The sequence below is a fragment of the Geotrypetes seraphini genome, chromosome 4 (assembly GCF_902459505.1).
Source record: "Geotrypetes seraphini chromosome 4, aGeoSer1.1, whole genome shotgun sequence".
Classification (NCBI taxonomy): Eukaryota; Metazoa; Chordata; class Amphibia; order Gymnophiona; family Dermophiidae; genus Geotrypetes; species Geotrypetes seraphini.
The window spans coordinates 179,131,720-179,189,043 of record NC_047087.1 but is presented as its reverse complement, the minus strand read 5'-3'; the positions used below and the strand labels follow the sequence as shown (position 1 = coordinate 179,189,043).

The 57,324-nt window shown below is 42.0% G+C and overlaps 1 protein-coding gene across 1 annotated transcript; it reads left to right on the top strand.

Annotated features, from left to right (window-relative positions):
- Positions 1 to 1,216: 1,216 nt before the first annotated feature.
- Positions 1,217 to 56,712, top strand: CIAPIN1 (cytokine induced apoptosis inhibitor 1). Its single transcript, XM_033943739.1, has 9 exons — positions 1,217 to 1,456; positions 10,284 to 10,451; positions 17,947 to 18,108; positions 28,333 to 28,403; positions 38,271 to 38,439; positions 42,698 to 42,771; positions 42,856 to 42,977; positions 54,936 to 55,023; positions 55,956 to 56,712. Exons 2-9 carry the CDS (start codon positions 10,295 to 10,297, stop codon positions 56,064 to 56,066), a joined length of 954 nt encoding a protein of 317 aa, XP_033799630.1. The 5' UTR covers positions 1,217 to 1,456; positions 10,284 to 10,294; the 3' UTR covers positions 56,067 to 56,712.
- The last annotated feature ends 612 nt before the right edge of the window (positions 56,713 to 57,324 follow it).

Below are 57,324 nucleotides of genomic sequence, written 5' to 3'. Positions count from 1 at the left end.
TGTCACATAGTTATCACATAGTATCCTATAAAAAATATCATGCTGATGGTGCTTTGAGTTTGTATGGTTGTCAGGATCAATTGTTTTGTGTAGACTGCAGCTGCTCCTTGCCCCCTGCCCCCCCCCCCCCAAGCTGCTGTCTTAGGTGAATGCCCAGTCTTGGGCCAATCTTGCGTAACCCCTTTTTCCTACATATCTCTTCTCCAGATCTGCCTCTTTAGCTCCTCCCATGTTGTAAATATCTTATCTCTTCTGGTGCAGTCTTCTTAACTTGCACAACAGGATTCTGCTCTCTTAAAATCCTAAGCTGTTTTCAGTCTTGCAAGAACATTACAGGACTTGGTGATCACATGGGTCACGCTCTAAGACTAGTGCTATACAGGGAGAAGTCTCCACTGACTTTCTATTGTTGTATGAATAGGTTTTGCATGCAATTTGTATCTCACAAGCTGGTGTTCCAAATCTAATGCCAGTGCAAAACCCCACAAAACTACATGCAATGTGCAGAAGTCTCTAGCATAGGAAATAGTGTGCAGCCAAGATCTGCATAAATTGCACTAAAATGAAGTAAAAATAATGTAACATCTTTTGGTATTCCTTCAGAAAACAAGGCAGGAGTATGGCTTCTGTGCTGAAAAATTACTGCGTGATTGAGGGGGCAGCGTTCCAATGGAGAGTACTCTCAATTCATTCTAATATTGCTACTCCTTGGAGTTTGGCCAGGTATTAATGACCTGGATTGGCCACCGTGAGAACGAGCTACTGGGCTGGTCTGACCCAGTAAGGCTATTCTTATGTTCAGTTCGGACCTGTGATTTATCCCGTTTATGGCCAAAAAAAAGGTGTACAATTTTAAACTGTAGAAGCTCAAGTATGCGTTTGCTGTGAATCCACCAATTAAAGCACAAAAGTATACCTTTTTAAAATAATAGAAAAAGGATGTGGAATATTACAAATGTTCGCCTTTTATCGGCGTTGGTCTAGTTGTGTGCGCCTTTTCTTGGCGTTTTTTGTTTTTTTTTAATCTTTCATGGGCCAAATGTCTCTGGGTACTGGTTTCCCATTCACGCATCTTACAATCACCTCTACCGGGAAAACAATAATAAAAAAAGAAAAAAGAAAACCTGTAGCCAAAAGCCAATGAAAGACGCACAAATGAAAGCCAACACAGCACGCATTTACAGCACCACGGTATTTGCAGCACTTTTCAGCAATAGTTCCACTCTTTACGGCATGCATACGTATTGCGCACAGATGCTGCTGCGCATGTGCATCACATAGATGCGTTATACTTTTTTACCATCAGCGTGTGAAATTCATGTGCATACATTCTACCAACTTTATTTTGAGCATTGGGGTGCTATTTTTCGGTACTCTCAACCACATAGTTCTTGAATGCTGTTCACTGTAGTGCCGAAGTTTTGAACATTGGCCTGTCAGTTAGCCGGTGATCCTGGTAAGCATTTGACCTTCTTATCTTCTTTTAATAAGAGTTGTGAGTTGTGCAAAGGGACATTATCTGGTTCCCATTTCTACCTGTCCCCAGTCAATTCAACTACGTCCCATCACTATCTCCATCATCCCCATCATATTATTACTGTCCCCCACACCATCCCTGTACCCAACCCATATTAAAAATATCTTGTAAACTCGGATAATAATAACTAACTGGACAATCAGTGATAAGAAATGCATAAAATGCAGCCTGTAAGTTGTTACCTTTGCGTTTACAATAGAATGTTATGCTTTTTTTGAAATGTTTACTGTTTTAAAATAGTAGAAAGGAGATAGGCTCATGACTGGTTTGAGAGAAGCTTTTAGTATAATGTAAGCAAATGATGTCTGTTTATCAGTTCAGCTGTTTAGAGGGCACACAGCTATTGTATTGAATATTTTGAGCTGGGGTGGGGCTAGTCTTTGACTTCCTGCTTCAGCTGATACTGACATCATTTTTAGTCACCTTTGTGGTGCCTGGGGTTTTTGTTTTGACAGGTTATGTTAATCTTTTCAAGATGTATCTTAAATATTCTCTTACTTCTTGTTTATTTGTAGTTTGTTGATGGATATCTGTGGAAATAAAATATATATACATATATATAGCTACCATTTTTAACATGTTGGGTTATGATACATTTACTACTACTAGCAGAATTCTACTCAAATATTTGAAAATTCTGTGCACAATAGTTCAAAATTCTGCAGTTTATTTGTAGTGGTTTGCTTAGACTCCCCTTATTAAGAGGCCTGAAATTCTTTTAAGAACATAAGACTTGCCATTCTGGGACAGACCGAAGGTCCATCAAGCCCAGTATCCTCTTTCCATTAGAGACAAACCAGGTCCCAAGTACCTAGCTAGATTCCAAGTAGTAAAACACAGATTTTATGCTGCTTATTTTAGGAATAAGCAGTGGATTTCCCCAAGCCATCTCAATAATGACCTATGAACTTCTATTTTAGGAAATTATCCAAACCTCTTTTAAACCACACTAAGCTAACTGATTTCACCACATTCTCCAGTAATGAATTCCAGAGTTTAATTACATGTTGTGTGAAGAAATATTTTCTTTGGTTTGTTTTAAATCTACTACTTAGTAGCTTCATTGCACACCCCCTAGTCCTAGTATTTTTGGAAAGAGTGAACAAGCAATTCACATCTACCCTTTCCACTCAACTCAGTATTTTATAGACCTCTATCATATCACCCCTGAGCCATCTCTTCTCCAAGCTCAAGAGCCCTAGCTATTTTAGCATCTCCACATAGGGAAGTTGTCCCAAATCTTTTATTATTTTTGTCGTCCTCTGTACCTTTTCTAATTCCACTACATATCTTTTTTTGAGATACATCGACCAGAACTGCACACAATATTCAAGTTGTGGCCGTGCAATAGAGCAATACAAGGGCATTATAACATTTTCATCTTTGTTTTACTAATAATTCCTAACATTCTGTTTGCTTTCTTAGCCACCGCCGCACATTGAGCTGAGGGTTTCAATGTATCCTCAACAATGTCACCTAGATCCTTTCCCTGGGCAGTGACTCCAAACACAGAACCCAGCATCATGTAGCTGTAGTTTGGGCTACTCTTTCCCACATGCATCATTTTGCACTTGCTCACATTAAATGTCATCTGCCATTTTGATGCCCAGTCTTCTAGTCTCACAAGGTCCTCTTGCAATTTTTCACAATCCTCTTGTGATTTAACAACTTTAAACAACTTTGTGTCATGAGCAAATTTAAGTATCTCACTAATTATTCCTGTCTCTAGATCAGGGGTGTCAAACTTAATCACATAAAGGGCCGAAATCTAAAACAGGCAAAGTTGCGGGCCAAATTTATTATTAAGATTCTTAGTAGACGTATAGATCCTTCCTCAGCCTTAGACACTTGTGGCATGGTCAGGCACTTGTTTGGAGCGCCCTGCTCAAACCTAGGTTTTACACTGGGACTGGGTCCTTCTGCCTGCAAGTACTGAGGCAGCGTGGTGAGAAGCTTGGAGCGCTGCTGGGAGTGGGCTGCACAGTTAAGTACTTAGATGCGGCACAGTCACTGTGGGCCACATAAAACGGCCAGGCGGGCTGGATTTGACCCCCCCCCCCCAGGCCTTGTGTTTGAAATGTGTGCTCTAGATCATTAATAAATATGTTTAAAAAACAGTGGTCCCAGCATGGACCCCTGGGGAACTCCACTATTTACACTTCTCCATTGAGAATATTGACCATTTAAACCTACTCACTGTTTTCTGTCTTTCAACCAGTTTTTATGGGACATTACCTCTTATCCCATGACTTTCTAATTTCCTCAAAAGTCTTTCATGAGGTACTTTGTCAAATGCCTTTTGAAGAACCAAATACACAATATCAACCGGTTCACCTTTAGCCACATGTTTAAAGAAATGCAGTAAATTGGTGAGGCAAGATTTCCTTTGACTAAACCCATGTTGGCTTTCTCTCATTAATGTCTGTCATTTTGTTCTTTATAATAGTCTCTACCATTTTGCCCGGCACTGATGTCAGACTCGCCAGCCTATTCCTTTCTGCTTTTCCTTTCTCAAGTTCCAGCCTCCTCTGTTCCCTCTCTCACTCCAACTTCAGTTTTGCCTCCCTCTCAATCCCCACCTCTCTTTCACTTGCACCCTGAATCCCCTCCCTGGTCCCCATGGTGTGGCCTCTCACTCTCCTTCTCATCACTAGCTAAGAATCTCTTCCTCTCTTCCCACCCCCTTTTAAGTCTGGGTCACACTCTTTCTCTCTCTGCTTTATTATTTTTTTATTATTATTTATTCAGTTTTCTATACTGTTCTCCCAAGGGAGCTCAGAACACTTTACATGAATTTATTCAGGTACTCACAATCTATCTAATGTACCTGGGGCAATGGGGGGTTTAAGTGACTTGCCCAGGGTCACAAGAAGGAGCCTGGGTTTGAACCTAAAACCTCAGGGTGTTGAGGCTATAGCTTTAACTACTGTGCCACACTCTCCCATATTCCTCCCCTTGTGGGTCCAGCAAACATGTCCCCACAAGTTCTTTTCCTGTCCCTACCCCTTTCCTGCAAGCTCTGGCTTCATCTGCACAAGCCTCAAATACTAAAATCATAAGTGTTTGAGGCTTGTGCGGTTAAGGCAGAGCTTACAGGAATTGGGCAGGGACAGCAACAAAACTCACGGGGACGGGACAGGGAAATTGAGTTCCTACGGGGACAGGGAAAAATTTGTCCCCGTGTCATTCTCTACTTATGACTATTGTGTGTAGCTGTATTCCTGAGACTTCTAGCCCCTTAGCCTTAGATCCACAACAGTACTGAGAATGTGTCTCTGTAACTGTAAAATAAAGATACAGGTGATGTGCAAGATGATTCTTTAAGGATGCTCTCACATGGCTGTCTGAGCTTGCAATTGTCAAATGATGATTCAACTGATATTTTGTTGGAACCACAAGTTCTTGTACAATAACCTCTGGAAGCTTCACGATAGGGTTATGTATCTCTTTCAGCCTTGAACTGCAGGGACTCAAATCAAATTCTAGTCCCTCCCTCTGTGGTCATATCCCTGTACTCATCCCTGGAATTCCAGTCTAGTTCCTGCAGCCTTGCTGCAGGGTCTTGTCTCTTCTGCTCGTGATTATTTTTCAATTGCTAGTCACTTCAATTTATTTTGACGTGGGTCTTGCCCTAGTGCTGTGGATTCACTCTGCTGGGAATGTCCTTCGGCGGGAAATCGCAGACTCTTGCTTTAATATTGTCTGCTTCTGGGGGGGGGGGGGGGGGTTACCTGTTAGCAAAACTGCAGTAAGCCCCCTGGACAGCCTCCAGGTTAGATCGGGTCTCCAGGATCAGGAGCCATCTTACCCCAGGTTCATCTGCTAAGGATTAGAGGGCAGGCTGCTCGGTTCCGTGGAGGTGCACCGATATCGGAACCAGACCACGTCTTCCCTATATTTCCTGAGAGGCCCTGGTAGTCATTGTCTGGGGTGACAGGGAAGATGAAGTGGTCAAGAGCTGGAAAAACTGGATTTCAGGTCTTCTGAGTTACCAATCTCCTTGTATGCTCTGTGTTTAGCTGGCTTGCCTTTGATTTCTATTGCAGCACATGTCTCTGTGGTGTCTGTGTGCCCACGAGTTTGGCAATTTTGGAGGGCTCTGAAATCGGTTTTTTGAGTGGTTAACCTACATGCCCTGGTCCATCCTCCGTCCGTCTCCCCCCCCCCCCCCCCCCACCTGTAAAATCAAAAAATCACTGTTTTCTGGGTTCTCTGTGATTTTCCCGGGCCATTTTAGAGCAAAATTGGCACCCATGGTGGCCATCTTGGATTTTTATGAAAACTTTTAAAAGAGAGGGTCTTCGACTGCAATTTTTACAAATCCCTTTGTATTTCTTCCTGACTTCGCCCACGGGATATCTAGAAAGGGCCCAACGCGTGCGGGCCATGGTTCGCAAGTTGCTAGATCTGGCATCGATAGAACCTGTTCTCAAAGGCAACTTGGGCTCAGGGAGATACTTGATATACTTCATCGTGCCAAAGAAAGGCTCCGAAGATTGGAGGCCTATTCTAAACCTAAATGCAGTGAATGTCTTTCTGCGAGTTCCGCATTTCCGGATGGAAACGGTGCATTCAGTTGTAACAGCAGTGGCACTCAGGGAATTTTTGGCTTCCTTGGATCTCACAGAAGCATACCTCCACATCCAGATATTTCCAGTACACAGGAGGTTTCTGAGATTGCACGTGCTGGGGTTTTGTTTCCTTGGGTTTTTTGTTTGTTTGTTTGTTTGATAAGTTTTGGCATCAACTGTTGGGTTGGATCTCTCAGAGATGGCACTGTGTCATTTTGCTGCAACCTGAAACTTTGTACCTAGACCTGCAAGATTTCATGTGAAAAGCAGTGGTGCTGGCTGCAAAAACTATATTGTTTCATGGCTTTATTTGGATCCATCATCGCAGCAGGTGTGACGCTCCAATATGATGACCTTGATGAGAATGGAGCGCTTAGATGTACAAGACGTCTTCTGAGTCTGGTCACAGATTTGAAACTACATGCATTAACGATCCAAATGATCCTGTCTAACTGGAAGTCAGCTAACCTACTTTTACTCAGTGTTACATTTTAGTGTGCCAATGTTATGATGACCCATAAATATGAATACTTGGCGACAAAAAATTCCCTCGCCAGATATAAAATTGAGAGGATTTGGTCACCTCTTGCTGATGGTTTCTCTATTACTGCTATTTCCAACTCTAATTGATATTACTATTAGTTTTATTCCTTGTCATAGGGGTTTTTGTTCCTTATTAATTCATTGTTCAATTCCTCTCCAAATGCATATATCTGTTTTGCTGCAATGTATCACATCACAGTGTAAGATCTTACTTCAAGATTGATATATTTTTTGGGCATGGAAGTAGGCATGATTTTAATTATTGGCTCATGCCTCTACGTTCCTCTTTTTCTTTTGTTGAACTTATATGGATAACTGTTCTCAAAGCATTGTACATATGTATTTTCTTTTCCTGTTTGTATTGTTGTACTGAAAATCTAATAAAAAGATTTTAAAATGAATGAAATCTTGAAAAGAGGGGAGACTTTTAATACCATTCTCAAATGTCATTTCGATTTTCTTAGTCCAAGTTATCCAGAGATGTAAATCCTCTGCTCCTGAACTTAAATCCTTTTTGGTTACTATCAAAGGGGCTTTGCCTCAGACCCCCGTGTGTTGTATGTGTTTTACAATCACACTAGAAAGGGAATTAACCTCACTGGCTCATGCTCCCCTCCTGCCCTGTTGTTAATCAAAAATACTTCTAGTTCTTAAAACAGGGACTTAACTTTTAGATCCCGGTCAGTTTGTTGAAAATAGGCAGTGAAAGGAGGGGAGCATGAGCCAGTGAGGTTAATTCCCTTTCTAGTGTGATTGTAAAACACATACAACACACGGGGATCTGAGGCTCATCCCCTTTGATAGTAACTAAAAAGGATTTAAGTTCAGGAGCTATTCATAGTGGATTTACACCTCTGATAACATGGACTAAGAAAATTGAAATGACATTTGAGAAGGGTATTTTTTGAAATGAATATATGTTCTTTCTCATCCTGTATATAATTTTGGAGACTTTTAATACCCCCTTTTTTGCCTAATCAGTACAGATCTCCAATAATAGGGGGTAGGGGGAGAGGGGGTTTACTGGTATGGGAGAAGGTTATGTAGAAGTGATAAAATAATTGTAGATTCTTATTGTATTTTAGATACATATGTTGACACTGCCTTGACTGCTGTTTGTTTCATGACGGTTTTTGCTGTCCCCCACTCTCGGCAGTGTCCATTCATCCCCTGATGAAGACATCTACGGATTGTCCTAGTTGGAACAATGTAGGCCATCAATATGGACATTATACCATAGACTGTGTCTATTTTTACGACATTATTTTTACTAACTTAATAAAGTATTTTCCTGGTTGATATTTTGACATCTCTTTTGCCCCTTGTTTTTGATGTTTCTGTGATATTGTTGAGGCAAAATTCTTCTTTCCCCTTTTGTGTTTGAAGATAACTAATAAAGCCAGAAAAGTTACATCAAGTTCTTAATTCCAGAAGAGCTTCAGTTAAAAATGTTATAATACAATCTTCTGAGCTCCCTGCAATGACATAACAGATTTGTTTACCTTCTCAACATAGATCTAATCAAAGGCTAAACTAAAGAAACAAGCCTTAACCTGTTTGCTGAACCGTTAATTCATTAAACAAATATTTTAAGGATCAATTTCCAAAGCCTTGTATGCAATAAAAAGTTTTTGTGGTATTTGATATTCTAGCTCTGTTCCCCTCTGGAAAGAAAATAAAGCCATGACAGGTAGATAGGGAACAAAGAGTGGAACCTTGGTTTCCTCCTTGGATTTGGTTTGTTACCTTGGTTTACCAGCATAATTCGTTCCAGAAGCATGCTCGTAAACCAAATTACTCATATATCAAAGTGAGTTTCCCCATAGGAAGTAAGGGAAACTCGCTTGATACGTTCCCACCCCTCACCCCCTGAGGCCAGCAGCGCTGCTCCACCTCCCCCCCCTCCCGAGAATCTTGGAGAGTGTGAGAACCAGAAGGCCTTGAGCATACGCAGATGCTCAAGGCCTAGGCAAGAGGCAGGAACTTCTTTCACCGGCACGTCCTGTGGGCTGCTTGCGGTGCCAGATGGGGGGTAAGCGTTTGAGTGGGGGGGGGGGAGTGATGCTGGTTCTCTGGGGGGGAGGGTGCTCGCAAATCGAGTCAAAGCTTGGTTTGTGAGACAAGATTTGCGAGAATGTTTTGCTCGTCTTGCAAAACACTCACAATCCGCGTTACTCGCAAACCGAGGTTTGACTGCAATTTGATCAGGTAATGTGGACTAGCTTAAATTCTCAGTGAAAACTGTCTGAAATTGGTGAAGATTTCTAATGCAAAAGAGAGAGAATCTCTGGAACACAAACCTAAAACCACACAGGCTACTGGGTTTGGAATTAGCTGTAATCAATGTGGCTCTTTCTTTGGAAGCCCTACAAAGAACTGCAGGAATTTTTGTCCCTTGGAAATCAAGACATGTATTACTGTAATTAAATCACTTTTATTTTATAGATGTGGACAGATGGTAAGTATTTAATCAATGATGAGTGAATTACAGATGAAATATGAGGATACATGGAAAACCTAAGTTTAAACTTCTTTTCAAATCATGGTATCATAATCCACTTAATGAGAGGATTTTAATGAAGGCCTTTTTATAAAAAAAAAACAACAAACCAAAAACAACAACTCTGGATTTTTCCAGCATTCACTCTTAATTTATATCATCCAAAGGAGTGCAATGAATTTAATCTAAAGCTATGCAACAGTGTAACTTATTTTGACCCCAAGATTGACTCTACTATTGCATTTTAGACTTCCTTATTGCCCTTTATTTCTCCTGCCCTCCCCTTGTCCTTTGAGAATAATTTGGTACCAAAACGTAAGCTGTTATGTGAGAGATGTGTATGACTGTTATGGTAAGAAATTAATATCTATGCTGACCCATTTTAGTTCTCTTCTACTGTCCTTTATTTTAAAATAATTTATACCATTTAGAACTAAACGATTTACATAATTTACATACACAATATTAAAATAAAGACAGAATAAAAACAAATAAATAATGAAATGCACATGTAATAAAATGAATATATATCCAATCCTCAGGAAAATACCATGGTGAGGATAGTAGAGATCATAGATAATTCATCAATTTTAGTAGAAATACCTAATAAAAAAAGGCATCTACAAATAGCAAAGTGAATAATAATCTTCTCAGGGTACAGTTTTTATATGCTTTATGGATCAGTTAAAGGCTATGGGGTCATGAATTTGATATACCACCTTTTCTTGGTATAACCAAAGTAGCTTGCATATTATATACGGGTATTTTCTCTGTCTGTAGTAGGCTCATAGTCTGTATTAGTGGGTTTTTACCTGGTGACTTGCCCAGGTCCCAAGGAGCTGCAGTTCCCCAGATTTTCAATGTACTGCACTAACCATTTGGCTGCTAGGAAGGAAGGCAGGTTGTTACAGTGTATATTTCCTTGCAAGTTCAAACCAGTTCCATTTAGAAAATCCAGTTGGCGGTTAGACTGAGCATGTTATTTAAACCTAAATTGTAGAGATCAGATAAGCTACCCGATAGAAGAGCTGTATGTTATATTGGGCTTGAGATTTGTTGTTATGAGGCATTGATAGTCTGAGAATTAATGCAGCCTGTGATGTGTTCTGATAAACTTTTCTGTCATTTTCAGGTTCTGCAGTCATGGCAGAGTATGGGATCACAGCTGGGCAGAGAGTAGTGGTGACATGGGACCGTTCCTCAGTAGTGGAAAGATTGAAGGTGTTTGTGGAGAGGTTGCAGGTAGCAGTGGGTGCGGAGGGACATGTAGCTGTCGAAAACCTTGACCAGCTGCTAAAGTGTAAGAGCCTATCATATAATCTGCTTTTATATTCATGGAACAATTTTCTTGGGTGCATATTGCCACAAATAAGACACATGGTGAATAATTGGACTGTCAAAAGACAGAAAAAATAATCTCAAATTATAAAAAAATGGATTCAATCATAACTCCTTTTTTACATAATTTTGTTTACAGGAGTGTATGAAAAGCATGAAAATCTGTCAGACTTTTAAGTAGCTATTATAAGTAGCATGCCTTCTTTTGCTTACACTGGAAGAAGGCCAGTATTGACAAGAGTTTTCCGAGTACATAAATCCTGTTTATCCATAGAGAATTCATTTTGAAAACTGCCTCCAACATAAGAATTGCCGCTGCTGGTTCAGACCAATGGTCCATCATGCCCAGCAGTCCACTCATGTGGCAGCCCATAGGTCAAAGACCAGTGCCCTATTTGAGTCTAGCCTTACTTGCATATGTTCTGTTCCAGTAGGAACTTATCCAACCTTGTCTTGAATCCCTGGAGGATGCTTTCCTCTATAACAGCCTCCGGAAGAGCGTTCTAGATTTCTACCACTCTCTGGGTGAAGAAGAACTTCCTTACGTTTGTAAAGAATCTTTTCCCTTCTAACTTTAGCAAGTGCCCTCTCGTTCTCTTCACCTTGGAGAGGGTGAACAATCTCTCTTTCTCTACTAAGTCAATTCCCTTCAATATCTTGAATGTTTCGATCATGTCCCCTCTCAGTCTTCTCAAGGGAGAAGAGGCCCAGTTTCTGAAGCCTCTCGTAAGGCAACTCCCCCAGTCCCTTAACCATTTTTGTCGCTCTTCTCTGAACCCTTTCGAGTAGTACTATGTTCTTTTTCAATTACGGCGACCAGTGTTGGATGCAGTATTCCAGGTGGGGACGTACCATGGCCCGGTATAACGGCATGATAACCTTTTCGGATCTGTTTGTGATCCCCTTCTTAATCATTCCTGGCATTCTGTTTGCCCTTTTCGCTCTTGTCTTCGCTTATCAGACATATGCTTTCCTTTTCTTTTTTTTTCTGCCTATAGTGAGCTTGGCTAAACATAAACTTGAGTTTTGTACCCTACAGTGCACAGGAAATGTTGCACATACTGGGATTTCATTTAGATCCTCCAAAAACACCACTCTGGGCATCTTATAGTTATTTGACCCTTTCAGTTTGACTTGCTCTGCCATAGTCTTTTATTGAGAAAGACAGATATGAGAGAAGCCACTGCTTACCCTGGATCGGTAGCATGGAATATTGCTACTTCTTGGGTTTTGGCCAGGTACTAGTGACCTGGATTGGCCACCGTGAGAACGGGCTACTAGGCTTGATGGATCATTGGTCTGACCCAGTAAAGCTATTCTTATGTTCTAATGCAAAAGGTACATCAGTCTTGAGCAGTGGGTTATTTTCATCTTTAACTGTGAGTTGTATAGAACAGTGGTTCCCAACCCTGTCCTGGAGGACCACCAGGCCAGTCGGGTTTTCAAGCTAGCCCTAATGAATATGCATGAAAGAGATCTACATATAATGGAGGTGTCAGGCATGCAAATCTGTTCCATTCATATTCATTAGGGCTATCCTGAAAACCCGACTGGCCTGGGGCTCCTCCAGGACAGGGTTGGGAACCACTGGTATAGAAGACATCTACCCTTTTTTGGCTTCTCCTTTCTCACTGGGCTGTGCTATAGCTCCCCAGCCTTTTCTTCTGCATGCAAATTGGAAGATGTCTTTTAGATCTGAGTGAACTTTTATTATTTTGGGGTTTTTATCTGGATTTGGAGGCTTTCAATTCACCAGAGGTACCCGTCCTGGGTCAGCTGTACCTGGGAGAAGGCACTGACTCTCTGAGCAGAAGTCTGTAGCTAAAAGGGGAACCCTTTTACAGGGATCTTTTTAGCCAGCCTGCATTATCAAGTGTGGAGCTCGGGGACCGTTCCCCTAGTACAGTAGTATGGCTCACTCCTGGTTGTTCAGGTTGTTTGGCCCCATCGTGGTCCGGTGGGCTATATTGGGTGCTGATAGCATTTCCCTTCCCTACAATGCATGTGGAGCTGTGAGGGTTCTGAGGTCTCAGTCCAGCTTCGGTCCAACTGGAAGCCTGAAGATTGCGGCATTTGTATCCCTATACATACTTGTCTGAGGTAGGAGTCTTCTCAATAATCCATCGGCAGTGTGAGCTGAAGTAGGCACAGCACCAGCCAGAACAGTGAATACAGGTTGTTATAGTCTATGAGAGTATTGATAGGGGGAGGTGCTGAAAATGATTGTTTTGGGGGTTTCTAGGGCTTGGTTTTGGTCCCCCACCTCCAAAAATCCCTTTCCTGAATTCTTTGAGGGTTTATATTGCTCTCCTGGGCCATTTTTGGTACTTCCATGCTGCAATTATGGCCATCTTGCATTTCCCAGTTTTTCATTAAAAAGCCTCAATACTCCTTGATTTGGGTTAAAATCGATAGAGATGGAATCCTCAGGCTGTGTGACCCTTGATTCATGCCAGATTTGCGCTGGATGATTGGCTGAGGAGCGTCCATGTGCTGTGAGTCATGTGAGGGGGGCAGGAGCAATAGGGGCTTATCCCCCTCTGATCTTTCTAGGGCTGGGGAGTCACATATGTCTCGTGTTTCAGGGGAAAAAATCCCACCCAGAGCCCTCAGAAAGCGACTTGGTGAAGTGCAGATGCATGGACACCTCAGAGCCCACAAGGAAACAAGGTGAGTCCTTGCAGGGGTCCTCTGGGCATCCTGTTCAAGGCTTTACCCCTGATTTTGTGAGTTTGATATGGAAACCCTATTTGAATTGTCAGGATCCAACTACAACGTCTGGGCCATGCCGGTGGTTGCTCAGGGAGGTTTATCCTCGCAGAGCGCATGTTCCTTAAAGAAGGGCTGTGGACAAGACACAGAAGTCCAGTCAGAAGAGGACTGGGGTTGGAGTTGATGCCTTTATTACCCCAGAGTGAATCTTTAGTCTTAGAAGACACAGCCGGGTCTCAGGCAGAGGCCAGTAGTCAAGAGACGGTAGTAGCCCTTTTCCAGGGAAAAGACACCACAGTATACCAGCTTTTTAAGCTGGCGGGCTATACCAGATATTATCACAGATTCGTTGCGGGAATTAAAACTTGAACCCCTGCAGACCTTGGTTGCACAGTTATTGTGTTCTGTTATGAGTGGCTGTAAAGCTCAGACTGCTTTTTTCCCCTCACATTTAGACATTACAGTGCTGCTCATAGAGCATTGGGAGGCCCCTGAGGATGGCCAGGGCTATGGCAAAGTTGTACCTGGTGACTCTTGAGTTTCAACAGCTGTTTGTCACACCTAAGATGGATATGTTGGTACTTAGTTCAAGTTATGAAACGTACTTCTCTGCGTAGTGAGGGTGATGTGATTTTAAAGGATGCGCAGGATCGCAGGGTAGATGTAGTCCTCAAAAAGGCAATTTGAAACACCTGCCACACAATATTACATCAGATGACGATGCTTACTCCCAGTTGATAATTGTGGGGATGGATTATGTAGCCGATGCACTATATGAAGAAGTATACAAAATGGGCAGATCTATATGTTGAAAATAGATTTAAATCACATTTAAAGTGAGAAAAAGGACTTCAAACATCCAAACAATGGGTTTATACCCCGAGTCTTTCTGGGGTCATAAATATTATCACCGGTCCGAAAAAAACCTCACTCAAATTTATTTATTTCAAAATAATTTTTTATGTTCATAAAAACTTGGGTAATTTTTATAGTAACAAGTTGCCATAAAAGAACACTTTAAATTTGTCTCCCAATGGAGAATCTGCCATTTCATACAAGGCTTCTTAAAGGGTTAGTGTTTCCTTGGCATTCAGACTTATAGCAATATGTCCAATTTCAATATCCAAAGTTTTCAAAATCCTTAAAAACACAAAAGATGTTATTAAACATTAGTGCATGGAATTAGACAGAAAAGCCCCCCGATTCGTGGTCAATTACATTGAAAATGTTCTCTTACAATGTGCAGCGTCTTTTCCTGCTTATTCTAGTGAGGGTGGAGTGATTTTAAAGGATGCTCAAGATCGCAAGGTAGATGTAGTACTTAAAAAGGCAATTTGAGGCCTTGGCGTTGGGACTAAAGGCAGCAGCAGTGACTTCTTTCATGGCACACACCTGCCACGCAATATTACGTCAGATTCCCATGGTGGATGACGATGCTTACCCCCAGTTGATAATAGCGGGGGTGGATTATGTAGCTGATGCACTATATGACATATTCAGGGTTATGAGCAAAGTTTCTACTTATTCTGTTTCTGCCCGCAGAATGCTTTGGATCCAGCAATGGGCGAGAGATTTATCTTCCAAAGCCACCTTGAGCAGGCTTCCCTTCAAAGGCCAATTGCTCTTGTAAAAGATCAGGCAATTTTATGGCCATTGTGTCAGATCATCACCCTAAATCCTTGCCAGACTGCAGACCACATGCCCCTAAGGTGGCTCTTGGCACCTTTCGAGGCTCTTGGCAATTTGGTCAGTATTCCAGAGGGTCCACTTCCTCTGCCCAGAGGAAGTGGTCGCTAAACCGAATGGAGCTGCAAGGCATTCATCTAATGTTACAGACATTGGAGGACTCCCTGACAGGCATAGCAGTAAAGGTTTTCTGAGACAGTGCTACATCAGTGGCCTATGTCAACATGAAGGAAAGTACCAAGAGTATTCCATTGCGCCTCGAAGCCCAGTTGTTGTTCCATTTGGCAAAAGTCCACCTACAAGCTCTCTCAGCAGCTCATGTAGCAGTAGTGAACAATGTGCAGGTTGACTATCTCAGCTGGCAGACATTGGACCCAGGGGAGGGTTCATCCAGAAGGCTTTCAACATCATTATTGGTCAATGGGTTTGACAGACATTCGATCTGATGCGGTGATCTCAAACTCACGGCCTGCCAGGTACTATTTTGAGGCCCACAGTATTTTTATCATAATCACGAAAATAAAATAAAACAGTGTCTTGATCATATGTCTCTTTAGCTGTAAATTACAATATTATTATTAAGACTTAGCCAAAAGGAAAGATTTATTAACTATAAAGAGTTTTACCTCATTCAAAATTGTCATTTCTTTAATAAGACATTAACTATTTTTTTCTGAGACCCACCAAGTACCTACAAATCCAAAATGTGGCCCTGCAAAGGATTTGGGTTTGAGTTTGAGACCACTGATCTGATGGCATCAGCAGCCAGCAAGAAAGTAGATTGTTTCTTCAGCCAAAGATTTGAGCCTGAAGTGCGGGATTGGACACACTAGTCCAACTGTGGCCAGAAAGAGAGCTGTTGTACGGGTTTCCCCCGTGACCCATGATAGACGGGGTCATTCATAAAATAGCAAGCCACCCAGCAATGGTAATCCTAGTTGCCCCAGACTGGCCACACCTGCCATGATACGTGGATCTGGTGCATCTACACAGGGACAAAGGTCTCAGTTGCTGATTCATCCATCTCTTCTGTCACAGGGTATGTTCCCCATGAAGCAGCCGGAACTCTTGGGCTTACAGCATGGCTATTGAGCATGCCGCGCTAGCGCTGAAGGGGCTATTCTGAGGTGGACATAGCTACTTCTGAGATCTAAGAAACCAACTACTGTCACAGCATATGCTAAGGTTGGAAAATGTTTTAGCTCCATTGTGCTGATGAGAATGTGGAACCTTTAAGAGTTCTGATGTTGCTGGTCCTAGTATTTCTCCAAGCTGGACTCGAGAAGAGTCAGACGATTGACCCCTCAAATTGCAGGTGGCAGTTGTACTTCAGGGCTCCAGTAGAGAAACTTTCACTGACTTCTCATCCAGATGTAGCCAACATTTAGAAGGGTATGCTAAGGCTGCATCCTCCGGTACAGCAGCCTTTTCAATCGTAGACATTGTTAGTGATACCTCTGCAAAAGCTCTTATAGAGCCTTACTATCAAGACAGTTTTTCTGGTGGCTATCGCTTCTGCGAGAAGACTCTCAAACTTGCAGGTGCTCTCATGCAGAGAGACATTCCTCAAATTTACAGAGGCTGGGGTCTCTCTGCACATGGTACCATTTTTATTTTTGCCAAAAATGGTTTTGGTTTTTTCCATGACATACATACAGAACTACTCCACTAATCAGTTTTATTCTGATGGAAGAAAAAGCCTCGGGTCTATTCTGGTAGAGTATAAATATTCAAACCACTACTACCCACATCATTGGCTTTGAAAAAACTTCTGTCCTTTGGTTTTCTATGTACATCAGAAAGTCTGGCTATCTGCGTTCCATCTCACAGGTTTGAGAAAAAAAAGACAAAGTGTTGGTGTTGTTGGATGTTAGGAGAGTTCTTTTCCATTATCTTGAGGTGAAGAATGATATCTCTCAGGTCATCTTTTCATGCTATCCAGTCCTAGTTGACTGGGAAGGTCAGCTTCAATGACTTCTATTTCCAGATGGATTCACATAGTGATTTTGTCTGTGCACATTGGCTATGGTAAACGACCGCCAATCTCTTTGAAGATGCATTCCACTAGAAATGTGACTTCTTCACGGGCAAAGTCCTTGGTGGTGCTGCCCAAAAAGATTTTTAGGGCAGCTATATGATCCACCTTCCTTACTTTTACAAAGTTTTACAGAGTGGACGTGGCAGCACAAAGGAATGTCGCATTTGGGCCCTTTGTGCTCACATCAGGCTCATCTGCACCACCCTAGTTTCAGGGGACTGCTTTAGTACGTCCCACTGGTCAAGACTGATGTACCTTTTGCACTAGAAGGAAAGATTAGGTTCTTACTTCAATAATCTTTCTGGTAGAAAGGTACATCAGTCTTGATGGCCTTCTCTGTCAGATATCTATTTTGACTGCTTACTGTCTCAGACAGGTATGGATTTCTAAAGGTTGGTATCTTCGCCTGTTAAACATATGAAGAGAAAAGAAAAGTCCTCTCTACTGTTAGAGGCAAATGAGAGTATGACATCTCCACAGATAGGTGGCTTGATTGTTCTACCTTTTTTTCTGTACTGTTATTGACATTGTTTAATAATTACATATTGTTACAGAGCAGAACAGAAGTGATTTGTCGGGAAGGTGCTCTGTACCCCTCTTTCTTATTTTTCTTCTTATAGTGGTGTACAACTACTTTGAGACAGACTGAGGAGTTACAGCCCAGCCCAGTGAAGAAGGAGGCGGAGCCAAGAAAGGTAGATGATGTCTTCTACACAGTTTGCAGTTAGAGAGGAAAATAACCCATTGGTCAAGAGTGATGTATCTTTCTACTTGAAAGAAGATTATCAAGGTAAGAACCTAATCTTTCCTTGGTATCTCATAAGCTTGACTGTGTCCACTCACTGTTCAAGACAATAATTTGAATAGGCTATGGTTATGATCTCTTACATGCAACATCACAGGAAATGAAAAAACAGAAGTATCACCTTGCTGTGTGGACTATTTTTAAAGCTGGGGTTAAGAGAAAGGCTAAAGAATGCTAATAACTTTTATTTATTATACATAATCTCTTCTCTTTTAGCGGCACATGCAGAATCTAGTTTTGATGTAGCTCTGCTGGGCCTTGTGCCAGGCAGTGTAGCTGTACATAGTTCAGACCACCTGGCAGACATTGCACGAATTTTGAAGCCTGGTGGTAGCATTCTCTTGAAGGAGCCTGTGATTTCTGCTGCAGTAACAGGAGGTAAGAACCCATCCACCCAGGCAATGATGTAGTAAAGGGGGGGGCAAACTACCCCAGACGCCGTCTTTGTGGGGGCGCCAGCACCTCCACCCCCCAACGCAAAGCTTGCGCCCTCCCTTCCCCCCCCCCACACACACCCCAGTACCTATTTAAAATCTTCACCAGTGCAAGCAGCTACTCTAGCCTGTTGCTCACACAGGCCTGGCTCCCTTTGAAATCACTTCTGGGTCATGGGACCAGGAAGTGATGTCAGGGAAAGCCAGTATGAGCAGCAGGCAGAGAATCTGCTCAAACTGGAGAAGATTTAGAGGTAAGGGGGTGGGAAGGGATGGCGCAAATGTGGCGGAGAGTGTGGATAGGGCTCAGAGGCATCACCACCCTGGGCACCTCCCACCCTCGCTACTCCAATGCACCCAGGTGCTTACAAGGGGCAGGAAACATTCCTTCTCTGAAGGAAATGGGAGGCGCATGCTGTGTGGAAAGATGGTGGGTCCCTTTTTACTAAAATGGAGTGTTTGTACGTAGTGTGCGTTAACAGTTAAAATTTAATGCATGGTAAAGCAAAAGACTGTATGGTAACTGTTGGGGGTGTGACCACTATTCCTCCTACAGTTATCACACAGACTAGTTCCTGACTGCATTAGTATCAAATGCAGTTAGCACTGATTCACCAAGAGATGGCGTTAATACCAGTTTATATTTAATATATGTTTTATTGTGTTAGCTGCCTAGAGATAGGTGGGATATAACATAAATAAATAAATAAGTACGCCTGCACTAACTGCACATTTCACAGCATGCCCTAAGAATATGTACCTGTTACAGCATGCAGTGCAGTCCACACCTGGTCCCTTGCTCCATTTCATGCTAAGCAGCAGTTAGTGTGGGATTTCTTACAATACTGGCTAAAAACACATGCTTAGTACTTAGCACACTATAGAAAAAAGGCTTCGTTGTGGCTTGCTGCAATTCCAGATTCACAGATTCTGCTAAGATGTGTTTAAATTCCCATGCTTTAAACACGTCAATTTGCTTGAAAATTTGTGGTGGTATAATGCCAGCTCATGCAAGAATGAGCTTCGATTTCAGTTCCTGTAAAAGCTGGGATATGAAATGAACAAAATATGGCATTATACCTTATTGTGCAAAAGGAATAGATCCGAGTCAGAGCAAAAAGGAGGCTTCATGTTTATAAAAAAATATCCAGAAGATTTTTATTCATTCTTTGAACAGCGGTGTCATGTGCTCAGTTTAGGTTGCAGTTTTTGTTTAATCTATTTTAATTTGACAGGTAACACGCTTTATAATAAATTATTGTATAAAGAGTTGGAAGACACATCTCCATGTTTATCAAGCCGAGCTTTACATTTTTAGAGCATAGCTGGCCATTGAGCATGGTGCTACTTCAGCTTGTCTGCAGTGTTCTTTGCTCACATGTTTAAAGACAATAGACTGTTTTCAGTCCAATTCTTTATATGTGAGGTTGCAAACCATTGGACCCCTGAGGAAGGCGTGTTCGCCGAAACACGGACCGTGTAGGGTCCGGTTGGATTTTTATCACAATATTTTTTATCATTGTACTTTTTTAATTGAATTTTTATGGTTTTATATGTCAGTGTTTAATAAATTATCTCCAGAGCATCTGTATCCACAATTTTTGTTTTTGTTTTCACTGCCTGATTAGAGAATAACACAGAAAAAAATTTGTCCCAGTCCCTGTGAGCTTGGTTCCCATCCCAACCCCGTCCCCGTGAGCTCGGTCCCTGTCCCCTTCCCCACAAACTGTCTGATCCTATCCGTACAAGCTTCAAATAGTTAACATTTTATACTGAACTTATTTTATTAAAGTATAAAATGAAACAATATTCTGTACAATTGCCACTTTATAAACACAACTAATACAGAGCAAGGATCAACAAAACCCCTGTCTCCCCTCCCTTTCACAAATATCTCCTCCACTATCAAGAAAACTGAATAAGCCAAATTACTACAGAATGCTACACAGAAAAATCATGCTAACAGAATGCCATGGTCACACATGACAGGAATAGTGTTAGGGGAGTGCAACTAGGGCAACTGCCCCCTAGTCAGAGAGAGAGCCCTAACCAACTGGAAGCTAAAGAAGCAAAGCCTGGGCTTTGCGGTCCCCAGTTATGTCTAACACCAGCTCTAGCAAGATACATATTTCAAATCTGATATATTCTAATTACAAAATAGAAAATAAAATTATTTTTTTCTACCTTTTATTCTGCAAATCATATTGGTCTCAGGTGCTGGTCTCTGTTTTGTTTTGTCTTCTCTTAACTCACTTATCAGGGTCTCTTGATCATTTGACATTTCTTCTTTCTCCATGCTCACCATCCATCTTCTATCTCTGTGTATGTATTGTTCCCCATGTTCAGCATCTCCCTTCTCTATGTCTCATATATGTTCCTTTCTAGTATTTCCTCTATGCCCATCTCCCTGCCTTCATTATCTCACATTTTATGATCCCCTCCTCCTGTGTACAGAATTACTTATCTATATCCCTTGCCCCCCCCCATCCAGCATCTTCCTTCTACGTTCTTCTTCTCCCCTATGTCTAGCCATCTTCTCTCTGTGTCCATATACTCTCCCATGTCTAGCATTACTCCTCTGTGTCCATATACCACCCCCATGTAGCATTCCCCTTTGTGTCCCTGTTCCTATGCTCCCATCCAGGCCCACCATCTCTCCTATTTTGTATATCTTTGTCCAGCTTCTCCCCTCTCTTACTGCCTTACACCAGTGTGTCTCACACTATCCTCCCTCCCTCCGCTATGTTCAGTATTTCGCTCACTCTCCCTTCATCCCCTTGGTTCAGCTTCCCTTCTCTTTCTTCTTCCCTGCAGGTCCTGCACCTCTCTCCCTTCTCTCTAGCCCACTAGACCAGATCCAGCACCTGTCTCCCTTCCCTCCAGCTCCAGGTAGTGCACCAGTCCAAGCAAACCCCCCCTCCTTCATGGGTGCAGCATAAAATGGGACCTGTGCTAAAACAGCTCAAGCTGTTAGTAAAATAACAGATCTTAACAGTAACCCATATAGATAACTTCGTCCCCTAAGACAGTTTTTTGATCAAAGCTATTTCTGGCACTTGTGAGAACTGGTGAGTATGGATAGGGCCCACTTCCAAAATTTTGCAATAGCATATTAGGTTGCATGAACGAGATTCACCACAATCTCCTTATCTGTAACTCCACATCCCACCAATACCCTAAAAATCAAAAGAGAGGGCCAAAAGAGATAGTGTCATGCACCTTACTTCAGAAACTGACCACAACCAGGCAACATCCCATATCATCTCCAGCAAATGTTAGAAGCAATGAAGTATTGTAAACTTGAATTCCACTCACTGACAGCACATGGACGCCGAGTAGGCTACAGGCCATATAACTTCCCAATCGGAAGTGTCCAGCGATTCATGCAAATCCTGGTTCCACTCTGCCACTATATATTGAAGCAGTTCGTGGATTGAGACAGCCATATGTCCAAGGTTTATGTCTCCTATACTAACAACCTTTTTCACCCAAGCATTGCAAAACCTGTGATCTGTTTGTGCAAACTTTCTGAATATGTCTCCAGGTGAAACTCCTGCTGTAGTGACCTGAAATCTTTTAAAGCTGCACATCCTACATTATTTGCCAGATATTTTGTGGTCCCTTTTTTGTTCTCAATCCCCCATAACGAGTGAAAAAAGTAGATTGAAGAAAAAGCTCTATCCCAGAGGCCCAGATTTTGCAGGCTGACACCAGATCCCAATCGTATGCGCCACTTTAAGGCAGGCGAGCAGAATCTTCTGTACTCCTTGGGAATCTCTAGTGAAAGCCATCAGTAAAGAGAGGAAGAAACCCTTCACCTGTAACTCCTCCAACTGTATCCAACTCATCGGGCCATAATCTCAATACCACCACACAACACTTACTAGTTTTGACACCCAATAGTAAAACTTCATCCTGCCTTCACATTTATTCCAACAAAAGAGTTTTAAAGGCTATCCTAGGGCTTTTGCAGTGCCAGATAAAACTGAACAGTCTCCCTTTTAGGGTTTAAACAAGATTGATTCGACCACCCCATGAGATATGGAGATCCATCCGTAATTCTTGGCCCACAGAAATACAATCCCAAGATACTTGAAGGAAGAAATCAGTTTAGGCTGCATTTTGAATGATGTATGTATCAGTCTGCTTCTGCATTTTGTAATCTAGCTAGTTTATTTCATTCTTTGGTTTTTCCAAATTAGAACACTGACTTAATACATTTTAGAAATGTGTGTCCTTTTTATTAAGCAGGAAAGATGAGAGACTAGCTGAGAAGAGAAATTTGAGCTTAACTAAGAAGAGAAAAGAAATACAGTATGATCTGGTTATAATGGACTTGCTTATAACGGAGGTCCGCTGATCCTGGCCATTATAAATACACAGAAAATCATTGCATATAGCGGACTCACATATAACAGACTTTTGGATATAATGGACAACCAGTTTGGTTCCCAGAGCTGCTTTTAGCTGTAGTTTTCTTTGGCTATAATGGACATGCAGGCTACGCCTACAAGGCGTGTGGCATTCTGATGATATAATATCAAAATGCAGCCCAGAAGAAAATGGCAGAGTACAGTACGACATAATGCTTTAGAACAGTGTTCTTCAACCTTTTTACACCCGTGGACCGGCAGAAAAAAAAGAATTATTTTGTGGACCGGCAAACTACTAGGACTAAAATTTAAAAACCCCGTTTCCGCCCCATCTCCGCGAGTCGGTCCCCACAAATCATCTGATTCCATCCACACAAGCCTCAGTTATGATTTTATATTGAATGTATTTTATTAAAGTATAAAAAGAAACAATATTCTGTACAATTGTCATTTTACAAATACAAATAATTCAGAGCAGGATCAACAAAACCCCTGTCTCCCCTCCCCTTCACATATATCCCCTCTACTATCAAGAAAACTGAACAAGCCAAATTATTACAGAATGCTACACAGAAATATCATGCTAACAGAATACTGCAGTCACACATGACAGGAATAGTTTTAGGGGAGTGCCACTAGGGCAACTGCCCCCTGGTCAGAGAGCACCCTAAGCCAGCTGGAAGCTAAAGAAGCACTGCCTTGCTTTGCAGTCCCCAGTTATGTCTAACACCAGCTCTAGCAGGATATATATTTCAAATCTGATATATTCTAATCACAAAATAGAAATAAAATTATTTTTTTCTACCTTTTGTCGTCTCTAGTTTCTGCTTTCAATCTTCTTTTCACTCTCTTCCTTCCAGCGTCTGCCCTCTCTGTCTCTTCAATCCAGCATCTGCCCCTTCCATCCACTGTCTGTCCTCTTCCCCTTCCATATGGTATCTGTCTTCTTTCTATGCCCCTCTCCCCTTTCCATCCAGCTTGTGCCCCCTCTCTCCTTTTTACATGATTCATTCCAGCTTCACTGCTCTCTTCATTTTTATCTCTCCTACACCAGATCTATCATCGTTGTCCCTCTCTGCTTATTTTTCTGCTGACCCCTTCCTATTATCAATCTCTCTACTTTCTCATGCCTGTGTCTCCCCTTCCCCTCCTCTAATCTATCTGCCAGCTGTTTCCTTCCTTTTTTCATTCTCCCTTCCCTCCTCATCCTGTCCAGCAGTAATTCTCTTCCCTCCCCTCCCAGCAGCATCTCTCCTTCTCCCTCTCCAGTAGCAGCTGTCCCTTTTTTTCCTTGCCCAGCAGCTTCCCAGATTCCTTTCCCTCCTCCCCTACCAGAAGCATCTCTCCTTCTCCCTCTCCAGTAGCAGCTGTCCCTTTTTTTCCTTGCCCAGCAGCTTCCCAGATTCCTTTCCCTCCTCCCCTCCCAGAAGCATTTCTCCTTCTCCCTCTCCAGTAGCAGCTGTCCCTTTTTTTCCCTTGCCCAGCAGCTTCCCAGATTCATTTCCCTCCTCTCCTCCCAGCAGCATCTCTCCTTCTCCCTCTCCAGTAGCAGCTGTCCCTTTTTTTCCTTGCCCAGCAGCTTCCCAGATTCATTTCCCTCCTCCCCTCCCAGCAGCATCTCTCCTTCTCCCTCTCCAGTAGCAGCTGTCCCTTTTTTCCCCTGCCCAGCAGCTTCCCAGACCAATGTTCCCTCTAAGGATTGATGAAGTGTGTGCAAAATAAAATATGCATGAGCGACAAGTTACATATTCCACAAATTTATGAGCAGGCACGGAGGACGCATTTTTAAACAAATGTAGTTTATCCTTGTACTCCTTATGTATTTTTAATCATCTATGGATATGTTTGTATGTTTATTGTTCAAATGGTTTTATTTATTTCCCAAAATTTACTTTTGTTATACACATTGAAAATATTTGATATTGCATTTAAATCAAAATCTCAATAAACTTGAAACTTGAAACGAGTGCCCATGAGATTGTGGGAGGGTTAAATACTCAAAACTTAGAAGAATAACAATTTACTTAAAGTTTTTGCTTCGCCAGCTTTCTGGTATCTTTACATAATGCAGTGGCGTACCTAGCATTTGTAACACCCGGGGCCCATCATTTTTTGGCACCCCCCCCCATCTGTACGAAAAACATAATTTTTAGTAACAAGCCACACGTCACACATGAGTATCTAGGAAAAGGCAGCATCTTACATATTGCAGTGAACAGTACATCAATACACCCATTGTAAAACTAAACAAGCCAGACCAGCACAGATCAATCCTACACCGTCAATCCTAACATAAAACTATGTCTTTCGAACACACAGAACACACCTTCGCCTATTATGGAATATGTAATCACAAACTAACCCCTCCCTCTTTTACAAAACTGTAGTGTAGATTTTAGCTACGGAGGTAACAGCTCCAATGCTCATAGAATTCTGAGCATCAGAGCTGCTACCACCACGGCTGGTGCTAAAAAACGCTTCACAGTTTTGTAAAAGGGGGGATAAAATAAAAATACATAGACAAAGGTTAAATTGAACCAGCAAGAAGCTGGACTCTGCATACAATGCTTCACAGAAACAGTGACACATGTCTCCTAAAGCAATAAATAAATAGAAATTTTTTTTTCTACCTTTGTCTTCTGTGCTTTCTGCTTTCCTCATCTTCTTGTAACTCTCTTCTTTCCGTCCACTGTCTGCCGTCTCTCTTCCCCTATATGGCATCTTCTCTCCTTCTATGCCCCTTCCAGAAACTGTATGCCTCCCCCTTTCATCTCTCCTTTCACCCCCATTGGTCTGGCATCTCTCTCCTCTCCTTCCCTCTCCCACACCTCTCCTCTGCAATCCCTTTCCCTTTTTTCCCTCATTTCCCTTTTCAATTTATTTTCTGCATCTGTCTAGATTATGTTCTTACTACCCTCTCATCAATGTCCTTTTTTACTGTCTACCTAAAGCTTGCCACCTCTTTCCCTCACCCCTCCAGTGTTTCCCTAACTCAATCCTTTTCTCCCCATCATGTGCCCTCCTTTTATTTATCCCCTCCTTCCATCATGTACCCTCTTTCTCCAACCCTTCCATCTAGTACCTTTTCCTCTCTCTGTCCACTTCCATCCAGCATCTGCTTCCCTCTTTCTCTCCTCCCATTTCCTTCTGGCATTTGCTCCCTTATCTCTCCCATCTGCACTTCCATCCAGCATAGGCTCCCCACTACCATCCAATGTCTGCCCTTTCTCCCTCCATCCACTCCTCTTCAATCAGCATCTTCCCCCTTTCTTTCCCTCCAATATCCTTCCCCCTTATGTCTCTCCCCTTTCTCTGTACATCAATTCCATCAGCACCACCCTTCCATACCACCCTGCCCCCTTTCTTTCCCTCCACCACTCTTCCATTCCAGCAGTCCTGCTCCTTTCTCTCCCTTCATGCAGCAAGGTCCCGCGATGATTGTAGCTGCCTGCTGCCAATCCACCCCACTCCGACGTACTTGCTCTAGAGCGGACTCAGCAGCCGCATGCTGGAAGGGCCCGCGATGACTTGTCTGCTGGCTCTGCTCTGGAAGAAGTAAGTTACATTGGAGGGGGTGGACCCGGCAGATGCAGGGAGTTGCGGCAATGTCCCGCAATGACTGCGTCTGCCGGGTCCACCCCCTCCGACGTAACTTACTTCATCCAGAGCAGAGCCAGCAGACGAGTCATCGCGGGACCTTCCTGCACCTCAGTGCGGATGCTGACTCTGCTGAAGAGAAAGTAAGTCAGTGGTAACGTGACCATTTATTTTTTTCATCAAAAGGGGACATCTATTAATTGACTGTGTATCCTTTCTTTCTTTCTGCACTCAGGCCCAACAATTGTCCCATTCTATTCCCTCCCTCCTTCCTTCCCATGTCCTTAGTGCCCCCAGTGCCTCCTTCCCATGTCCATAGTGCCCCCAGTGCCTCCTTCCTGTGTCCTTTGTGCCCCCAGTGCCTCCTTCTTATGTCCCCCCACTGCCTTCCAGATTTTGCCCACCCCCAAAGCCAGCCAGCTCTGCCACCTCTCCATTTTTTTCTCTGTCACCACCCCATCCCCTATGATCTGGCATCTCTCTCTTCTCCTTTCTTTCCTTTGCACCCCATAGTCTGGTATCTTCCCTTCCCTGATTCTCTGGCATCTCTCTCCTTTCCTTTTCTTCCATCTTTCGCTCCCCCTTCATGCTCTCACATCTCCCCCTTCCTTTTCCCTTAGTCTGGCATACCTTCCTCCTTCCCTCCAAGCCCTGGCATCTCCTTTCATTCCCTCCCTCATCTTCCTTCTCCCTCCAGCTGGGTACCACAACACTCTCCCCTGCAGCTCTGGACTTCCCCACACCTGCTCTCCCAAAATTGCCATGCTTCGGTTCCTCTTCTTCCTTCCTCCCTCCCCCCACGGGACCCTGCGGCACCAGCAGCTCTTACTCCCTCTAACGCCGGCCCTGCAGCTCCGGACTCCCCCCCCCCCCCCGGATCGCTATTATTTTAAATGTTATAGCGGCGGCGCTGTATCCATCAGTGGAGACGTCTAACCTCGGCCTGCCCCGGAACTCTTACTGCAGCAGCCGCCCGTCTATGCAGGAACAGGAAGTCACTGTTGCAGTAAAAGTTCCGGGGCAGGCCGAGGTTAGACGTCTCCACTGATGGATACAGCGCCGCCGCTATAACATTTAAAATAATAGCGATCCGAAGGGGGGGCAGGTGTGGGGAAGTCCGGAGCTGCAGGGCCGGCGTTACACCAATGAGAACAAGGGGCGGACCGCCCCCCACTTAGTACGCCACTGATTGCGGGGATCATGAAAGGAGCCGCCGCTGCTGCATCTTAGGCGAGCAGGGCAGACCACCACCGCCACAACTTCCTCTCACCTCCGCTCCAGTGAGCGACACCAGAAGAAGCATGAGCGACGCCACTGAAAATAGTGAGCGATCGCTCATGCGCTCACCTTAGAGGGAACACAGACTCTGATAGTGGTTTTCTCCCCTCCCAGCAGCTCTTCTTACTTCCCAGTGCAGCGATTCACTAAGGCAGCCTCGGGTCCTTTGTTGGGTCGCGCCGCCTCTGAAGAAAGAGAAAGTTGCATCATCAGAGGCAGCCGCGACTCAGCAAAAGCCCCGAGGCTGCCTTCCTGAATCGCTGCGCTGGGAAGTAAAGGAGAGCTGCAGAGAGGGGAGAAAGCCACTGTCGGAGGCTCCCCAAGATCTCTCCGACCCAGCGCATGCTTCACATGTTGATCTTGCCGGCCCTGCGCGGACCGGCAGGAAGTTGAAGTGAGTCAATCTTGCCGGCCCTGCGCGGACCGGCAAAAATTTCCTGCGGACCGACACCGGTCCGCGGACCGGCGGTTGAAGAACTGTGCTTTAGAACATCTTTTAGTGCTCTGGTTTTGCAATCATTTTGTGCCATACCAATGTTTTGCTGAGTTTTGTTCTTGATGTTGCTGATATGGTATGCAGTGACTGTTGTTCGTTGATTGAACATTGTTTCAAGTTGACCTAAATTAAGTTTTTTAAAAATGCAGCTCTGGATTTTTTCCAGGTCCCTTGAAGTCCGTTATAACGAGATTTTTCTGTATTGTACAGAACTTGTCTTTTTTTGGTGAGGAGGGGGGGCTTCAGAAAAGGCAGTCTTATACCACAGAATGTGGCCTTCAAAGATCCACAGTTCTTTTTAAAGATCAAAGATTCAAGAAATATAAAATAAGATGATCTTGTTTATAATGTGCTTGAGGGATCCTTACTGAATGCTGGGACCTGTTGTCTTTCCTTTCATTACTTCCTACTTTACTTGTTCTAGGAAGTGCTCTGAGGACAGAAGCCCGGCTCTGTTCTGCCTTGACCCTCGCAGGACTGACAGATGTGACAGAGGTGTGTTCATTATTATGAAGGTTTCTGAAGTTCCAGCTAACTTCATATCAGCAATGTCATTCTAAATTAAGCCTGTTTTTAATCTTTTATGAAATTTTAAGTCTTCTAAGCATTTATATTGATAAAGAGAACTCCAAATCAATATTCTTAAGGATGAATAAGTGTAGTACTGATTTTTACTGTTTAAATGAAATATATTTTTACTAGTTTTTCAGCCCGTTACATTAACGGGTGCTAGAATAGATGTGTAGACTTAGGCATTTCTTTCTCTCTTTCTGTATGTGTGTCTTTTTTTCTTTCTCCCAGCCCCCCTTTCTTTCTGTCTTTTCTTTCTGTCTCTCCCCCCTGTCCAGCAGTAGCCCTTCTCCCTTCCTTTTACCTTCCCTCTGTCCAGCAGAACCCCTTTCCTGCTCCCCCTGTCCAGCAGTAGCCCTTTTCTCTTCCTTTTACCTCCCCCTGTCCAGCAGTACCCCTTCCCTGCTCCCCCTGTCCATCAGTAGCCCTTCTCCCTTCTTTTTACCTACCAATATTCCCATTTACCCTTTTACCTTTCCTATTTCGACCTTTTTCACCCCATCCAGCATCATTAGAGTACCTGTTGCATTGTTGGTGTTTCAGTGTCTCCTCTGCCTTGGGTCTGGACCGACTATTGTGGGCCAGGATTGCCAGGGGTGCCCTGTGGGACAGGCAGGGGCAAGGGTCAGCAGAGGTGGGGGAGTTCTGGGTGGCAGCGCGCGGCGGTGACGTCCAGGCCTTGCACTGCCACGTCTCTCCTGAGCCGCGACGAAGAGGGCAGGGGGTGCTAGCGGCTGCCAGCCGCCACTCCGCACCGCCTTTCGCCTCAAGCCGCCACAGCCTCCTCCCAGCAACCGCCGCTCCGCACTGCCTTGCCGCAGCAGCGTCTAAAGACACTTCGGCCGGTAGGGCCGTATTGTGAGGTGGAGAGCAGGGAAGCTTGTCTGGCGCGACAGATCAGGAAACACGCGGCGCGAGTGCGCATGCGCGCTTAGCGTTTTATTATATATGATGATGGAGACATGACTACAAGGGGGTGCTGAAATGTTTATAAGCCCAACCAAGAAGGGAATGATGTGGAGCCATGAAATTTACACTTTATTCACATATTCACCCCTAAGCTCAACACACTTAGCACATCATGTCTATAGTTTCTGAAACCCTTCCAAAAAATACTTCAGTGCCTGGTCACTGAAATACTGCTCTGCTGCTGCAATCGCCTCCAAATCACTCAAAAATTGTTGGCCTTTCAAATTCTTTTTAAGGTTTAGAAACAGAAAATAGTTATATGGAGCAAGATCTGGTAAGTAGGGTGGATGGTCTATGCACTGAAACCCCAGCTGTGTCAAAACATCCTTCGTTTTGCCAGCCTTATGAACAGGTGTATTGTCTTTTAAAAGAGAACTCCTTTTTTGCAGTTTCCCTCTCCTTTTTTTTTTTCTCAGTGCCTCCTTTAATCGGCACAGCAAGTTACAGTAGTATTCTGCATTAACTGTTTGGCCCCTTGGAAGATGGCCACAGTATTTTTGGGATCAGGAAGGTGTTGTAATGACTTTGACCTTTCCTGCTGACTTTTGGGTCTTGAATTTCCTTGACTTTGGAGAACCCGAGTGCTGCCATTGCACAAACTGTTATTTTGTCTCGGGGTCATGTAACCATGTTTCATCAACAGTAACTTAGCTGTTCCAAAAAGTTGGCAACAGCTCGTTGAAAATGCTGCAAAATCAACTTGGAAGTGTCCACTCAATGTCATTTCTCATCAGAATTCAAACATTTGGGCACCGACTTGGCTGACAGCTTCTTCATACCCAGCTGCTTGTGAATTATATATCTGTAGTGTCTCAGCAATTGTTCTAGCTGATATTCGCCTATCTGCCAAAATCAGGTTGTGGACATGGTCAATAATTTCAGGAGTTGACACCATTTGAGGCCTCCCAGACCTTGCTACACCTTCGGTCTTGGAATTTCCACACTGAAAGTTTGTACACCACTTCTTCACTGTAGAGCAGTGTTCTTCAACCTTTTTACACCTATGGACCGGTGGAAAAAAAAGTTATTTTGTGGACCGGCAAACTACTAGGACTGAAATTTAAAAACCCCGTTTCCGCCCTATCTCCGCAAGCTCGGTCCTCGCAAACCATCTGATCCCATCCGCACAAGCCTCAGTTATGATTTTATACTGAATGTATTTTATTAAAGTATAAAAAGAAACAATATTCTATACAATTGTCATTTTATAAATACAAATAATAAAGAGCAAGGATCAACAAAACCCCTGCCTCTCCTCCCCTTCACATATATCCCCTCTACTATCAAGAAAACTGAATAAGCCAAATTATTACAGAATGCTACACAGAAATATCATGCTAACAGAATACCACAGTCACACATAGCAGGAATAGGGTTAGGGGAGTGCAACTAGGGCAACTGCCTCCCTGGTCAGAGAGAGCCCTAAGCCACTGCCTGGACTTTGCAGTCCCTAGTTATGTCTAACACCAGCTCTAGAAGGATATATATATATTAGAACCGCAAGGCACAAGCGGAATAGAAATCACTAATGTAATGTAATGTAATATTTAAAATCTGATTGTCAGCCTAGCTGTCGCTACCATTCAGCATTTTCAGTTGGCATTACTTATGTCAGCGAAGGCCTATGGGAAATTATATCAATCTGACTCTGGCATGGGAATGCAGATAGACCCTGAGGGCAGGAAGACGGTTTTAAGTAGCCCTGATTGATATGTTTCAAGTATCCCTGATTGAATCATGACTAGCTAAAAGGTGTTAACGTCTGATTAAGAGGGTGCTTAGGACAATGGGTCCAAGTGCACAGATCAAGCCAGAGACTTAATCCCATCTTCCATGCTTGCAAGTATCACACCCTCCTTTGTCAATTAAATTGACCATTGTCTCAAACAGTTTGCAAGTTCTAAACAGAAAGATACTGGGGCATACAGGTTTCTATATTCAGCCAAGGTATAAAAGCCTCCTCTCTGCTCTATCAATCTAGCTATCAATCAAGCTATCTATCTCTGGAGGAGAGGGATCTCAACTCTCCCTCTCTTTCTGTCTATCCTTCCCTTTATCTATGGAACACGAAGCTTAGACCATCCCTCTTTTCTCTGTCTCTCTCTGCCTTTCCCTGAAACTTCACGCTTCCTTCTGGACTCTGTAAGGCAGGGAAACTACTTTGCTCTCTACTTAATTGTAAATGCTTCATTGTAATGCTTATAAATATTGCTTTTCTGTAAGACTATTTCTATAATATATTCTTTATGCAATCACCTCTGGCTATGCCTTCTTTATTCTACTTCCTGGTGACTCATCTGTGAGGGAACTGAACCTGGGACCAGCGTTTGTCAGTACGCCTTTCACTTAACCCCTACCACCATACATTGGGGGGGGCCACTAACACAAAATCACAAAATAGAAATAAAATTATTTGTTTCTACCTTTTGTTGTCTCTGGTTTCTGCTTTCATCTTCTTTTCACTCTCTTCCTTCCAGCGTCTGCCCTCTCTGTCTCTTCAATCCAGCATCTGCCCCTTCCATCTACTGTCTGATCTCTCCCCCTTCGATATGGTATTTATCTTCTTTCTATGCCCCTCTCTCCTTTCTATCCAGCCTATGTCCCTCTCCTTTTTACACGATTCATTCCAGCTTCACTGCTCTCTTCATTTTTATCTCTCCTACACCAGATCTAGCATCTTTGTCCCTCTCAATTTCTCTGCTGACCCCCCTTCCCATCTCATTCCTGTCTCTCCCCTTCCCCTCCTCTAATCTCCCTGCCAGCTGATTCTTCCTTTTTTCTTCTCCCTTCCCTCCTCCCCCTGTCCAGCAGTAACTCTCTTCCCTTTCCTTTCCCTCCTCCCCTCCCAGCAGCATCTCTCCTCCCTCCCTTCAGGTCCAGTAGCAGCTGTCCCTTTTTCCCCTTGCCCAGCAGCTTCCCAGACACCTTTCCCTCCTCCCTTCCCAGCAGCATCTCTCTTTATCCCTCTCCAGGTCCAGTAGCAGCTGTCCCTTTTTCCCCTTGCCCAGCAGCTTCCCAGACACCTTTCCCTCCTCCCCTCCCAGCAGCATCTCTCTTTATCCCTCTCCAGGTCCAGTAGCAGCTGTCCCTTTTTCCCCTTGCCCAGCAGCTTCCCAGACTCCTTTCCCTCCTCCCCTCCCAGCAGCATCTCTCCTTCTCCCTCTCCAGGTCCAGTAGCAGCTGTCCCTTTTTTTTCACCATGCCCAGCAGCTTTCTCCCCTCCCAGGAACTCTCCTTACTTGCCAGCGCTGCGATTCAGTAAGGCAGCCTTGGGTCCTTTGTTGGGTCGCACCGCTTCTGAGGAAAGCAGAAGTTCCATCATCAGAAGCGGCCCAACTCAGCAAAACTCCAAGGCTTCCTTGCTGAATCGCTGCACTTGTAAGTAAGGAGAGCCACTGGGAGGGGAGAAAGCACACTGTCTGAGGCTCCCCATTATCTTTCCGGCCCTGCGCGAACTAAAGCTCTTCGATCTTGCCGGTCCTGTGCGGACCGGCAGGAAATTGAAGATGTTGATCTTGCCGAACCTGCTGCGGACTGGCAGGAATTTTCTGCGGACCCACACCGGTCCGCAGACCGGTGGTTGAAGAACTGTGCTGTAGAATATATTGGACATCTGTCACTCGGTGATTGCATCATATATTCATGGATTTCCTTTGTAGTTTTCTTCTGCAAGAATAGAAACTTCATGATGGCTCGGAGTTCCACACTTGAAAATTCCACACTTTTTGTTGACATGGTTCAATCAGTGATCTGAAACAATGTCAAAACATAGCATTAGGATTCTGCAGAATGACACTTTGCAAAATAAAATAACACTCTTTAGCTACAGTGGCAAAATAGCACGCAGAATTTAGGAAGCTGGTTGGACTGAGAACTTTTCAGCACCCCTTCGTAGTGAACTGTAAGTGAGAGCTTGAGCTATATCCTCCTTTCTCTTTTTTAATTCTGCCTGGAAGCATAAGAATTCTAGAGTAAAATGAGTATTTAAAGATTTCCATTCAGGGAATCCTGCCTGAATGGCCTGCTTCAATTGCAACCATTTATAACTTTGTTTTTTATTAAGTCCAAATTTATGTTGTAATTGTGAAAACTCCAGCAGCTTACCATCATTAATAACATCATTTAAAGTACGTATTCCTGCTTCAATCCAATCCTTCCAGACAATCATAAAACCGCCTATTTGTATCTTGGAGTTCAGCCATATATTTTGACAAGTAGATTTTTGAATAGTAATAGGAGTTAAGTTGTTAACATACTTTAATGTTGTCCATGTGTCCATTAATATCCTATTACTTTTTCTTATTCTAGGCATTTTAATACTAATCAAATGACGAAGCCTAATAGGAGACATGAGCTGCCACTCCAACTATAACCAATCTGGAAGCTTCTCCATGAGTTCTGGGAGGACCCAATACATACCTTGGCGCAAGATATAGGATTGATGAAACCTATAAAAATTTGGAAAATTTACCCCTCCCTCCTCAATTGGTTTTTGTAAAGTCACTAGAGCAATTCTTACAGCTTTACCCAGCCAAATAAATTTACTAAGAATATTATTTAACTTTTTGTAAAAAGACCCCTGAAAAAAAACTGGTATCATTCCCATTTGATAACAAACCACAGGCAATATCATCATTTTGACTGTTTGTACTCTTCCCCACCAAGATAAATGTAAAGGATTCCATTGCTCACATAACTCTGTTACTTTTTGCAATAAACTTTTTTCATTCATTCTACATATATAAACCCTGTTCCTTTTTATTGACCATATCTCTGTCATTTTTATTTTAAGGTCAGGCCAACTATATACCAGAACCTTCTTCAAAAAATCCTCTACTGCATTTATAGATTTTCATTTCAATGTCTTATTCCATATATCACAGCAGTCTTCTCCTTTTATGCAAATAATAATTATAAGGCATATAAAGTCTCAGTCTAACTCTCATCTTGCTTGCAGATCCATTCTATTTAATGTCCTCTTGCTTGTAGTTTATACCTTCTCAGTACTATTTAGAACTTATCTCCTTCAATCTATTCACAATCCTCCACCGTTTCTCAGACTGTCTGTCCAAACGGCAAGTCAGTATAATCCATCTTATTAACCTCTGTCTTTTAAAAGGTCTGTAATATTGCATCTCTTATACTCTTACAGGCTACATTCCATTTGCCTCATGACAAGATAGAATGTGGAATGTATTTGAAATCCAACTGTAGCCATGCCTTTAGAATCTCATTAACTTTTTTTTTTTTTTAAACATATAAATTCCAAACAAATAATAAACATTTCAACCAAGAACACAAATACTTTCATCCAAATCTCTACTAAGTAGCCATTGGTGATTCGCACTGCTCCAGAAACTCCTTAAGTTTATCTGCAGTATCAAAATTCAAAGTTTTATTCTTATAAGTGACCCGCATAGTTGCCGGGTATATGAGCCCATATCTAGCACCCAGACTTCTCAGCTGTGGTCTCAAGTCTAATAGCTGTTTCCTCTTTTGTGCCGTTGCTCTGGCAAAGTCAGGCACTATGTAAATCTTTGAATCCTGACACTTTAAGTTTTTATTATCTTTAGCTAATTTAATTATTTCAGCTACCTGCTGATATCTAAGTAGCTTAAAGATCAGTGGACTTGGTCCTTTTTGGCTGTTTGATAATCTCGTTGGGACCCTGTGTGCACGTTCTATTTCCAACGGATATTTATTTTGCAACGGGAGCACCTTGGGCAAAAAATTAATTAAAAATCCAATCGGATCTGACTTTTCAATTCCCTCCGGGACCCCAAGCACCCTTAAATTACTCCTTCGTTCCCTATTGGACAAATCTTCCAGCTCCCTTTTCAGTGCTTCAATTTCCTTACTGTGTTCCTTGTGCTTTATACTTTCCTCCTCACACTTTTCCACTCGTTTATCAATTTGATCCACTTTCATTTCCATCGCTTGTAATTTATTTGATAAACATACTACCTCTTCTTTGACTTCTTTTATATTTTTAGCGCATTCCAATATTATTTCCTTTACCGCCTTTATTTCTTTCATTATGTCTTTGTTTTCTACATCCTCCGGCGGCAACGGAACTGACAGCGGTGTAGCCGTATCAAATTTCGATCGCTTCACGCTTCCTGAGCTGCTCCCCGCCGCCAAAATTTTGTTTTGCTTTCCCGAAGCCATTATCCACCTCTGCCTCACTTTTCAGAGTGAAATTTAAATTTTTTCCGGCTATGTTCTCTGTCAACTAGCTTGTCTTCACGGAGCAACTCCACTACCCAGCCATTTTCGTCCGCTCCAAAGCCACGCCCCCCCCCCCCCCCAATTTCCCTGTAAATATTTAACAAATGTGCTTTCTGGAAAGGATACTATAATGGTTACTGCGGATGGGCAGACTAGATGGACTATTTGGCCTTTATCTGTCATCATGTTTCAATGTTAATTTTAATGCAGATTATTACATAGGCCTAATCGGTTCCTGCCTGTGTTTCTATCTAATCTGCTTAGTTTTCCTGGTGCAATACCATAGGTCCCAGTTGATTTTTGACTTCCCCTCGCTTCTTTGCACCTAGAAATCCTTTATGCATCTCCTGTTCTTTCTAATTCTGATATTCCTTGTCTCTACAATATCATGTATCTGCCACAAATCATTTCTGATACAGGACCTGAATTCTCTCTCTGGAAAGTCATACTGTGACCTCATGTTCTAAAGAATTATTTTCTCTGAACAAGTGGGGGAAAACCTGCAGAAGTGTGCTTTTAGAGATTTGTTCCAACTAGAAGTGGGTCATGGAATTTGTACATTGCAAATTGAATACCAATGCATGCTGTTTCTCTATATGGTCTTCCCCCTTTCTGCAGCCATGGCATGTGGGACAAAAGAAAATGCTCATAAAATATAATGCTTATTTCTTTTTATATAAAAATTTATAAGTATATGTTCTGAGGACAGAGAATGGGCAGCATCAGAATTTCCTTTGTAATTTTTTTTTTTTTTTTAATTTAATTTCTTTATTCTTTTTCAAACTTACATCAAGTGCACAAAAAGAACAACATGAAATACTATCATATAACACTTGAACATCATACATTATATTCTTAATATGTATATTAATTAAAAACCCTCCCTCCTCCCATCTTTCTATACAATCATTAAAACTATCATATTCCTTCAAGATTTCAATTTCGCTACATCTTATAAGCATCTGTTCTTGCTAGTATAGCTTACATCTGCCTCGGAACAGATATAACTTTTGGGCAGGATTGTTTTGATAGGCTATTTTATAAAAGCATGTAAATGCATAGTGGCAGCACATGCCTTTTCTGCCCTTGTATATAAATTTATCTCTATTATTTACCCCAAAGAAATGAATCTCTCTATGTCCCCAGCTGTTTGTTTCTCTGTATCCCCAAGTTTTTGTGCTTTCTCTCTCCTCCAGCATACTCTCCCTGTTGATTTCCCACTCTGTTTCACATACCCCATGGGCTGATTTAAAGCCTTTGCTGCTAGAGCAATCTATGGATCAGCCATCTTGATATGCCCATTACCACTGTGCAAGTGTCACTGGCTCAGCTTCTTTCTGCTACTGCCTCCATGCCAGCAACTCGCAGGTATGCTAACATGATGTGTCTTTGCTTAACTTTTATCCTGTTAAGCTCTATGCTGTAGTCATTTCCACCAGCACAGCATTATTACCTATCTCAGACCCTCCTTCAGCTCTCAGCTCTAGGGCTTTGATATCTTATACTGCAATAATTTAAAAAAAAAAATATTTGGATACTTTTTTCTTCTGTTCTCCGTTATAGTGGTGTCTGTGCTTTACACTCAGACTGTGCAAATAAAATCATTGCAGCAAGCAATGTCTAGATTTTGTGCATATCAAACAAGGAGCGATCCTCATTCTCAAGCCAGGCTATGTTGGCTACAATTTGTCTCCCAAATTTACTTCTAGTTTGCTTAATACTTGCATCAAATGAAAGTTAATTTCCTTCTGCAGCTTATGAAATGTAATACGTAGGCAACTTGTCAATTTATACTTGGAAAATCTTTTTAATCAAGCCAGTGCCACTGAAATCAATTGGGACTATTTCTGTATTTTTTACCAATATTTTTCCTGATGGCTAACTGCATCTTTAGTACTTTGAATAGTCGCTTGAAACTGACATTTCTATTAGTACCGTGTTTCCCTGAAAATAAGACAGGGTCTTATATTAATTTGTGTTCCAAAAAACGCTCTAGGGCTTATTTTTGAGGAATGTCTTATTTTCAGGGAAACACAATAGTAGAAGGAGGAGGGGCCTGGTTCAAATCCCCTTTAAAACAATGTAAAGCATTTAGCTGCCTGCTTTAATATTCCCCTTTTTTTAAATAGCACTGCACAGAAATAGATATATTACATACACACAGAGTAGTGAAAACATTTTGAAGTCATCCAACCCTCCATTGCTTCAATTACAAGATTAGAGCATGAGTCCAATAGGGAAATGTTTAGTGTACCTCATCTTGGACTTCTACTGAAAAAAATGTGTGAGAGCATAATCCAAGTAAATGAATATTTTGCAGTGCTTAAAGTATTACACCCCTAACCTCTGAACTCTCCAAAACAGCAGCGGTGGCTTCACGGCCTTCCCCCTGCCGCGTCACTGATGTGGATGTTGGCATGCTACAAAAATCTGCATTTATCTTCCCACTGTTCTCTGATGCAGTTTTCAGTCTCTCATCTTTAGGTTTAAGTTCACTTCTGTTTAACCGTTCCAGTTATTTGAGGGCATTATTGTAATCTTGACTTTTATAACTGTGCCTTTTTATTAAACCCCCTGTTCTGATTTTTCATCCAGGTGCAAAAGCACACACTGACGCCACAGGAGATACAGGCCATTCAACTGCAGCTTGGCTACCAAGACAACAATCTACACATCATTCAAATATCAGGCAAGAAACCCAACTTTGAAGTGGGCTCCTCAGCACAGCTTAAACTTTCATTTTCCAAGAAGTTGACCCCAGCAGGTAAGGGTTACACAATTCAAACTCCTCTTCCTGACCTACATGTGCACTCACTCCGCAGCCCCTCAATATCTCTCCTTACGTGCTCCCCCTCTTGAACTCAATTCATCATGCAAGTCCCTCCTAATCGTACTCTTCTCCACTGCCAACTCTAGACTCCGTCCCTTCTATCTTGCTGCCCCGTATTCATGGAACAGACTGCCTGTCATACTCTGTCTCTTGTAGTATTCAAATCCAAGCTAAAAGCCCACTTTTTCAAGGTTGCTTTCAACTACTAACTTCCACTCACTGTAAAATTACCTATGTCCTTCCTATCATTCTCTCTGCAAGGAACTCTCCTACCCCTTATGTCCTGTGTGTCCTCAGTAAGAATACACATTTTTGTGGATATTTTTTGTTTCATGAGTTAATCAAGTAAAATGTTTGTTGTTTACCTGCAATTATATCACTTTCTTTTCCAGAGATAAATTAAAAAAAAGATTTGACATCGATACTTGAACATTTCTTAAGAAAGAACTGAATATTTCATGGGGTGTCCTAATTTTATGACTGTATATTCTTGACTGTATATTCATGACTGTATATACATGACTGTATATTCAGCAGAGCCTCATTCAATGCAGGCAAATAATACCTCAAAAACTCTGCAGAGAACCATGTTTATTTACTAGCAATCTTCATACTTCATGGCAGCAAGATCCTAGTTTTAGCCATACTCAACCAGATCCTTATTTGAAATTTCATATCCTTCATTAAATCCTTGTTTTTTAGTTATTCGTCTCCTGAACACCAACAGCGTTCGGTGTATTCTGACCCAGATCAATAACCCTATGCTGAAAACCACCATATATCACTGCTTGAATTATTTGCGCTACCTTTCTTATCCTCAATACCTATGCCTCCAGCAGGAGATTATTCTTATCTGGGTTTTTCAATTAAAAATGAAAGAAAATCAACTTTATTAGCACTAAATACAAACCCTGCAGCAACAAATAGGAGAGATTTTCTAGCTGTTCTCCAATTATGTGCTACCCCCTTCCATGGACAATCTTGAACTACCTGACCATTAACTTCAAAAGACCTTTAGCTTGCCAGTTAGCAGATGCCTTCTTTGATTCACCCACCTTCAAAGTTGAAATAAATAGGGCAACAGGCTCCAGGTCATCAACACTCTCATTTTCCACATCTTTCTATGGTTTCAGATTCAGCAGTTAAAAATTCAAAATCAGCAGGGTTCCTCCAGGAACAGATCCAAAGCTGCTGGATTCCATTGGCAGGAACTAAAACCCACTTCGGGCTCAGGCCCACACAAAATTGGTTGTGACTATGCCTGTGTGTCAGCATAATATGAGAAACACCTAATTAGTGGACATTAGAACATTCACATAATATAGATAGGATGCTAATGCTTTTCTTCAATACATCTTATCACGTAAGTTTCAAGTTTATTTAAAATTTGATTGATCGCCTAATCATGTAGTCAAGGCGATGCACAATTCTAAAAACAATTTATGACAGTACAGTGCTCCCCTGCGAATACGCGATCCTGGTCATTCTCGGTATTTTCTGACCGCAAATGACCGGTCAGGGGAGGCAGGAGAGGGCATCCAGAGCGCCGGCGAGTGAAGGAAATCACTTGCTGTATGCTCCGACCACCTCTTCTTGTACTAAAGTCGGGCCTTACCAATCAGGAACTGCGTGTCAAAGCGGCTCCTGATTGGTGAAGCCCGACTTTAGTACAGGAAGAGGTGGAAGTGATTTCCTTCACTCACCAGCACTCCGGCTGCCCTCTCCTGCCTCTCCAGCTGCCCTCCCCTGCCTAAAAACCATATTTGCAGTTTTTCTAAATTCACGGGGGTTCCTGGAACGGAACCCCTGTGAATTTCGGGGGCGTACTCTATACGGGGAAACAAAAATTCATATAGCAAATACATGACTTACAGGACAAACAGGACCAGTAAGGGATAATACAATAATAGAATAATAATAATCAAGCCTATATTTTACGTCAGGGTATGTATTGGATCCTCCCAGAACTCATCGATAATGCACCAGATTGATTATATCTAGAATGGCGCCTCATGTTTCCTTTGAATTTAGTTCATTTACCAAGTATTAATATGCCTAGGAGATATAAAGAGAAAATAATTTTAATGGATACATGGAAAACATTGAGGTATATAAGTAACACCTATCCCAATTAATAAATCAACTAATCAATCCTTATGGATAAACTCCAAGATTAAAATCGGCAGATTTCAAGTCATTTGGAAGAACTGGATTATTACAGGCATTCGAACTCTGAATGATGTTATTTCAGATGGTAAGCTGCTTGACTTTTCACAATTGCAACATAAATTTGGTCTTAATAAATCACAAAGTTTTAAGTGGTTGCAGTTGAAGCAGATTATTCAGGTGGGGTTCCCTGAATGGAAAAATTTAAATACTCAATATAGTCTGGAGTTCCTGTGCTTCCAAGGAGACTTCCTAGGACATCAAGCCGCATTGTGGTATAAATTATTATCTGGATACTTGAATAAAAAACCAAAGTGTGGTCTTAGAGACATTTGGAGCATTGAGATTAAGCATCAGATTTCTGCATCTCAATGGCCACAAATTTGGTCTTGGAGAATGAGATGTACAGTGTCAGCATCTATGAGGCAAACTTGGTTCTTTTTGTTGCATAGAGTGTTTTGGACCCCTGTTAGATTACAAAAGTTGGATAGCTCTAAGTCTAATAAATGCTGGCATTGTAATCTGGAACCAGGGACATTAGACCATCTACTTTATTACTGTCCCTTCATTAAGTCATTTTGGGATTCAATCTGGACTCAAGTAAACTCTTTATTGGAAAACCATGTTGTGCTCTCCTATGATGCCGTTTTATTTGGAACGGCTATGAGAAAAAAGAGTCAAATATTGTCACATAACAACAAACTTTTATTAGTTATGACAGGGGTAGCCATTCAACATATTACCAATAATTGGAAAAATCATAAGAATCTAAATTACACATTCTGGTGGAATTCATTGTGCCATATTTTTAAGATGGAAAGAGTAATAGCAGTACAAAAAGGGACATATAATAACTTTATAAAGATATGGGGGCCATTGGAAAAATATTGTGATGAATAGACATTTCTTTTCTGTTCCTTTTCTTTTCTTTCTTAGTTTTATCTAGCACACTCAAAGGGGGAGGGTGGATTTGGGATGTAATTAAATACGAGATGTTATAATATGTTGTATAGCATTGCATATTCTATTTTAATTGAGAATGGGATGAAGGGGGGAGGAGGGAGTTTTACACTATTATTGTTCATATGTTAGATAATATAGTGCTATATTGAAATTATTTTTATGATATATTTTTATGCACTTATTGTTTGATTTGAAAATGAATAAAGATTTAAAAAAAAAGAATAATAATAATAATACAATAATTGAAAGCAGATGAAACATTTAAGGAACCAGGCACAGCTATTAGACAGATACAGGATGAGTAGTCATCTACCAATGGCATTCCAAACACTCAAGCTTTCAATGTCTTCTTAGATAGGATAAAGCCTTGAATGCTGTTTAACTCCTTGCAGCAAGGTCTCAAATGCTCAGTGAGGCCTTGTTACAAGGGGGTTAAACAGCATCGAAAGCTTTATCCTGACTATGTCAAGAAGATATTGAATGCTTGAGTGTTTGGCATGCCATTGGTAGATGACGACACCAAAGTGTACTTGTACATGTTTAGCTATTAGTGAAATATGTTAGATTTCTGTTATTTTCCACAAATAAAGTGCAGATATTGAAGGGTCATTTAATAAAATACTGCTAGATATATATATAATTTTTGCATAAAATGTCTTATCAATGTATCATTACAGAGTGTGAAAACATGTTATAGCTGTAATACTAAGAAATATGCTTCATTAAGCAAAAATAATAGCAAATTTTAAGAAAAAATGGAGCTTTATTTAATCAGTGACTTTGAGCAACCAAAGCTTAGGCTTTAAAAAAATTTTAATTATTTTCTGATCAAGCATAGTCAATTCATGGGAAGAACTTCAATTCACACAGTTTTTCCAACTAGGTTTTTCTGGACAGCCCTAGTGTTATATGCATAAAACTATGGTTTTCATAATTAGCTGGATTCAGAAGTTGGTGAAATCCTTGTAACAGATTGGTGTGTTGCTTGCATGAAGCTTTGTTATGAAGAATGGCTCTATGCTTCAGAGGCTAATTTCAGGTGCTTCTCCTGTTTTGAATCTAGCAAAGCCCTTGGTGGACCCTGCTGCAGCACAGCTCTGGACACTGTCAGCTACTGATATGAATGACGATGATGTGGTGGGTTTTCTAGGTTTGCTTCCAATAGCCATGACACTAGGGTGTCAGTGAAACCAGAAGTGATTCATTTCCTTCTTCTTGCAGGATCTTTTAGATTCAGACGAACTTTTGGACTCTGAAGATATAAAAAAACCAGATCCCTCTTCCCTACGAGTTGCTGATTGTGGGGCAGGAAGTGAAAAGAAACGGAAAGCCTGCAAGAATTGGTGAGTGTTCTTGCTCTGTATTCTGATAACAAAGGCAAAGCAGTATTGAAAAAGTGGGGGAAGAAATAGTCTAGTAGTTCAAGCAGTGGTATGAGAAACAAGGAAGCCAGGATTTCAATCCTGCTTCTTCCTTTGACACTCCTTGTGACCTTGAGCAGGACATTTATCTTCCATTGATTCAGGTATCCACTTGGATTGTAAGCTCTTTAGGCTAGGATTATATTGTACCTGAATACTTATCACCACAGTTCTATACTGTGTATGTTGACCTTCAGTTTATGAGATTTAAATGTTCAAGTGGAATCATTTCAGTGATTTACAGAGACTGCCTCTGACCTTGCATGGTTTCTGATTTTGCTATAAATTGTGAATTCTCCTAGTGTTTTTAAGGGAAATATGATCTGACCCTCCTCAAGGGGAGTGTGGGTGTGCTTGGTACCTGTAATGGGAGTATGGTTTCTTTTAGTGAAAAGAGAGTGTACAGCTTCAACAGTACTTGGCGTCTATAATGAAAGTGTGGTCTAGAGAGCTGCATGGGAAAAGGCTAGTGGGAAATCCCATGGAGATTCTCTCCAGGGTCGCAGGAATCCTGCAGGAATGGATAGTTTTTGCAGGGTTCCCACGCGGATGAAAGTAGTTCTTGTGGGGTGCCCATAGGAGTAAACCTGCCTCTTAGTTACCACTTCCTTCAATAATTAAGCTCGGCCATACTTGCTCTTTGCCCTTAACAACCATATCTCATCAAAAGGCTGGACCAGAAAGCAGTCTGAATCCTTTGCCTCAAAAGGAATCGGTGTCAGTTCCTCCCCATGCATGGCACCGCTTGGCATCAGGAAAGTGTTCAAGCCCAGTTTTTAAAAAAAGCATTTTTTTGATGTTTTTTTTCTCTTACATTCTTTTTTATGATGTTCTATCTTTTTTTATACTGTTATTCTTCAATTATTGTTTTGGGTTTCTTTATTTATAAGTCGCTCTGGACCCAATTAAGGATTTAGCAACTCAATAAGTCTTAGATTAGAATTATCCGGATGTTGGAGCTGCTAGAGTTTGTGATCAACTACAATACAATACAGTATCTTATATACCGCAATTCTTTGCAAGGAATCTATGCGGTTTACAATAAGAGTTAGTTCCAAGTTTTGAAGTTACATTTTTAGTGTGTGATGATTGTTGGGAGGAAGGGATGAGGATAAGAGAGTGGTTATATGGAGAAGAGATATAAATCATTAGTTTTTTCCTGAAGTCAAGGTATGTGGTGGATTGTCTTAATTTTATTGGCAGTTTGTTCCAAATGTGGGGAGCTTGTTATTCAAAGATAACCTGCCAGGATAGATAGGGAAAAAATGTTTGAGTACCTGAATGTACACCACTTAGGTTATAAGTGGTATATAAATAAAAATTCAAAATAAAATCAATTAATCTTCTTACACTGTATTTTTTGAATTGACGAGAGAAGTAGTTTGAAGCATTGTGATACACATGAATTGAAGAAGGAATGTGGGATTTTAATATCAAATGTTAGTCCCTCCAAGTTTTCTCCATAGATCGCTTTGTGAACCATGCAGGTTATCTTGAATTGGATTCCCTTGTTTACCTGTAGCCAATGCAGTTGTTCTAATATTGGACTTGCTCTATCATATCGATTCTTTTTGAGAATTAGTCTTGTGGCCATGTTTTGTAGTATTTGGAGCCTCTTGCGTTCTTGTTCTGTAATGCCACCGTATAGTGAGTTGAATTAGTCCAGGTGGGGTATTATTATTGTGCTACTGTCCTGAAGCTGGTCTCTGTTAGGACTGGCCTAATTGCCCTCAGTTGTCTCATCTTAAAGAAGAATTTTTTCACTAGTGAAGTGATATGTATGTTGTACGTTAGGTTTGAATAAAGTGTAACTCGCAGTGCTTTCGAGGAATTTTCTATCTTTAGCCTCTCATCTGTGGATAGTTCTAGTTCTGTGCTCAGTAGAGAATTATAATCTCTGAACCATAATATTTTTGTTTTAGATTTGTTTAGTTTGAGGACGTTTTTCATCGTCTGTGTTGGAGAAGATGTGAGCTGGGTTGAGAGTAGGTTATTTCCCAGTGCTCTTAGGTAGATGTTAAATAGCGCAGGTGATATTGGTGAGTTTTGCGAGACATCACATTTGACTTTCCATGGTTGGGATCTCTTGTCTTCCTTCCAGACTTCATATGTTCTATTTCTCAAGAACTGTGAAAACCATTGTAGCACCACACCTTGTACTTCTAGTTCATTTAATTTGAGGAGTAAGAAAGAGTGGTCTACTTCATCAACTGCTTCAGGGATATCAAATTGAAATAGTATAGAGTGTTTATTTGCCTCTGCTGAGTTGATTTCTTATTTTGAACATTATCTCGAATAATAGGGATTCAGTGTTTTGCCTTGATCTGTCTCTTCTCTAACCTGTTCAACATTTGGAGTACATAGAAACCTTGCTAGATACAGTTTGAGCCCAAGTCTTCCTCCATTAGGGTCAAGCAACTGCTCTGATAGCGATTGCTGACCAGATTCGCATTAGCCAGAAGATATCAGCTCAGTAGATTTTGAGATTGGTAAGCCACATGCCCTCAACAGTACATGTCCCTTGGCACAGCTCCATTTCAGGAGATCCCAATGGACCCTAGCTTCTCAGTGACATCAGGCTACTGGGAACTAGTGCTGCACGATTCAGGAAAAAAATTTGATTAGATTCAGCCTATTGAATCGATTTATCGATTCGATTTTCCTGCCCAATTGGGTGTTTTTTTTCAAACATCCTGGTGGGTTTATTTTATAGCCTCTTTACCCCTTTTATAGGCACCCCCTTTGCCTTCTCCTAACCATACTGGCGTTGTGGTGTAAACAAAATAAACAAACAAAAAAGACTTCCTTTCTCTGTTAAATCCTAGCTCATGTTTGTAGTCTAACACCAGCTCTGGCAGGATACACTTTTCAAATCTGACACATTGTAATCAAAAGACAGAAAATAAAATTATTTTTTTCTACCTTTTGTTGTCTGGTCATTATTAAAATCTTGTTGGTCCCAGGCTCTGGTTGTCTTCTGATAACTTGCTTGCCAGGGTCTCCTTCTTTCTTCTTTCTCCGTGCTAACCATCCATCTTCTATCTCTGTCCTCCCCTTCCGTTTCCCTTTCCTCCCTCGGAGGTCTGGCATCTTTCCTTTTTTTTGTCCCCATCCACAGAGCCACCTTTTCTCAACTACCCTTTCATCCAGCATCTCTCCCTCCTTCCCCACCACACCAGGGTTCACCATCTCTCCCTTTCTTTTCTCAACTACCCTTCTATCCAGTATCTCTATCTCCCCTCCACACCATCCCTTGTGTCCAACTTCTCTCCCTTTCTGTTCCTTCTCTCCCTAAATCCCATTGTCCACCTTCTCTCTCCCTGTCCTCTGTTTTTAGACCCAGTTTTCTTCCCCCCCAAAGTCCGGCATATGCATGTCTCTTTGATCCCCCCTTCCCTCCCTCCATGTACTTCTACACTAGGGCCCCCCCTCACCTGAAGGCCTGCACCCCCCCCCCCCCCGGAAGACCTGCACCCCCACCCCTGAAGGCCTGCCTGTCCCAACCTGAAGGCCTGTGCCACCACCCCTGAAGGCCTGTCCCCCCCCCCCTTGAAGGCCTGCACCCCACCCCTGAAAACATGCCTGTCGCCCCTGAAGGCCTATACCACCCCCTCCCCCGAAGGTCTGAGCAAACCCCCCCCCCCACCTCCTCGGAAGGCCTGCGTGTTCCCCCCTGGCCTCCTGCGCATCCATTTACCTAATATCAATAGCTTACAGAGAAGATCGCCGGTGCAAGTGATCTTTGCAAGCTGCCATAGGTCTTCGGAGTTGTTTCTTCTGCCTTGGTCCCGCCCCTCCTCTGATGTTAGAGGCAGGATCGCGGCAGAGGAAACAGCTCCGAAGACTTAAGGCAACTTGCAAAGATCGCAAGCAACGGCAATCTTCGCTGCAGGCTGCTGATATTAGGTAAATGGATGCGCAGGAGGCCGGGGGGGGGGAAGCTGGACAACAACGGGAGGCCGGGGGAAGTCAGACACCAGCACTTCCCGACTGACCCTCGCCCTCTAAAGCAGGTGCGGCAGCAGCCGGCCTGCAAGAGGCAGTGCTGTCGCTCCTGCTTTATGGGGTGAGAGGGGAGGGTCAGTTACCAAATCGGGAGGCTGATTTTTTTGTTGTTTTAAATCGATTCAAATCGATTGACCTGAAGTGAATCGGTGAACCGATTCGAATCGATTGACCTGAAGTGAATCGGTGAACCGATTCGTGAATTGGGCAGATGTAATCAAGATCATGCCGCAGCTCAAACAATTGCTTTACTGGTGGTTAATTTGATCCAATTTTACCTTAGGCACATCCTGCCACCCCAAAAAACTTTAACATGGATACATCCAACCTGGCATGGGGGCCTCATATTGATAGGCTTCATGCTCAGGGGACTTGGTCCTGCTGGGAGAAATCTTTTCTCATCAATCTCCTGGAACTGTGGTTGGTATGGAATGCTCTAAAGGCTTTCAGAGAACGGCTAACAAATCAAATTATTCTGATTCAAACGTACAATCAGGTTGCAATGTATTACATAAACAGAGTGGTACGGGCTCCTTCCCCTTGTGTAAGGAAGCAGTTTGGATGTGACAATGGACTCTAAAATATGGCATGGTGCCCAGAGCCACATATCTGGTGGGAAAGAACAACTGTCTGGCAGCAGGGATATACAAGTGATCTCTGAATATGGGCATAGCCCACTAAATTTTCTGAGTCTGCACCCCCTCATTAGACCTCTCATCACAACAACAAAGTCCCTCAGTACTATACCAGATTCAGTTTACACGGCAGATTAGCATCAGATGCCTTCCTCTTTCATTGGTGGGAGGGTCTGCTAATAGGGAAGACTTTGTTGAAACTCAAGCAAGATCAGGAAACTATGATCTTAATCTCACCAGGTCAAGGCAGATCTGATTCCCTCTACTTCTGGGGTTGTCCTCTGAAGATCCAAAGGGTCGGATTGGACTGTTCTCTGTCTCATCACACAGAATGAGGGGTCCCTTCTGCATCCCATCTCCAAACCTGCCCTTATGGTTTGGATACTGAGAGCTGGCTTCCAAGAAAGAGTATAGAAACATAGAAAGATGACGGCAGAAAAGGGCTACAGCCCATCAAGTCTGCCCACTCTTCTGACCCACCCCATCAAGTCTGAGTGCTAATGACCCAGATCCTTAGCTCGACCCCCACAGGGATCCCACGTGGATGTCCCATTTATTCTTAAAGTCTAGCACGCTGGTGGCCTTGACCACCTGCACTGGAAGTTTGTTCCAATGATCTACAACCCTTTCTGTGAAGAAATACTTCCTGGTGTCACCATTAAATTTCCCTCCTCTGAGTTTGAGCGGGTGCCCCCTTGTGACCGAGGGTCCCCTGGGGAAGAATATATCGCTTTCCGCCTCGACACGACCTGTGATGTACTTAAATGTCTCAATCATGTCTCCCCTTTCTCTACGTTCCTCAAGAGTGTATAGCTGTAGTTTGCCCAGTCTTTCTTCGTATGAGAGACTCTTGAGTCCGGAGACCATTCTAGTGGCCATTCGCTGGACAGATTCAGCTCGAAGCACATCTTTTTGGTAGTGTGGTCTCCAAAATTGCACACAGTATTCCAGGTGAGGTCTCACCATGGTTCTGTAAAGCGGCATTATGACTTCAGGTTTGCGGCTGATGAAGCCTCTATTGATACATCCCAACATTTGCCTTGCCTTGGATGAGGCCTGCTCCACTTGTTTGGCAGCCTTCATATCTGCACTGACGATTACTCCCAAGTCCCGTTCTTCTGAAGTCCTAGCTAGTGTTTCCCCATTTAAGGTGTAAGTTTTGCATGGATTTCCGCAGCCGAGATGCATGACCTTACATTTCTTAGCGTTGAAGCCTAGCTGCCATGTCGAGGACCAGTTTTCCAACGTGATCAAATCCTGCGTCATATTATCCTTGAGATTGCTTTCACTTACTATATTACACAGTTTGGCGTCGTCGGCGAACAGTGTTACTTTACCCTGAAGCCCTCGGGTCAAGTCCCTTATGAATATGTTGAAAAGGGATGGTCCCAGGACCGAGCCCTGCGGCACTCCGCTAGTCACTTCCGATGTCTCAGAGAGGGTGCCGTTGACCACCACCCTCTGAAGTCTTCCACTCAGCCAATCGTTGACCCATGCAGTTAGTTTCTCACCTAACCCCATCGACTTCATCTTGTGCAATAGTCTGCGGTGTGGGACACTGTCAAAAGCTTTACTGAAATCCAAGTACACTATGTCCAGAGACTCTCCCGAGTCTAACTTTCCCGTCACCCAATCAAAGAAGCTGATTAGATTGGATTGGCATGACCTACCCCTAGTGAATCCATGTTGACAGGGATCCCTTAGGTTCCCCTCGTCCAAAATCGTGTCTAGTTTACCTTTAAGTAAAGTTTCCATGAGTTTACATACTACTGATGTGAGACTTACTGGTCTGTAATTTGCAGCCTTTGCTCTGCAACCTTTTTTGTGCAGAGGAATGACGTTGGCTGTTTTCCAGTCCAGGGGGACTCTCCCCGTACTTAGGGAGAGATTGAAGAGTACTGCTAACGGTTTCGCCAGAACATCGCTTAGCTCTCTGAGCACTCTTGGGTGCAAATTGTCCGGTCCCATGGCTTTGTTCACCTTAAGTCTTGACAGTTCACTGTAAACATCAGCAGGTGTGAACTCAAAATTCTGAAATGGATCTTCCATGCTTTGCTTCATTTCCAGCCTTGGCCCGTGCCCTGGTGCCTCGCAGGTAAAGACCGAGCAGAAGTAATCATTCAGCAGTTTGGCTTTATCGGAATCTGTTTCCACATAATTCCCGTCTGGCGTTCTAAGGCGTACTATCCCATTTGTGTTCTTCTTCCTGTCACTAATGTACCTGAAGAAGGATTTGTCCCCTTTCTTAATGTTCTTCGCTAGAGTTTCTTCCATTCGAAGTTTGGCCTCCCTGACTGCTGTTTTGACCGCTGCAGACTTTGTCTTGTATTCAATGTTTGCTTCCTTCTCCCCGGTGCGTTTGTATAAGAGAAATGCTCTTTTTTTCTCCTTGACGCGGTACGAGACCTCATCAGTGAACCATTTGGGTCTCTTATTTCTTTGTTGTTTATTTACCGATTTAATGTAGCGGATAGTTGCCTCATGAAGGGTCGACTTCAAGGTTGACCACATAGCTTCCACATTGTCAGTTACTTCTTGAACCTGTAGTGTCTGATGAACGAAATCTCCCATGCGTGCGAAGTCAGTGCCCCAGAAATTGAGTACCCTTGTTCTTGTTTGAGATCTAGGGAAGCCTTTCCTAAGGTTAAACCATACCATGTTATGGTCACTGGTGGCTAGCTGAGAGGTGTGTTGTTTGTTTAAATAGAGAAGGTTTGCCATCTGGTGTGAGGGCAAGGCCGTAGATCACCTTACTTGTCCTACACAAAAACTGCTTGAGTACCTCTGTGAGTTTGGTTTGATGACCAACTCTGTAAGGGTTCATCTCTCTGCAATTAGTTCTTATTCTCTTGTGGAGAACAAGCCCATCTCTGTACAGTCTCTTTTTTTTTTTCTTTTCTTTTCTTCAAGTGAGGTTTGATGTTGATGAAGCACCCTCTCAAACCTCTAACAGTGACTTGGGATCTCAACATCTTCCTCACCTAGCTGATGAAATCTCCTTTTGAGCCACTAGATTCCCATCAGCTGAAGTATCTGACCTGGAAGTTCTTGTTTTTGTGGTGGTCACTTCTGCTTGCTGAGTTAGTGAGCTTTAGGCCCTAGTAGCTGTTTCACCTTATACTAGATCTCATCATAACAGGGTAGTTCTCTGCAAGCATCCTACGTTCCTTCCTTGAGTAGTGTTGGAGTTCCATCTTAGTCATTCTGCCAAAATTCTTCCTAAAACTGCATGCCCATCCTGTCACACATGCACTGCATATCTTGGACAGCAAGTAAGCCTTACCCTTCTATCTGGAGCGGACTAAAGCCCATAGACAGGCCACCCATTTTTTTGTTTCATTTGATCCCAACAGAATGGGGACAGCCATCAGTTAGCACACTTTATCCTATTGGCTAGCAGATTGCATTGTCCTGTACTTTATGCCCAGGCTGAGCTGACTTTGGAAGGGCATGTCATAGATCATAATGTCAGAGCCATGGCTGCATCAGTAGTCTACTTGAGGTCTGTCTACTTGAGGAGCTATGCAAGCTGATCTTCAATTCACACAATCACATCTCATTACTGCCTCGAGCAAAATACCCAAAGCGGTAATCAGTTTGGTCAGACAGTCCTGCAGAATTTGTCTGGTGTCGAGAATCTAGCTTCATCCTCCTAGGGCCCAGTTTTATTCAGTTCCAGGCTGTATCTCTATAACCAGTCTGCATATAATTTGAGGTTGATTGGTTCAAGATAGCTATTTTGAAACTCTATTGTTCTACTACTGTTGTTTTCAGTGAACCGGGTAGCTAGGGATTCCCAGATGTACAGATACCACTGCCCTACTTATCCTCAGAGAAAGCAAAGTTACTTACTTGTAGCAGGTATTCTCTGAGGACAGCAAGACAAGTATCCTTACAACCCTCCCATCTCCCCTAGGAGTTGAATTCTTTTTTACTTATTTTATGTTACTGAGGGTCTTGCGTTCACATATCAGGTGGGAAGGCACTCGTGTATGCGCAGTGAGGCTACTGCCAAAAGCCTCTTAGTTATAGAACATTGGGTAGTGTCTGCACTGGGGCTTAATTGGGATTACTTCACCCAGATGTAAGGATGCCTGTCCTGTTGTTCTTGGAGAACACCTGCTACAGGTAAGTAACTTTACTTTCTGCAGATACCTGCTTAACGTACATAGTGCATATTTACGGGGGAGGGGGGACATAGGCAGGTCTCCCACTTTATAGCATTCTGCAAGTTATAAACTACATGTATCTATGCACACTTAGGCGCTTAGCTGTGAGGTGTGTCGATACTAGGTTATGCTAGTATTCAGTGATAGAACCTAGATTCCCTTACAGTATAGACTTCTACTGCATGCCTAAATGGAGGTGCTTGGTTATAGAATTGCCCCCTATGGGTCTGTGCCTGAGGGAAAGAAAGGCTTAATAAATCAAACCCTAAAAGATAATTCTAAAAAACACCTTGTAAAAGTCTAAAGTCTAATGTGTAAGAGAAAGTAGGGGCCTAAAACTTTTTTTTTTTTTGTAAATCTTTATTCATTATTAATCTTTCAACAAGTGTACAAATTAAAATCATACATATTTTTGAAAACATCACTTGTAAATCTATCAAGAGAAACAACAATTGTATATATATAAACCCATAACCCACCCCCCCTTCCCATTATTATTAATAGTATACACAATAAAATAAGAACCCTTCCCCCTCTCTATTATTCATGGTGTATATTTCAATAGAATAACTGGTGTTTAATCATCACAAAAAGATGTCAATGGTCCCCATATTTTAGAAAAGGTCTTATAATTTCCATTTTGTACATATGACATGAGTTCCACCAAAAGGTGAAATTAAGTTTACTGCAATCCTTCCTATTGTTGATGATATGTTGAATAACGACTCCAGTCATGATTAATAAAAATTTATTGTTAAATGATGATATCTGACTCTTTTTTCTCATAGCTGTTCCAAATAATACTGTATCATAAGAAAGTGCTACATGATTTTCTAGTAAACAATTTACTTGATCCCAGATGGAATTCCAAAAGACTAAAATATAGGGACAATAAAACAAAAGATGATCTAAAGTCCCTATTCCAAGATTACAATGCCAGCATCTATTAGACTTTGAACTATTCAACTTCTGTAATCTAACTGAGGTCCAAATGCTCTATGCAAAAGAAAAAACCATGTTTGTCTCATAGATGCAGACATTGTACATCCTATCCTCCAAGACCAAATTTGTGGCCATTGAGAAGCTGAAATCTGATGCTCAATCTCAATGCTCCAAATATCCCTAAGACCATTTTTAGATTTTTTCTTAACCAATTCATTAATAGTTTTATACCACTGCGCAGCCTGGTGACCCAGAAAATCTACCTGGAAGCATGAGAATTCCAAACTAAATTGAGTATTAAGACTTTTCCATTAAGGGAACCCTACCTGAATGGCTTGCTTCAATTGCAACCATCTAAAACTTTGTGATTTATTGAGCCCAAATTTATGTTGCAATTGTGTAAAATCAAACAGTTTATCATTTAAAATAACATCATTTAAAGTCTGTATTCCTGCAATTATCCAATGCCTCCAGATGATCTTAAAACCGCCAATTTGTATCTTGGGGTTTAGTCAAATGGATTGATTTGCTGATAGGAATAGTAGTCAAGTTATTCACAAATCTTAAGGTTTTCCAAGTATCCATCAAAATTCTATTTTCCTTATACACTCTGGGCATCTTGATACTAAGAATATGACTAGGATATAAAGGAGACATGAGTCGCCATTCCAAATATAGCCAATCTGGTGTGTACTCAATGAGCTCAGGGAGGACCCAATACATACCTTGATGTAAAATATAGGCTTGATGGTACCTATAAAAGTTTGGGAAATTTACCCCACCCTCCTTAATTGGTTTTTGTAGAGATACCAAAGCAATTCTGGGAGTTTTACCCTGCCAAACAAATTTAGTAAGAATAGAATTTAACTTTTTATAAAAAGAACTCTGAAAAAACACTGATATCATACTCATTTGATAGCAAACCACGGGCAATATCATTATTTTAACCGTTTGAACTCTCCCCCACCACGACAAATGTAACGGATTCCACTATTCACATAATTCTGTTACCTTTTTTAGCAACAGCTTTTCATTCTCCTTAACCGTATCATCTAACGTGGCTTTAATCCAGATTCCTAAATATTTTAAACCTTCATCTTTCCATACGAAAGTTTTTGCCTAAAACTTTTAAAAAAAATACTAGCCTACAGTAACTGGGTAGATAAGCACCTGACTTTTAGGCATGCACTCTTTCCACTAGCCATAGAGCTGGTGTAAGTAAAGGCGTAATTTGCAGTATTCTGTAAGTTTTGTGTGCAAATGGGAGCCTTGTCTATGTTCCTCTTGCAAACACACGCTATGTAAGTTAGAGGTATTTGCAGAATAGCACTTTGCCAGTATGCTGCCTTATACTATATATGCGCTAGTGCCCACATACATGTGTTTATGCTAGTATTTTAAACATTTATGCATATAACCTGTGCGTAAATCAAGTTTCAAGTTTATTAAAAAAAATTTAAAACCGCTTAATCAGGTTTCTAAGCGGTGTACAATATAAAATTTGCATAAAACATATTAAAAATCGAGATACCAAATAAAATCTAAGTGTCTTAATAAAATACTTAATAAGACATACGGACCAACTTCAGACAATAGGAGAAAAGAGGAAGAACTACAATCGTAAAAGAAAAGTGAAGCAAAAAAGGAAAACACAATAGGTTAGGGTATAAAGTAATAGTTTTAAGTTTTGGGTTGTTTTTTTTTTGTCCTTAAAAGGACAATTGTAGTCCAGAGGCATCCTGGAACAAGAATGTTTTTAATTTTGCTTTGAATTGTTTTATTTCGGATTCACTGCGCAAATGGTAACTGCTGCTTTATAGAAGTGCCCCCTAACTCTTCATTTACAACAGGGTGGCTTAAATGAGATTCTTTTTTCTGGTAGTGTTTCATGCATCCTCTGTGCGAGTCCTGTTCTAGGAAAGAGATGGTAGGGATAACAGGAGCATTGTGACAGGATCCAGTTCTAGTTATCTTACTATGTGGTAATGGATGAGGGAAACTATATGATAGTTATCATCCCCCCCTCCCCAAGCTATGACAGCATTAAAGAAAAGAAAGAGGGTTAAAAGGCAAGTTAAATTCCATTGGATAAAATTGTCTGTGATGATAATCTCTGTCTGTATGTGCAGTACCTGCGGACTGGCTGAGGAGCTGGAACAGGAGAAAAGACACACTGCTCCACAACAGAACTCGGGGACCAAATCTGCTTGTGGGAATGTAAGTATTTGATTTTTCTTCCCTGCTTAATGGGGTAGGGAGGGTGCCAGAAGGGACTTAGAGAGCAGATATGCAAAATTTAAGCTACAGAAGTTGGTCTGAGAATACCTGTGATACCTTGTCTGCAAGCATTTATAGTATTGGCACAAGAGGTATAAAAATGGGTGCATATTTCCTCCGATTTCTCTGATCTTAATAACATACAAGTAAAGACTGACTGACTGACTGACTGAATTTCGGTTTCAGCTGAAAAGTTATTTTAATTTTCAGCCATGTTTCCACTGAATATTGCAGCAGCCATTTTGAGATTGAAGCTTGCATAGGCAAGAGTGATTCAGCACCAGTCTCGGCAGCCATTTTGGCATCTGAGATGGCAGGAGCAATTGCAAATTGCTCCTGTCCCAGTTAGATTACTAGACCATCAGTAGACCCAGCAGGGGTTGGGTTGGGTTGAGAGCTGATGGGTTGGTCTGGGAGGGGGAAGGGAGGCACTGTTTTCAGGGTGGCAATTGTGGGAGAGGCAGGATGTTATGAGACAGAGCTTGGTCAGTGTTGGCTTTAGTTTCGATCATAGATTGTATTAGCTGAAACTGAAAAGCCTGGTTTCAGCTGTTATATATCTGAGGCTGACACAGGGGATATTGAGTGTTTCTCTAGACTGGGACAGCTCAGGTGTAATTAGTGATTTCATACAGATAAATTTTCACATTGTACAATAACAGACCCCTAATGTTTGAGAAGATGAAGTGTCTCCTTGCTTTGTTCATTCAGGCGTGGGCACTCTTCTGTCACTGCCTCTTGACATAAATTACTTTTATTAGACTTGGCTGGTGTGATATAACTGTAACAGGATAGAGGTGGTATGTCTCATCAATTTATAGTACAATGGCTAGTATTGATTTTATTTTCTCTTTTTTTTTTCCTCATGTAAGTGTTACTTGGGGGATGCCTTCCGCTGTGCCAGCTGTCCTTATTTGGGGATGCCAGCTTTTAAACCTGGAGAGAAGATCCTCCTGAACCAAAACCAGCTTCAAGATGCCTGATTTCTGTAGTAGTGGAAAGGAAGAAGGCCCCAACCTTTTTGCAGTGTGACTGTCCTGTACAGAAAATCCTTTATTTGGAGCCAACATATTCTTTGATAATTTGGCTAATTTTCATACTATGATTTCAAATTAGTCTGGATACCATCCTTGCCCTGGACTGAAAGCTACTGAGCATCACATTAGAATTACCCCTTTAAGCTCCTCTGTTCCATACATACTATCTTCTTTTTGGCTCACTGGATAATGATGAAGTGTGTAAGTAAGCGGAGAGAGAATTTTTGTTGATAAGAGTTTGCACTTTTGGGCTTTAATTTTCCTAGGTGGTATGAGACACCTGGCAATGGAAGAACTGCGTTTTTTACGGTCTGTGTCCTGTATCATAAAACTGTTTAAAAAGATTCTTTAGACTTCTTTTTCTGGTCTTATCATCTTGTGTGGCTTTTGCCGGTAGACATCATCCAAAGGTGTGATATCGCAAACCTGGCACATGGTTTGAATAAATTACAGGGACAGTAGATAGGTCAAATATGCATATTTAATTTTGTCAAATTTGATGAACATAAATAATGTGATTACAGTGTTGCTGCCTCAATGTGTTTTCAAGTTTAAACAGAATGAATGATGAATAATACATCCTGCTTGTTCAGTGCTCTCTCCTTTATTGCATTGTATGCCCATCCTTTTTAAGCTTGTTTCATGCACCTCAGTTTGTGGGAGGCATTAAGATCTAACCAGTTTGCATCCCTCATGATATATAGCAAAATTCAGTAGCAGATCAATGAGCCAGCATACTTAGGTATTAAACGGCCAGTATTTGCACTGTAATCCAATGCTTCAGCGTCTGTACTGAGGTTTTATTAAGGGTACAATTATAAGAAAATGACATTTGAATACCTTTAATCCAAGGCATTTCTCTTGCATATTCATAGAATGGAATGGAAGATAAATTAGGAAGGCAAGATGGCTCTTTTACTCTTTAAATCCTGTTGTTTAGACCAGTGGTTCTCAACCCAATCCTCAGGGCACACTCAACTAGTTTGGTTTTCAGAATAACCACAACGGATTTCTGTGCAGTGTCCCTGTTGTATTTCCAAGTTTATTAAAAATTTGTTGTACCGCCTTGTCAAATATTTCAAGGTGGTTGTACAATAAAATCAAGGGGAGAAGAAATAATAACAAAGAAACGACATAATCAATTAAGACGATGGACAAATAAGACCAAAGGACTTACTGAAACGAGAGGAAAAAGGAAGAACTG

Excerpts from the sequence above, each read along its gene's own strand:
- CIAPIN1 (XM_033943739.1), top strand. The coding sequence starts at position 10,295 with ATGGCAGAGTATGGGATCACAGCTGGGCAGAGAGTAGTGGTGACATGG. Across the intron at positions 18,109-28,332 it reads TTCTGCTGCAGTAACAGGAG|GAAGTGCTCTGAGGACAGAA; the intron begins GTAAGAACCCAT and ends TACTTGTTCTAG. Across the intron at positions 42,772-42,855 it reads ATATGAATGACGATGATGTG|GATCTTTTAGATTCAGACGA; the intron begins GTGGGTTTTCTA and ends TTCTTCTTGCAG.